The 72,089-nt window shown below is 35.8% G+C and overlaps 2 protein-coding genes and 1 non-coding gene across 20 annotated transcripts; 2 read left to right on the forward strand and 1 right to left on the reverse strand.

The window, feature by feature from the left end:
* Nucleotides 1–15,542: 15,542 nt before the first annotated feature.
* On the forward strand, nt 15,543–25,635 carry LOC112755116 (protein DGS1, mitochondrial). Of its 18 annotated transcripts, none has more exons than XM_029293774.2 (10): nt 15,543–15,990; nt 16,919–17,077; nt 18,367–18,649; nt 19,140–19,235; nt 19,808–19,853; nt 21,971–22,060; nt 23,335–23,407; nt 23,486–23,520; nt 23,596–23,719; nt 25,390–25,635. In XM_029293774.2, exons 6-10 carry the CDS (start codon nt 21,972–21,974, stop codon nt 25,606–25,608), a joined length of 540 nt encoding a protein of 179 aa, XP_029149607.1. In that variant the 5' UTR covers nt 15,543–15,990; nt 16,919–17,077; nt 18,367–18,649; nt 19,140–19,235; nt 19,808–19,853; nt 21,971; the 3' UTR covers nt 25,609–25,635. The 18 variants fall into 18 exon arrangements, 17 of the variants coding, with proteins under 17 accessions (XP_029149607.1, XP_072077360.1, XP_029149604.1 ...); XM_072221259.1 differs by having other exon boundaries at nt 18,367–18,643; XM_072221260.1 differs by having other exon boundaries at nt 15,547–15,990; nt 16,933–17,077.
* A 5,580-nt stretch (nt 25,636–31,215) lies between these two features.
* LOC112755117 (uncharacterized) lies at nt 31,216–32,852 on the reverse strand. Its single transcript, XR_011874572.1, has 2 exons — nt 31,704–32,852; nt 31,216–31,411 (listed from the first exon to the last, which is right to left on the reverse strand). It is a non-coding gene; the product is annotated as an uncharacterized protein (transcript).
* A 7,733-nt stretch (nt 32,853–40,585) lies between these two features.
* LOC112755118 (probable adenylate kinase 7, mitochondrial) lies at nt 40,586–42,892 on the forward strand. The gene is made up of 4 exons (XM_025803028.3): nt 40,586–41,299; nt 41,655–41,795; nt 42,066–42,251; nt 42,473–42,892. Exons 1-4 carry the CDS (start codon nt 40,970–40,972, stop codon nt 42,623–42,625), a joined length of 810 nt encoding a protein of 269 aa, XP_025658813.1. The 5' UTR covers nt 40,586–40,969; the 3' UTR covers nt 42,626–42,892.
* Nucleotides 42,893–72,089: the final 29,197 nt, after the last annotated feature.

Consider the following 72,089-nt stretch of genomic DNA (forward strand, 5'->3'; position numbering starts at 1 on the left):
AAAGGCACCTTTTTGTCGCATATAAAACCAGATGCACTCCGCCATTTTGACCAACCTGCTTGGATCCTATGATTTACATCCTGTTCAATCTCTCCATTATCCTGTATGATGCACCCAAGATACTTAAAACTTTTAACTTTTTGTAGGATGTTTTCTCCAATCTTCACCTCTATATTGGGGTTTTTCCTTCTCAAACTGAATTTACATTCCATATATTCCGTCTTGCTACGGCTTATGCGCAGACCATATACTTCTAAAGCTTCTCTCCATAACTCCAACTTCTTGTTTAGGTCTTCCCTTGACTCTCCCATAAGGACGATATCATCGGCAAAAAGCATGCACCATGGCACAGGCTCTTGAATGTGCTCTGTGAGTACTTCCAAGACTAATGTGAAAAGGTATGGACTTAAGGATGATCCCTGGTGTAATCCTATACCAATAGGAAATTCCTCTGTCACACCACCTTGAGTCTTCACACTAGTTGTGGCCCCATCATACATGTCTTTAATTGCCCGAATATATGCGTTCCTTACTATTAGTAAATTATTCTTGGTATCTTATGCAGCATTATTAACCAAGAACAACACCAACCTGAAACTAACATAATCAAGTCATATTCCCTTTGTAGTTTTGATACTAATCAGACCAATGACGGAAACAATATTACTGTATTTGTAAACGTCGCAATGCAGTTCTATTTTGCTCACTGTTTGCCATCCCAGAGTTTTTTGATGGTCATATACCGGCCATTTTCACAAACTTCTGGTAATAGCTAGCTATAAAATCTAGATGTCAAATTAAATAAATATAAGTTGCACCCGAAAAGTAAGTATAAGTGGGAGAAACAGAGTGGGTATTTTATATTTTTAAAATGAATTTTCTATGAGTAGTTGGTAGTTTATTTTTTGTGTAGAGGTTAATTTTTTTTAAGGTAGAACCACATTGGATACAAAATCAAAGGGGTAGTTATCAATGGACTTGGTGCAAAGATAGAGAAAAGCTCTGAGGAGACGGTAATTTGTCCGTATTGCATTCAGTTATTTTCCTTCTCATTTAAGTTTTTTTGTACTATATCTTTAATCGGACATGTCAACCATTGATCAATTTATCGTGGATTGAAGTTTTATTTAAAAATTTGTTATTAGTTAATAAATTATGGAAAAAAGACAAATAGGTCTCTGAATTTTTCATTTATAGATATTTTACTCCCTCAGAATTGAAAAATACAAAAAGATCCCTGACCATTCAAAACGCTTGACATATAGGGGTGTAAGTTACCGAACCGAACCGAAATTTACCGCAAAACCGAGCCGAAATTTACAACAACCGAATAGAAAACCGAAAAAATCAGTTTTTTTTTTGTTTTTTCCGAATTAAACCGATCGGTTCGGTTCGATTTTGGTTGGCTCGGCAGAATCGAACCGAACCGAAGAAGTGGCTTAGTAATGCATTGAAATAAAAATTTTAGACTTAACAAATGTGTTTGTTTTATGTTTAGTTGTTGGAATGAGTTGAAATTGTGTTGAATTTGAATGTAATGTAATGTTATTTCAGTTTATTGATTGTTTTAAACATCATTTTACTGAGATTAATTTTCTATTAGTTAGGATTTAAAAACTAAAAAAACCGACCGAACCAAACCGTTTTTGGTTTGGTTCGGTTCGGTTGTCGCACAGACAACAAACTGATTGGTTGGTACTCTGTGAAAATCGAATAGATCGGTTCGGTTGGTTTTTGGTCCAAAACCGAACCAAATCGAACCGATAACACCCCTACTGACATATGGGTCTTCCGTTCAATTTGCTCTCTAATATCAAACAGACAAGGTTGGTGTGGCTCCCATGTGTCCATTATAGAGTTATGTGTCCATTACGGTGTCAATGTGTCATGTACACAGGAGGTGCCCTAACTCTTCAAATTGGTTCCAAACATCATTGCAGCTATATAATTAGGGGATTTTTGTGTTTAGGGCTCTGTTCTATGGCCAGTGAAGGAGGTTCCTCGAGCACGTAACGAGTTCGATTGCCATCTAACATTCGTTGCGTGGAAGGTAGAGACGAGAAGGATGACATTGCTCCAATGTGCAAATGTGAAGCGTATGCTATATTGTATAAGTCCAAGACGCCAACTAACCCCCAACCGGTTGTTTCTTAGGTGCCCCTTCTTCAAGGTAACATGGTTCTATGAAGCTTAAAGCAGGTTCATGTATTTAATTGAATTTTGATTTCCTTTTTAATCTTGCAGTTGAAAAATCCATTTCACTGCAAGTTCTTTGTCTGGCTTGATGATCATGTTGCAAAAATTGGGAGTACAGAGAAGTAAATTTGTGACTATGAGGTTGACAATATGGAGTAGTACTTGTGCAAGAATAAAATAGAATAGAGACTAGTTAAGTTGGAGAGGAAGCTTGCTTATCTAGAAAGGAAGAAAAAAAACTAATATGTTGGTTATTCTTGTGTGTTCGTCAGTAACTTGTGTTGATGTTGTTGTAATTATAAGTCTTGAAAAATAGATAATCAGAGAAGTTATGCATTGTTGTTGTAATGAACTATGGCATGACATAATTCCGAACATGTGCATTCGACATTATGTCTTTCAATGCAGGCAATAGACCCTGACAAGTCATTCATTCGATTAGTTAAATTAGAAAGTGGCATGATCAAATTTTATGAACTAAATGAAATTACCTACAGAAACTAAGGTACTAACCTTTTGCTGGTCGGACATACAATTCCAACCATGATGTTGCACATCTCCAATATCCTCTTGTAGAAGGGTAAGAAACCACTTCCATGACTCCTTCGATTCAGATCTAGCCACCACAAAGGCAATCACATAAAACTGGTTGTTAGCATCCTGTGTCACAACAGACAGTAATTAGCCCCCATGATAGGTCTTGAGAAATGCTCCATCCAAATGAATCAAGGGTCTGCATCCACTCTTAAATCCAAGCTTGCATGCATCGAAACAAATATACATTTTGTCAAAGGTAGGAGGTGACTGTGGAATGGGAATAACATCTAGCAAGGCAGTAAACCTTGAATTGCTTCTATGTATCTCCATCAAATAGTCCCTTAGCTTTTCATATTGTTCTACCTCGTTGCCCATAATCCTATCTTTTGCTTCTCTTATAGCTCTATAAACCATCTTAGGGTGTACAACAAAATCAAACTCTTCTCTTAAGAAATCAATAGCTTCATGTGTGGTCATGTGGGGGATGGGTGGTCATTCTTTTCTCCACCTTCTTGCTGATCCAGTATTGGTCAGCTGCATTACTTCCTAGATCTCTTGCACATGTATGCTCATTCCTATATGTTTTCACCTGAAAGCACTACAGCTGTTTATTGTAGGAGAGATATGCAATCCAAGAACAATCTTTATCCTTGCAGCCAACTCTAACCCTTTCTCTATCATTTTTTTATCTAGACCAACCTCCTCCTCTTAGCGATAAACGAATCCTTCACAACCTCTTTGAACCTCTCAATTGTAGCAAATCTTGTGCCAAGATCAAATCTCCCTTCTCCAAAGCCATACTATTCGTCAAACGCAAGCCAATGTTGTTTGTTCCCTTCATCTTCCGATGAGACAGGGGTATGTAGATCCTCATATTCATACTTATACACGATGTCCTCATCCTCTGTGTCTACATCACTGACATATTCTGCAATTGCTGGCCTCATGTTGGGTTCCCTGGCAGGCCTAGCTCTATTGGGCTGTTTTGTAGGCCCACTTGTATTGGGCTATTTAGCAGGCCCATTCATCTTTGACGAACTTTCTCCAGTTGAGCCCACCCTTCTTGCTTTAAACCTCTACCTTTTAGACACATGTGTGGCTTGTTTTTTTGCTTTTCCTGGGGGTTCAATGTGTTTCCTTGACGATGGAGACACTTGTTTTCTCTTTCCTTTGGTAGTTCTAACACTACTGCCCCTATCATCATCTTCACCACTCTCACTCCCACTTTCATAACCGGGAGATGGTAGTTTATACAACTCATCTTCCTCACTGTCATCACTATCATGATCGGTAGATGAGTCATCCAATATCTCCAACTCATTTGGATCCACTTCTTCCTTAACCTCATCATGTTTCTCACAAGCACCATCTGCGATCTTAGGATCATCAACAGGATGATAAAAAATGTAAAACTCATAAGTGTCTTTGTTCCTCAATTTAGTCTGTCGCATTTGGTTGATCCCTGCATCCCCCCTCAGTACATACAACCCTGACTTTATATCCTTGCTTTTCGGATCATACCAGTAAGCCTTCTTATATAATTGATATCCCAGTCCTTTGAACAACGTGATCAAATCTCCAAAATTAACAAAATCCAAGTCCATGGGTGAAAACCTCTCAACTTTACTATGAAGATATACTAACTCACCGGCAGGTACCCTTGAAAAGTAGCCCCTGTGATGGAACACAGGAACACCAAATACATCATCCATCTGCAACATTTTTCAATACACAACACAACACAAAACCATACATTATTAACAATGATTCAAAACCTCACTAAACATTACCCTAAACCTCACTAACCCCACACAACTAATTAGCCACTACCCCCACTTACAATCTCTATAATCACATACTAAGACATGTATGTATAACAAATAAAAGGAAGAAGTACAACAAGTTTCAACAACAATATACTTACTACTCTCTGCGGCAGACACAACTACAACAACGAAGCTTCACTGAAACTGTTTCACAGAACACCAACGCCGACACGATGAAGATGAAGTGTTGTATTTTTTGGAGGGAAAACGTCAGTGCTAGGGCTTTCTGTAATTGTCTATGATTGATATGGGCATCCTTGACATATCTGATATGAAGTGTTGAACAACGTTTTTCAAAACGTCATCGTTTTAGTGCATAAGGACCAATATGTCCCATAACTTTCTATAACGGACCACGTTAGTCCCGTTAACAACATCTTGGCGATACATACACACACTCTAGGCCACATAAGCACCACCTAATCTGAATCCGTAACATTTGGCCAAGCAGATTAAACGGAAGGACCAATATGTCAAGTGTTTTGAATGGTCAGGGATCGTTTTGTATTTTCCAATCCTAAGGGAGTAAAATGTCTACGAATGAAAAGTTCAGGGACCTATTTGTTCTTTTTTCATAAATTATTACACATATAAGGCGGACTTTAAATTTCTAAAATTTATTTAAACAGAATAGTGCGTTAACTATTAGACCACCTAAATTAATTTCTTTTCATTTAAGTTACTTTAATTTGTTGTTTTTTCTAGCATGTATTTAAATGTTATTTGGGCACGTTAGAAGAAAGGAAAGGAAAATTAAAGAAAAATTTTAGTGGGTTCAAACTTTTTATTTAAAATAAATAAAATGTAGAGAAAATACAAAATAGAGAAGTTACGGATTTATCATATATTTATAAATTTATCATTTATTCGAATAATTTGTTTATATATATATCCGTAAACCCTAAACCCTAAACCCTAAACCCTAAATTTTTCTTTAATTTTCCTTTCCTTATATATATACGTGTATGCCCATGCGTGTTATCTATCAAAATTAAAATATGATTAAAATACTCCAAGGAGAATTAAAAAAGAAAGATTTTAGAGAACTATTTTTGTAAGTCATCAAAAGTGTTCAATCAAAATTCTGAATTATTAAACTTGTGAATAAATTCAAATACATTTCTAGAATCTTTTTAAATTAAGGATACCACTTTGATAAAGACATTAAAAATGTCTTTTTTTAAAAACGTTTACATGTGTTATGATATTATTGGACATCTTTATTAAACCGGTTAATACTTTATTTTTTAATAAACCAAAACAAAATCGATTTATTTATAGTAATTGTTCATACCCTGGCCCAACACTAAGGTCCAGGTTTAAATGAAAAGACCCAGTCCAAAGGATTGAGCCTCACCCCACACCGACCTTCCCCTAAAGAAGTTGGTTCTCACTACGACTTGCTCTAAAGAAGTCGGGGACGAAGATTAGCTGGCAGATAAACACTCACTCAAATGAGTAATTGCCCCTAAGATCTCTCAACCCACTTCCAGGAGCCATATCCTAACTTCCCTAAGATAAAGGGACGGTTATCCACCTTAAAAGGTGGAACTACTTCAACGGTGGTTATTGGCTCCCTGCTATAAATACACTGACACTCCTTAGGTATCTCTAAGTCCCAATACTCTCTAGACCTGCTCACGCCCTTGCTGACTTAGGCATCGAAGTGTCTTTGCAGGTACCACCCCCATTCACTCGTATTCACAAGTCGGACGGAGGCCCTAAAGACGCGAATCCGCTCGAAGGCTTCCTTCCATAGACGATTGGACCAACCCAGCGAGTCCAGCCCAATAATCTCCGGTTACCCATCGTAACATTGGCGCCGTTGCCGGAGACCCGAGAGATCAACCAGTAATGGCGGACAAATCACCGAAAGAAGGTCATACGGCATCTGATTCCGAGCAGGAAAACCTGGACACCGGAAACAACGACGCAAACCCAACTCCTCACCAGGAAGCCAGCGATCAACATCGAGAAGGCACCTCTAGGTTTAAAAATCCAAAGGTAAACTCCTCGGATGAACGAGAGTCAGGAAAGGAAGAACCACCCCACGCAACCGAGCTAATGGGGTTGGTCCATGGCCACCAAGGTCGTTTGGAACAGTTGAAACAGGAGTTAGAACAACAACGAGAGGCAGAGCGAAATCTCAGGGGAGAGATAGAGCGACGAAAAGAGTTAGAGGAAAAACTCTTAAGACTAGAATCTTCTCTGAAAAGTCGAAACTTCCGTGGCGACCGAGAAGAGTCGCCCCTGGGAGGAGAAGATCCGTTTAGTGAGGACATCATAAGGGCAAAAGTTCCAAGAAACTTCAAAAGCCCTGATATGAACCTCTATGACGGAACCACAGATCCGAAGCATCACTTAAGCAATTTCAAAAGTCGGATGTATCTGGCTGATGCTTCTGATGCAACTCGCTGCAAAGCCTTTCCGACTACCTTGTCAAAAGCGGCGATGAAGTGGTTCGACAGCCTCCCACCGAGGTCGGTCACCAGCTTTGAGGACCTCTCGAGAAAATTCTTGATGAGGTTCTCCATCCAAAAGGATAAAGTAAAACATGCGCCGAGCCTCCTGGGAATAAAGCAGGAGGTCGGAGAACCTTTGCGGGACTATATGGAAAGGTTCAATAAAGCGTGTTTAGAGATTCAAGACCTGCCCACCGAAGCTGTCATCATGGGGTTAGTGAATGGACTTAGAGAAGGTCCCTTCTCACAGTCCATATCAAAAAGGCACCCCACCTCCCTGAGCGATGTACAGGAAAGAGTAGAAAAGTACATCAACATGGAGAAAAATGCCAGACTACGAGAGCCGAGTTGGCGAGCTGGGCATTTCCACTCTGCAAAAGAGAAGGAAAGAGAGCCCAATAAAAAAGAAGAACTCGGTCTCGACAGGCCAAGGAAATATCACTCTTATACTCCTCTAAAGGTTTCCATGGTGGATGTATATAGAGAGATCTGCAACACTGAAAGGCTGCCACCTCCCAGGCCCATTAAAAATAAAAAGGGAGGAAGTCGCGGCGATTACTGTGAGTACCATAAGATGTATGGTCATTCAACAAAGGATTGTTACGACCTTAAAAATGTGATAGAAAAGCTGGCCAGAGAGGGTCGGCTTGATAGATATCTCATGGAAAGGTCGGACAATCACGGGAAGAGAAAGCGAGAGGATGGGGACAGGAGAGACCCACCACCACAAACTCCCGAGAGACATATACATATGATCTCGGGAGGATTCGCGGGTGGAGGACTCACCAAGTCCTCTCGCAAGAGACACCTCAAGCGAGTTTACCAGGTCGGGAGTGAATCACCCGACCTCCCCACAATCTCATTCACAAAGGAGGATGGGCAAGGAATAATCCCTGGACATGATGATCCAGTGGTGATAACCATGATCCTAGCCAACGCCCACCTCCACAGAACTCTAGTAGACCAAGGGAGTTCGGCAGATATCCTTTTCAAGCCCGCATTCGACAAACTAGGGCTGGATGAAAAGGAGTTAAGAGCCTACCCCGACACCTTATATGGATTAGGCGACACGCCAATAAAACCACTGGAATTTCTACCCCTCCACACGACCTTCGGAAAGGGGGAAAAGTCCAAAACTCTGAGCATAGACTTCATAATCCTCGACGTGGGGTCAGCATATAATGCCTTGATTGGCAGAGCTACCCTAAATCGACTCGGAGCGGTGGTGTCTACCCATCACCTTTGCATGAAATTCCCGATATTTGCGGGGATAGCAACGGTGCGAGGAGATCAGAAGCTGGCAAGAAAATGCTACAATGAAAGCCTGAACCTGAGAGGGAAAGGCAAGGAAGTCCACACCATAGAGCTCGGTGGCACAAGAACCAAAGAAGAGCTGCGCCCACAACCAGGAGGAAAAACTGAAGAAATACAGGTCGGTGAAGAGGCAGGAAAAAATACCAACATAGGAGCCAACTTGGAAGAAAGCTTAAAACAAAAGTTGACAAAGCTCCTAAAAGAAAATTCCAACCTCTTCGCCTGGAAAGCTTCCGACATGCCAGGGATAGACCTCAAGCTCATGTCCCACAGGCTCTCTGTCCACCCAGGGTCTCGACCTGTACAGCAGCGAAGGCGTAATCTCGGCCCAGAACGAGCTCAAGCGGTGGAAGAGCAGGTACAAGCACTCCTAGAGGCCGGCTTCATCAGAGAAGTTAAGTATCCGACATGGCTAGCAAATGTAGTGCTAGTCAAGAAACAAAACGGCAAGTGGAGGATGTGCGTCGACTATACCGACCTGAATAAGGCATGTCCCAAGGACCCATATCCGCTCCCAAGCATTGATACTCTAGTGGACTCCAGCTCAGGGTATAAATACTTGTCGTTTATGGATGCCTACTCGGGATATAACCAGATCCCGATGTACAAGCCAGACCAGGAAAAGACATCGTTCATCACACCTAGAGCAAATTATTGCTACGTAGTCATGCCTTTTGGATTAAAAAACGCAGGGGCCACGTACCAAAGGCTGATGAACAAGGTGTTCGCTCCCCACCTCGGGCACTTAATGGAGGTCTACGTAGACGACATGCTGGTAAAAACCCGGGAAGAGGCCGACCTTTTTACGGACCTCACGCAAGTTTTCAACACCATAAGGGCGCATGGGATGAGACTAAATCTTGCAAAATGCACCTTCGCGGTGGAGGCTGGAAAATTCCTAGGATTTATGCTAACCCAAAGAGGGATCGAGGAAAATCCTGACAAGTGTAAAGCTATCCTAAGAATGAAAAGCCCGACTTGCTTGAGAGAAGTCCAACAACTAAATGGCCGACTTGCAGCCCTTTCCAGGTTCTTGGCAGGGTCAGCCTTAAGGTCCCTTCCACTGTTCTCTCTGCTGAGAAAAGGATGCCAGTTCGAGTGGACTCCAGAATGCAAAGAAGCGTTCCAAGAGTTCAAAAAGTTCTTGAGCCAACCTCCAATCCTCACCCGACCTCTAGTGGGGGAAGAGCTTGTCCTATATTTGTCTGTAGCGGACAAAGCTGTCGCATCGGCCCTAATACGAGAGGATGAGGTTGGACAGCATCCAGTATACTTCACCAGCAAAGTTCTACAGGGTCCCGAACTAAGGTACCGCAAACTAGAAAAGTTTGCGTACTCCTTAGTAATAGCCTCGCGGAGGTTACGGCCCTACTTCCAAGCCCACACAATAAGAGTCCAAACGAACCAACCCATGAAGCAAATCCTCCAAAAGACGGATGTTGCAGGGAGAATGGTTCAGTGGGCGATAGAGCTCTCCGAGTTCGACTTAAAGTACGAAACTCAGACAGCGGTAAAAGCCCAATGCCTCACCGACTTTATAGCGGAATATGCAGGAGATCAAGAGGAAAAGTCGACTACATGGAAACTATACATAGACGGATCCTAAAAAAAAAAAAGGAAGTGGTGCAGGCATAATACTAGCCAATGAAGGGGGAACACAGATAGAAGTTTTTCTCAAATTTGAATTTCCAGCTTCCAACAAGCAGGCAGAATATGAAGCCTTGATTGCAGGATTAAAGCTAGCAGAAGAGGTCGGTGCAACCCAGGTGCTGATATTTAGCGATTCCCAAGTAGTGACCTCCCAAATAAATGGAGAGTATCAGGCTAAAGACCCGAATATGAAAAGATACTTGGAAAAAACTTTGGAGCACCTCGGGCGCTTTGCAGAAACCGAGATTAGACACATAACTCGGGACCTAAATAGCAGAGTAGATGCCCTCTCCAAGTTAGCCAGTACCAAACCAGGGGGAAATAATAGAAGCTTGATCCAGAAAACTCTCCAAGAACCCTCTGTGATGAAAATAGAGGACAAGCAGGAAGTCCTTGAAGTGACCGGGTTAAACCTTGGGTGGATGAACCCCTTGGTCGAATACCTAAAATTCAACATCCTCCCCAAAGAGGAAAAAGAAGCCAAGAAAATCCGGAGGGAAGCACAATACTACACTTTGGTGAAAAATACCCTCTATAAAAGAGGAATATCAATACCATTGCTAAAGTGCGTACCAACCTCAAGGACAACTGAAGTACTAGAAGAGGTTCATAATGGGATCTGCGAAAACCACCTCGGAGCCAGTCACTAGCAAGAAAAGTAATCCGAGCTGGGTTCTATTCGCCGACTTTGCAGAAGGATGCCACAGATTTTGTGAAAAAGTGCCAACCATGCCAGATGCACGCAAATTTCTATGTGGCTCCTCCCGAGGAGCTAATCAGTATAACTTCTCCATGGCCCTTTGCAAAATGGGGGATGGATCTGTTAGGACCTTTTCCCCAGGCCCCAGGACAAGTCAAATACTTAATTGTGGGAATAGACTACTTTACAAAGTGGATAGAAGCATAACCATTGGCCACGATCACTGCCCAGAGAAGTCGGAGGTTCCTCTACAAAAATATCATCACAAGGTATGGGATACCTCATTCCATTACCACAGATAACGGAACCCAGTTCACCGACTCTACCTTCAGAAGCCTAGTAGCCAGTATGAAAATAAAATACCAGTTCACCTCGGTGGAACATCCACAAGCAAATGGACAAGCGGAGGCAGCTAACAAAATCATACTGGCGGGACTAAAGAAAAGACTACAAGATGCAAAAGGAGTTTGGGCTGATGAGCTCCCGCAAGTGCTATGGGCCTACTGGACGACGCCACAATCCGCCACAGGAGAAACACCCTTCCGACTTGTCTATGGCGTAGAGGCCATGATACCAGTAGAAATCAGCGAACAAAGCCCAAGGGTGATCCTTTATAATGAGGTCGAATTGCTCCCCGAAGTCCGAGAGCAAGTCCAGATAAGCGAAGCAGCGTTGAAACAAAAGATGACTACGAGATACAACAGAAAAGTCATTCGAAGGAGTTTCGCCCCAGACGACTTGGTCTTAATCAGAAACGACATTGGAGTCAACAAGTCGGGGGAAGGAAAGCTTGCTGCCAATTGGAAGAGACCATACAAGATTAGTGAAATCTTAGGAAAAGGCTACTACAAAGTGACCAACCTGAGCGGAGCTGAGTTACCTAGGTCATGGCATGCTTGTAATATGAAAAGGTACTATAGTTAAATGCGAACTCTACTCCCTGATGTACTCTTTTCCCAACTTCACACGATTTTTTCCCAAAAATCAAAGGGTTTTTTCTGAAGAAGGGTTTTTAACGAGGCATCACAGTAGAGACTAAAGGAGAATGGATTATCAAAAACCCTTAGTAGCAGCGAAAGTACCTTCCCAAATAAATAAAGATCTTTTACAATATCTCTTATAAATTCCTTCTCGTTTGTTTTTCTTTCTACGAAACGCGCCGACTTAAGCTCGACAAAACATGAAAATCCCATGACCGACCTAGATGGTCGTCAGGATAAAACGATGAGGTACAAGTCGGTGTAAAGAGGTTATAAAAGTTGATCGTGAAAAACTTGGAAACATTCCGACTCATAAGTCAAAGTGAAAAGTCGAGCAGCAAAGAAAACGCATCGCAAAAATAACCTAAGTCATAGGAACTCAATAAATCAAAAAATTGAGTATAAGGAATACCAAAAGAGATCGAAAAACCTAAAGACTGTCCTAAGTCCTTAAAGTTAAAAGGCTCAAAAAGGACAAACAGCCAAGAAAATGTTTTCAGAAAAGATCAAAGGGGATTTTTCAAAAACCAAAGTCAGAAAAGCATACACAAAAAGGTAACTTAAACCCTTATCCAAAAAGGGTATTTTTTGTTAACTTAAACCCTTATCCAAAAAAGGGTATTTCTAAGTATTTTTGTTTACGGCCTTAAAAGGCCAAGGAAAATGTCAACAAAGTCACCACCACGACATAAAAAAGAGTTTAAAAAAGAGGGTACCCACAGGCCGGGCCCCCATATAGCCACAAATATTTTTAAAGAGTATCACCACCAGAGCCGAAGGGAGTAGTCGGATCACCACCAGAGTCAGGGAGAGTAGTCGGAGCGCCATCAGGTCCAGGGAGAGAAGTATCCATAGGAGCCAGAGAGGAGGTTCTATGAGCCTTCGAAGAACTCAGAGCATCCTTGGAACGAGGAGGGGACTCCATTATCCTTTGCCCCCGAGTCTTTAAATCTGAATCGGTGATATACTTGGGAGAAGGGGGAGATACTATAGCCCCATCAATAACGACCTTGTCAGGATCCAAGGGAGACAGATCCAGGTCGGGAGCAAGAACTCCAACCTGCTCCTTAAAAATCCTCCACGCTTCCTCAGCCCTATCAGCAATGGAGTCCTCCAACTCGGCATAAGCATTCCGAGTATTCAGCAAATCTTTCCTCACCTCCACGAGATCCGTGAACAGGATCGAATAACTCTCCTGTGCCTTCAACCTCAGGCCCTCCTCCATGTTGCACTGAGCCTGCAACTTCCTTTCTTTTTCTTGGAGGCCATCCCTCTCTTCCCTCAACTTTGCGACCTCTTCCCTCAGCCCTTTCTCCTGCTCCTGATATAAGAGAAGCCTCCCCTCCAACTCTTCAACCCTCGAGGTTGAACCCAAAGAGCTGAGAGGAGTCTTCTCAAACATATCAAGAAACTTTGTGCATACCCCCGCTGCCCTGATACTCTCCTGAGCCAGAATAGTGAGGTGGTTCCGAATAGAAACATCATCCATACCTATGCGGGTATGGGGATAGATGTATTTCCGGACAAATTGAGGTGCATCCACTTTAGCCTCACCTTCAAAAGAAGAGATAGACTTTAAAGTCTTGCGCTTCTTCTTCTCTGGCTCAGGGGAAGATCGGGGGGAGGGGACGGCTGAGAAGAAGCCGAGGAGGAAATAACGATGGGTCGAGAAAGAGTCCCCAAATTTTGGGAAGAAGGGGGAGTAGGAGGAAGAGGAGAGCTAGTTACCCTGGCGCCGCCAGTCCTGGCACGGGACCTTGCCTTGGCCTCCTGGACTCTCTGGTAAGACTACCTGGAATTCTTCTTCGCCATCTCTATAAAAAACAATCAGTAGCCAAAAAGTCAGCAAAACAAGTCGGTAAAAACAAGTCGGAAACAAAGTGAATAAATAAAAGCTACCTAGTTGTGTCTGGACAAAGGTCGGCGACCCCTGGAGAAATTTTTTGGTATCCAGATATGGGGCCCTCCCCCACACTTCTCGGAGGAACCCCACAATGGCTGCCTCCACCTCATCCAGAGCATCCAAACCATATTTCTCACAGGGGAAAGCCTCTAGCCAGTACAGAGGAAAGGGAGGGGAAGAACTCTCGTTTAAGAAGAAGGGGTGGTGACCCTCTACAGCTTGAACTTTGAAAAAATAATTTTTGAAGTCATGGAAGGATTCATCAAAAAGGGTGAAGACTCTCCGACCTTGTATAGCTCGGAAAGACACCCATTGTTGCTTATTATTTTGTCCACTGAACGGCGTAGTCATGTGAAAGAGAAAAAAGAAAATCCTCAGGGACGTCGGAAAGTCTAAAGCATGGCTAATGAACTGGTAGATTTTCAGAAAACCCCAAGAGTTGGGGTGAAGCTGGGTAGGAGCAACTCGGTAGTGGCGTAGAACGGCAACCTCAAAATCAGAAAAAGGGAGAAAAATGCCCAGGCGGGTGATCATACTCTCATACATATAAAAGAAATGAGGGGCTACTTCAGAAGCCCTCCCGAAATAAACCCGGTCTTCCGGACCCGGGACCACCAATTCATACTTCGGCTCATCCTCATCAGAGATACATAGTCTATGATGAGTGCGGAGGTTGGTGATAAAAATCGGTGTCGACCATAGGTTCCTCCCCTAGGACCGTGACGTCAACCCACTGAGCAAGAATTTCTACAGAAGACATTGTTTCCTAAAGGTTGACGAAAACCTACAAAGGAAAAAGAAAAAGATCAAGAACAGGGTCTCTAAGGGGGGCATGGAATCAAACTGAAACCTACAAACCAACTCCTCTCTCCAAAAAAGTAAAAGAATGCAAACAGAAGCACTGCATAAAAGAGAAGAGGAGAAAAAACTAACCTTTACCTGAGAAAAAAGTAGAGGAAGATGAAAGCCTTCAAATGAAGAATTCCCCACGAACAGATGAGAAGGAAATTTGAAAAATCGCAGAAACGAAACAACGAGAGAGAGGGAAAGTATTTATAGACACGTTAGGGGCATAATGGTAAAAACAGAAAGCGGTCATTAATGAGTGAAAATCAAAAGTCACAAAAGTCACGTCGGTTCCGAATAATCACGTCGGTTCCCTCACAAGTCGGCTACGACCCCGAGTAGAATACTCGAACCCAAGTCTTAAAAAGAAATTGGGCTTGAGTAGGGGCACTGTTCATACCCTGACCCAACACTAAGGCCCAGGTCCAAACGAAAAGACCCAGTCCAAAGGATTGAGCCTCACCCCACACCGACCTTCCCCTAAAGAAGTCGGTTCTCACTACGACTTGCTCTAAAGAAGTCGGGGACGAAGATTAGCTGGCAGATAAACACTCACTCAAATGAGTAACTGCCCCTAAGATCTCTCAACCCACTTCCAGGAGCCATATCCCAACTTCCCTAAGATAAAGGGACGGTTATCCACCTTAAAAGGTGGAACTACTTCAACGGTGGTTATTGGCTCCCTGCTATAAATACACTGACACTCCTCAGGTATCTCTAAGTCTCAATACTCTCTAGACTTGTTCACGCCCTTGCTGACTTAGGCATCGGAGTGTCTTTGCAGGTACCACCCCCATTCACTCGTATTCACAAGTCGGACGGAGGCCCTAAAGACGCTTATCCGCTCGAAGGCTTTCTTCCATAGACGATTGGGCCAACCCAGTGAGTCCAGCCCAATAATCTCCGGTTACCCATCGTAACAGTAACAATAAAAAACCCAATTGTCCCATATAATTATTAGACTCGATTTGATCCGATTGATTTACACAATTTAAACCAAATCATGTTTAAATTTTTTATAAAAAGACAAATATATCCCTGACTTTTATTTTGCGAACATTTAAATCCCTAAAAATTTAAAAATACAATTAGGTCCCTAAAAAAACCCCTGCCCAATCCCAAACCGAAGCCCAACCTCTCACTAATCTCTCAAGCTTACCCGAAAAAGAAAAAAACCTAGCCCTAGCGTCTCTTCCTCTCACTAGCCTCTCCCTTGCTCACTAAAGCTCGAGAAATCTCAAGCTCTCTTCCTCTCTCGTCTCTGGTCTCGCACCCAAGGTTCTCGTCACTTCCGTGTCGTCAGTAGTCACCGTCTCGCACTCAGTCGCGCTCGCACGCCTTCTCTGAGCTGGTCGTCGCCGGCGGCAAAAGTAGCTAGTCATGAAGCTGATTGTTGGAACCAAATAGAGATGAGCATGTCTCCCTTGACAATTTCAAAATGGAGCTACCTTCAGAGGAGCAGATAAGATTGATCAAGAAAGCAACATTGTTGCTGGAACCACAGCTGGTATTGCAAGTACCTCCAAAGAGTGGGAATTTGGCTGCAAAGCCTGAATCCAAGCCTATCGATAGACAGGTAATACTTTAATAGTCAGTGTTGTAGGAAGCATCTCTGTATTTTGAAATCACATTTAGGTCACGTGTGAATTAGTAATTACTAATTAAGTATTTGGGTTTGAAATCATGACACTGGGGGTTGGTTGAAAAACTTTAGTCATTCTTCTGCATCTGGTAATTACTGATGGACGGCATAAGTTGGTTTGAATTAGTAATAGAAGCAACAGATATCAACAAGTCATTTTTAGCACATTATTAGCACAAGAAATCAAAATACGAACCATTTTATAATAGAAAATTTTCACACAAACGTAAATTTAATATATAATCTGACATGTTTGAATATATATAATAATTTATGAGTCTCACCTAACATTTATGCTTCAACATTAAACTTGTGTATAGATTTATAGCAATGCTTGGAGCATCAATAAGCTGCTGCCTCCATAATCAACATAAGACATAAATGTAAAGCTATAAAGACAAGTAGAAAAAACACTTGTGGAGAGAGGCAGAGCATGATAGAATTGCAAGTTACTAGCTAGCTGTATGTGCTAGTTTTATTCTCAGTCATATCCAATACATTAGATACACCATAGTTATATTGATGAATATAATTTTGTGAATGAAGAAAAATAGTTGAGAAAATTGCTAGAGGTTGAGGAAGACAAACTCTTCCATAGCAGAAAAGATATAAGAAACCTGATGAATCGTGAAATAGTAACCCAATTTTTATTTACGTCTCAACCTGCTAAGGGTCATATAGGTTTCTCTGACTAACTATAAGTGATCTCTGTTATTAATAGAATGGACATATAGTTTTCTAGTTATCTGGAATCTGGATAATAATGTGCTTTCAAAATATAATGCACTGTGTTAAAATGGACAAATGCAAAGTGTGTAAACTATTGCGAGTATTTCCAATACTCATGTTTGACTTTTTGCAGTGGTTCTTTTGTAGCTGCCAATGCATATAAAGATCGGTTGGCTCTATTTTCTGTGTCGGGGATTGGCAATGATATTGTTGATGAGGTCTGGAAATGATTTTCTATTCATTGAAGGTGATGCTCTTTTGACGGGTATGTTCTCTGCTTATTTGCAGACAGGTATGTTCTCTGCTCGGACCTATTTTGTGTTCTTGGCTTCTTCGGTTATTGGAAAGGATGGATGCATGTAGGTTTCAATTTGGATGCCTTACATATTTTAGTACATTGATTGTAGTACATATCATAGCGTGGAGTGTGGGCATTGAATAGGCTCACCTTAGCTTGTACTGAACTTTATATAGAACTGGGTAGCTAGAATAAAATTTCACGTCACTCGGTCATAGATGCTTTGAGGCCTGTCATGAATTATAATATTAAAAGGTTAACAACAGGAAAATGGAAATTAAAGCTATTGGTTATTCTCATGATGAAACTGAAATCTGATTAGCTCAAAAATGTAGTCTAGATGTATAAGACATTAAGAGATGCATCTCAAATTGGATTTAGCTTAACATAATGCATATGCGTATTACTTCAAATATTCCATAATTCAGTGAATATCTTCATGCACAGTCTAATTTTTAACTGCGGCTGTGATCATATTCCATTTGTCCAGGTCCTCTTTCTCATGTATCATTATTTTGCCGCGACAGAGATATACAATGCAATATGTGTTTGTATTGCTGCATATGTTTGGATGACTGGATTTGGAAACTTCTCATATTATTATGCTAGAAAAGATTTCAGCCTTGCTCGCTTTGCTCGGGTGATATATATGTGGTGTCTATTCTGTATCCTTAACTTGCTACTCTTTGTTCATAAAACAAGTTTTGAACTCATTAGACTTCAAACAGATGATGTGGCGGCTTAATTTTTTGTGGCCTTCTGTTTTATTGTGCTTAACAATGACTACATATATGTCCAATGCACACACTTTTCACTTTGATGGTGTATGGAGCATTGGGTATATATAGCAAGTATAACAAAAACAGCTTAGTGGTGGATGCAAAAATTCTTGCATTCTTTCTTGCGGTGATCTTGCATTCTTACATGTAGCGTATTTGCATGTTTCAAGATGATTTGTTAATCCAAGAATATAAGCTTGCATGTTTCAAGCTGACTTGTTAATCTAAGAATATAAGTTTGCATGTTTATATCTTAGTAGTATCTAAGAATATGACTTGAGCAATACACACCGGATGCCTCTGTAACTTCTAAGGGAGAATCGAACATGAACTTCTCTGCCTTGGACGAGAAAGTAATCTATTTTTTGGCTATAATACCCGAAGATGCCTTACTTTATTGGAATGCCTTTTTAACATGTCTTTAGTTATCTTTTGTGATGTTTATATTTTCTGTGATGTTACCTTATTATTTAGTAACGCGTCTTATTTTATGGCATCTTGAAGCTTGAAAAGGGTGTTGTCGAGGCACTATAGACGATGATTCGCGAAGCTGTTGTGCAAGGGATAACAACAGTTCTCCCAGAGTTTGTGAAAACGGTTGGTTCCTCATCAAAAAGTGAGTGATGGTGTAAAGTTTTTGAATACTGCTCCAGTTGTTACACCACCGTCGGATACTTTGAAACGCATACTTGACGCCAACCCCTCAATGAGTGACGAACCAGTCACGAAGAAGAGGACTCCGAGGTGCAAGGGAAGAAAGCGTGGACTACCGGTCTCCGAAGTTAAGGTTTTATGTTTTTATTTTTAAATAACAACTATTAAATACTACTAAGATAGCATTTGATCAAATTAATACACAATATATGATGTTATAGTTCACAAAGCACAGCATTCTTCAGCCATTGGATTTGCCACTGTCCCGATTTAGGGGTGAAGAACTTTTTAGTATTCTCACATATTGTAATATTAATGTTAAGTCATAAAATAAAATATGTTCCTCAACTTCTCCTCTCTTTCCTACTAGATATGAGGTCTGAGCTTCACTATTGAAAGCTTTAGGCTTGTGAGTACCAAATTTTTTTGTCAGCATATTGTACCTGTTAGTGACATTGGAAGGCTGATTAGAATCCTGATTAATACTAGGGAGTTAAATTTCAATTGCTAATATGGGAATTTGATTTATTGATGTGGTGGAAAGCTTATCGGTTGAGAGAATTGTATTGACAAATAAGTAACATCAATGCTTAAAATAATTATCGTATTTTTTGGATTTGCAGAAAGAATTGCATTTTGGGGAGAAGCTTTCTTCGGGTCGTCCATGGCTTTACTACAATAATTACAATCCAAATATGGACGGAGATGACATGCCACATGTAAGTGCTTAACTTTTAGGATAACGTTAATGTTAGGAATTTTTTTTATTTTTTATACGTAGAAAAAGTATCTGGCTGATTTTGTGTGTATACTTTGAATAAATAATTAACGCTATAATATTGTGCTTTTTCATCCTCGGTTATGAAATAGACATATTCACAAATCTATATCTTGTACACTAACGTGTAGGACACATTTCAACTTTTTAAAATACATGGAAGATTAAACAAATGGCATGTAAAGATGCTTAGTAATTAAGTTGGTAAAAAAATCATATTTTATCAAAATGCAACTTTAGTATTTCTATTAGTGATGTGAGTGTGGCTTTAGTTAGTAACTTATAAATATTTTTACTATTGTTTAAAACACTTGCCTTGTTTTCATGTGATCTAAAAACTATAGATTCTAGTCGTTAAATTATTTATATTATTTTTTTATTTCGCTTTTTTTTTCGAACTTTGTGTTGATGCAAAATGAATGAGTACCGAACTTCTTTTTATGTTGACATTATTTTTATAGTGTTTGGATCTTTTATTTCGACTAACTAAAGAGATGAAATTTTTTGATAAAGAACTGGTCATTGCTGCTTACATCTTTGGAAACAATTTGGATCTAGAGTAAGTAAAAATAACCCATTTCTCATTTTAATTGCTAATTTGTCATGTAATTATTTTTTTAACCTTTTCTAAATCCGTAGTATAATATTCTGGTTTTATGATTTTATGGAAATTCTTGTTCCAAACGATCATTGTCTTAGCACACGCAAGACTCTTTTGACTATTATGCCCGACAAGTCAATAGTTGGTGATGTAAGAATTATTTTCACAGTATTTATTTATTATGCTTGCAAAATTATAAAATTTGGATTAGTGTAGCATAACCATGATTGTCTGTACTGTAAAACTCACAAAATTAGTAGATGATTAATCAATAAATTAAATTTTAATAAAAGAAATTGAAAATATGAATTTTATAATTTAAAAAGATAGAGCTAATTAAAATAACAATTTTGACACTAATTTTAAAGAATTTGACCCAAGATTAGACCGAATGAGCCAAACCGGATGAATCGGGCCCGTATTAGGCCTAAGGTCCAACTCTAGCCTCACTAAACAAAATAATTCAGCAACCCCTTCCTCTCTCATAAACCATTCATCGCTGGGAAACATGAAAAGGGGGGGGGGGGGAGAACATGTAACAAATTCCAAACCCTCACTTCCATAATCAAATTGCCTTAACTTTTTACTCCTAGTTCCGATCGCCACATCGTTTGCGGCCACGCGTCCGTAGTAACGATCTCTACAAAATCTAGTACTCCATTAGGTAAGGAAGCCACGTTTTTATTTCCAATTTTTCCTCCTCCAATTTCAAAAATTTGCATGTTATGAGGTATTGAGATCTTTGAATTTTGATGTCATAGAGGATCCGATTAGCTTGAGAAATTAGCGGAGTTTTGTTAGCTTGAGACATGGTGAAGGTAAGAAATCCCCCAAAACTTAGTAAATCCCTTGAGTATATGTGTTGGGTATTGATATTTAGTATATAAATGTGATAATATATGTTAGGTAGTGTATATGTGAGATTGGAACTCATTTGAAGAGATTGGAAGCTTGTTTGAGCCTTGGGTGCTAAAGTTTCGATATTGGAGGCTTGTGACCTCGTCAATTTGGGTGTTTTTGGCTTTGGAGAGTTATCCCGATTTTGTCCATCAAAGATGATCTATTCGAGAGATTCAAGAAGCTGAGTATTATGGACCTTGCAGAGCTGGAGTTGACTTCTGACAAACTGCATAGGTTGTTGGTTACACACATTGTCCCTCATTTTCTATTAGGGGTGGCAACACTATCCGAACCCGCGGGTACCCACCCCGCCCCTACCCGCTCGGGGCGGGTAATTACCCGCCCCCGCACCGGGGCGGGTAATTACCCGCCCCCGCACCGGGGCGGGTTCTTGGGCGGGGCGGGGCGGGGCGGGGTCGGGTTTAGGTTAAACCCGCCCCTACCCGCCCCGGTATATATAATATATATATAAATATATATATTTTTAATATATAATATATTTAACATATATAAAATAATTAGTAAAATGATTAATAATATTATATCATATATAAATTTTTACTTTAATTTATGTTATGTATGTAAATGGTGGTTATATAATTTTTAAAATTTTATTTTATTTGTTGAATTTAATAATTATAGGGGCGGGTAGGGGCGGGGCGGGTACCCGCAGAGGCGGGTTAGTGTTTAACATTTTACTACCCGCGGGTAGGGCGGGGCGGGTTTTATGCGGGTTTTTTGTCAGGCGGGGCGGGGTCGGGTAGAGCAAAAACCCGCCCCTACCCGCCCCGTTGCCACCCCTATTTTCTATAATAAAAAATCAGATATGTATACAACTTAAAGGAATAGATTGTTTACTATTTTTTATGTTGATGCTCTGTATACAATATTTATAAAAGAAAAACAATGCATCAATGAATATAAAATTTCAGTTTCTTATTAAAATTTACACCAGTGAATGTAGGCTGATAATTTTTCTAATCCTGATGGTTTAGTGACTCAATCTACTCTCAGCTAACTTTTTTTTTTTTAATTATTATTATTATTATTATTATTATTAAATGATGTTTTAAAGCTTTATTTTGTATCGTCACTGTAAATCTATTTAGTGTTTGTTACCAACATTCTGCTTGGATATTGCTATCTTAGCAACTTTCTTTAAACTTTTTGCACAGAATGTTGTTGGCTTTCAGCGAGAGGGCAAAGGGTCAGAAGTTTTCAAAGAATGCTTCAGATCAGGAAATGCTCGAGATAGTCATGTCTAGGTAACATAGGTGTTTCCTTTCCTATAATTGGAATATGTCACATTTAGAACTATCTCAAAATATGGTCGTAATATAATGGTAAGGTTTTTGTGAACTATGAAAGAGATATATGATTTGCCATGTGCAAGGATGCAAGTTTTTTGGTTCTTGTACAGAGGATCTCCTATCCTTTTATGACTAATCTTTTATAGGTTCTTTCTTCCTGTCATTATAATTATTCTCTTACCCCAAGGAAATAAAAAGTGCATCGTCTTTATAACTAGAGGTGTACGGTTCATTATATCTAAAAAGAAGTTCTATTTCTCTTTGGTTAATACCTACTGAAATGGATTTCCAACTCTATCCCTTTGGGGTTTGAGGAGTGAAGGCACTGTTTTGGTCTCCATCTCTTTGATTTTTCACTTAGACTGTTTTACAATGAAGGGTATAAGTGCTTTTATGAAGAACAATTGATCTGGTATTTGATTAAATGGCTATATCATTTTTCCTGGGCACATAATGGCTGTATTGTTATATCTTCTGCTAACGTGTTTCTGACTTATGGTTTTAAGTAAGCTGTGAAAATCGTGCTCAAGATCAGAATTGAGAGAAGAATATGTGATGGGAGTACGAGTGAGAAAATATACTTCTCATTATACAGAAAAATAGAAAGAAAAGTCACTATACCATAATCCTAGCTACATCTATATATAGCGCTCACTAATAGCTAATTAACTTCGTTAGCAATGCTAAAGGGACTATCTAACCTGATGCTGAGTCAGCTCATCACTTCTACAAATAACACAACTAACTATTAGTTACAACTTGCCAAAGTAAAATATGCCAAAACAAAAAAAACTAACTAATTTACATTTTCATTGTAAGCTATTCTAGATTAAATAACTGTATATTAATAGTCAGAAAAATATATGACTTCGCATAGGAAAATAATTTTAAGCATTGTGCTGTTTCTGTTTAAACTTCTGCTTTGAGATATACCAGTTTAGAATAATCTACCCTGGTTTTTTTTATATATGATTTTTTATTTTTATTTTTATATAGATTCCCAATGTTTGAAAGTATACAGAGTTACTGTTAAATTTTGATTTAACAAGAGGACAAAGATATTTATAAGTTATTTGCATTAAAAATCTCTTAAATCTTATCTGTTATCATGAAAGATTGAAATAGATTATAAATAATAACGACGATGATTAGTTTAGTAGTGATCACTTTGTTTTTGTAGTATTTTTTACTTAAGTATCATGGTTTAATATTTGCATTTATAAATGTAGGTATGAAAAGGAAATCAGGCACCCTATTCAAAACTTTATAGGTGGAAAGTTGGCAGAGGCTCTGCTTATTCAGGTAGTGTAGTTTACTATTTATGTATTAGATGCAATGTATATTTTAGTAGTTGTTGATAATTAATTTCATTATTTGTAGTTACATATTCAGAAGCTTAAATTGGATATTGAAACGTGAGTTTTACAAATCCAAACATTTAAGTGAGTACTTCTCATTGTTTTAGTTGATAAAAATGATATTTTGACTAGGGCAATGCTGGAGCTGGACCAAATTCTACGAGCAAATGAAATTAACTTTGCAATTCTAGCTGCATTACCTGCTTTCATTCTCTCTCTTTTACTCATCATGTTAGTGCGTACATGGTTGAAACAGGTGATCCCCTCCCCCCCCCCCCCTCTTTTCTCTCTTCTTTCTCTTAATAGTTTGAACAAAATTACAAACTCATGTATGTCTTAGTTCTTAGCTCTTGCAAAAGCTAATATGCACTCCAAACTGAAAAGTCCACTTACAGAATTCCTAATTATAATAATGAATTTTGATAGTAAAATGTGTAAGACCTATAATTTTTAGAAAAATTTTATTATGAACTAATTTTAATTTATTTATTCATTAAAGACTTTATTTTTATAGATTATTTTATTAAAAGTAATTAAATCAAATTTTCATAATTAAAATAGAAATTTTACTTAATTTTATAATTATTGAATAATTTTCTATATTTATACTATAAAGTTTAGTAGTTATAAAAGAATAAGAATTTTATATGACTTAGTTTAAATAATTGAGATTTTGAAATGGTTGAGTAAGGTTTGAGGAATATTTGGATGGGTGGCAGAGTCCGACTTTTAGAGATGCTGTTGAAATTTTTATAAAATCGGAAAGCTTCGTTTGAAGTTATTATTTAAAAAAAATTATTTTAAGGATTATATGTTTTAAGTTTGATTTATTTAGAAAAGAATGAATTATGTTTTGAATTAGAATTATTGATGAACGGAATGGGAGGTGTGATAATGAAGAATAATGATTGAGTATGATTGAGGTATGATGATGAATGAGATGAGATTGAGAATGATGTGGATATTGACGAATTATGATTGAATTATTCATATGGCTTATGAATTTGAATTATCCGAGACACGAGTTTCCCTGGGTAGACGCAGTGGCTTGCCACCACTTGCTCCAGGTTGAGATTTGATACTCTGTTGACCCTCTATCGCAAGATGTGACCGGGTACTTTTACTTCCCGGATTCTCCCATGGGCATGCATGTATATATGGATTTTGAATATTATATTAAATTTGAGCTTGGAGTTTGACTCCATGGAATATTATTGAGCTTGGAGTTTGACTCCATGGATATTATTTTTTAGCTTGGAGATGCATGCACAGAGGGACTGTCCAATGGTTAGCTACCAGGACATGTTCGATTGGCTGTATAACCGACAGATGAGCTCATTAGCCATAGGGCATGCATTCATCATATGTATCTATGTGACATTGTTTGGGTGTGCATATTGGAATTGGTTTGCCTATATGAATAATCATGTTTAATTGCTAATTGCTATACTTGACGTAACTGCTCTTGATTGTGTTTGAACCTTATTATTTGTGTTTGTGATTAAAATTGGTTGGGTTGTGGTGAATTAGATGTTGATTGAGCTGTTTGTTCTTGAAGCCATGATTGATTATGTGATGGGCTGAAGGCCGTGTTTGGTTTGTGTTGTGGTTTAGTAAAGTATGAAATATCAAGTTGGTTCATCATAGACTTAATGAACCTATGATTGGAACATGTTGATCATTCATACTTTTAGAAAACTTTTAAGATTCTTTTATCTAAAAAGGGAGTTTGGATTTCTGGTTAATTAACTGATTTCTTTTTAAAATGTTTTGAATTTTTTTATGGTTAAACCATCGGTTTTCAAAGGATTCATAAGACAACGATAATCACTGAGATTGAAAATGATTTTCTTATTAAATATCTTCTTATGATAATTCTAAAACTCCGTCGTGAGACCGTGTGGTTAGGTTCTCACCCCCCTACAGCTTTATCTTTTCAGGAGACAGATGACGAGGCTCACGAAGAGTTTTACTGCGTTTTGCTTATTTGATGTTGTTGTTTTAGTTATTCTTTATTTTTTCCTCACCATCAATATTATAATTTGTAAGATGGATAGGAATTGTAATGATTTATGTATATTATATTCCTTAGCTACTTATGTAAGATCTTTTGTATATATGTATATACTGGTTTGTGTTATTTAAAGTATTTTTTTGGCTTTTCAAAGAAAACAACTATAGATTTCGAGTCAAAGGCTCTTATTCTATTATTAAGTATATGAAGTCATCGTAATACTTCTTGCTATCAGAGTGGCGCAGCTAGAAGTGTGACATTTTGATAGTGATGGTGTTATAAAATGTTCTAGCATTATCATCATTGTTTAATGTACAATAAAATGGAAAAAGGAAAGCATTAATTCCCCACTTGGTCTAAAATCTAATTTCTAGTTTAATTGAACCAGTTGATATAGATTTTAACACACTGCAACTTCATCAAAATGGTGGAGTTGCTTTGATTACACTCTAGACAGATTTTCTAAAAGTTTCTTACTCGTTTATATGATTCTTGAAACCAGTATGTGGGAACTAACAAAATTTTATGTATTCATGTATTGTATATTTGGCATGATTTTAAATATACATTGAGTGAATCATATATGGTGAGCTGCAGGCCAAGAATGCTTTTTGGTATGTTTCTAATTGCTTACACAAATTACATCAGCTAATTCTACTTTAACTTTTATATCCATCATCCATCAAAACTCCGATTATGAAATCTCTAAATTCAGACATTACTTAAAAAATTCATTGAATGATTACAGTTACCGGCAGAACGCACATATGATATTTATATATTGTTATATGAGAAGCAGATAAATTAGAATCTATCCCTAACTCTCAAAATAAAATGACAAGCCCCAACTAAAGGATCTCTAGAAGTAACCATACCAAGACCATCAAACCTTAAAGCAGAAATTGATAAATTATAAAACCAAGTTATGGAGGAACTGTAATATACCAAGAGGAATTGTGGCGAAAGGGGGCCGAGATGACTGCGAGCGGAATGAAGGCGTGGGACTGACTGTGAGACGGTGACGAGACAGGGAGCAACGAAGACAAATCTCGGGATCTGCTGCGTCTGCCGCCAGCGACGACGAGGGCAGGAATGGCGCACGATCGCGACTGAGTGCTAGATCGGAGACAGTGAGAGATATCGGAGCTAAAAGAGCGATGATGAGCTTGAGTGCGACACCAGAGACAGTAAGAGAGACCAGAGCCGAGAGAGGGAGAGAGCTTGGGCGGGAGAACACGCAGTGAGCCACAGAGTTCGAGCTTAACGTTGAGGGAGGAGACTTAGGATTGTTGAACGACGTCGTTCTTGCAAGTTAAAAGAAAGAAAAAAAATGACCCAGTCCGATTATGTAAACGGGCCGAATTGAACCGAATCTGATGGTTATGGTCTGAATAATTAGATTTATTGATATTATTATAAAGACCGATTTTTTTTTTAATCTTTTAACTATTAAACCGATTTATTAAATACATCCAATCATAATTTGACACCTAAGCATCCTTAAAAAAATGTTTTACAGTAATTTTATAGGAGTATCCGCATTAAACTAAACCTGTAAACATATTCTAAATGAGTATAAAATATCTAAACAAAAATTAGTATTATGTTTTGTTCCTTTTTTACTTTTCTATTATCTTTTGTGTGTATATATGATAGATGTACACCCATTTATGGTAATACGAGCATTAATTATTTATATTACATAATTTAACATTTTGAGAAATAATATTTACATTTTTTTTGTATATATATATTTTTTTGAATATTTTTTTTATGATATAAAAAATAATTTTTTTTATTCTTTTTTACTTATAATTTTTTTTAATACTAAAACAGAAATATATATATATATATATATATATATATATATATATATATATATATATATATATATATAAAAGAGAACAAAAATGTTAGAATATATAGCATTCGTCTAACATTTTATATATATAGCATTCGTCTAACATTTTTGTTCTCTTTTATATGAAGAACTCGAAGTTTCATATAAGTGAAACATATATAAGGTTGCTAGTTGCTTGTTAGCCATTTATTTGTGGTTAAATTTAAAATTCTAGTCAACTTAATTCTAATCTTTTGGTCCATGTGATTCGTTAATCGTTATCCAACATCGAACACTGAATTTTTCGTTGGCTTCTGCACCGTCCAACCTGTATTTTTAAAGTTCTTTCATGTGAAATTAAAGGTTGGAAGAAATAGAACCAAACATTTCTATCTATTATTATACACACAAACTAGAAAATGGTATCTCAATAATATATTATTCTGTTCTCACATCAATTTTTTCTTTTAAGTTATAATTTTTATGAAATTTTGAACTCTTTTATTATATTTTTTCATCTTATAGACTACATTATACTAGCATCATCTCCTAAAACTAAATAATGTTTAATATCACCATTAAGTAATTTTCTAAAAAAGATTATCTTATAATTTATTTGTCATTAATTATATTATTAAATTTTATTTTATTTTATTTATATTTTATGTTATAAATCAAACTACTTGTATATTATTATTATTATTATTATTATTATTATTATTATTATTATTATTATTATTATTATTATTATTATTCAGTTTGAGATAAAATTATATGGTGTGAAGCTAATTCGTATTGAACGATATTTAGAGGATTTGTTAAAAAGAAGTTTGAATTTATTATAGTTCAACATTATAATTTTATTTTATTTAACTTTATATAAGTGATGATATATACTTTTTTTTTCTATTAAGTATTATCCTGTTAAATTATTTTAATTAAATAGAATTTGCATGAGTAACTTCGTTTGAATGTCAATGAATATATTATTTTTATATTAAAAATGCTATGTGTTTATTAAAATTAGCTATTAAAATTAGTTATTTTGTATTTGTATATTGTTGAGTTAAGAAATTAACTAAATTAATTAGTGATGACAAACATTATTTTTGGTAAATAAATAATTAGTGTGGATTAATTATAATTGCATATTACTAATTATTTATTGTTACAGGCCAAATCTTAGCAGCCCAAATTGAAATAAAAATAATATAGTAAGGCTGATGGGTCAATAAATAAACAAAGCTCATAAGGAAACAAAGCTGAAAAATCAAAACGGGCCATGCAAATAAAACCCGATCCAAGCCGTGTCCATCAATTCAAGTTGATCACACCAAGCTTCTCATACAAGATTGAAGTCTTCACTCTTTCTCATTGTTTCCAAAGCAACGTTCCTTTCCTCTCTGTCTTAGTCAAATCACTGAACTTAGAAATAGTAAGAAAGAGAGCTTAGTCCCTAAGCTAGTCATGAAAGAAGAAAGAAAGAGAAGGTTAAGCAAAGAAGGGTGAGGTCTAATCATCCATATCAAGAAAAGATCAGAAAGCTCAAGGTAATCCATTTCCTCTTGCATGCAACACACTTTCTTTTCTTCATCTTCAACTCCCTGTATCTCCGTTTTGAGCTATATGGAAAAGAAGATTTCTGTTCTTCTTTGTTATAAATCCACGGTCTCAAACAAGTCTTGGGGACCAAGTTGATTTTCAAGGATTCAGATTAAGTTGACCATTGGAAGACTCTTGTGGTTGTTGCTTTATGGCTTTCGGTCAAGATGGAGAAGTCAGAAGCAAAGTTTCTACTCTAAGGTTTAACGAGAAAAAGTGAATCTGTGGGTTGGTGAAACTCAAGGCTCAAGGTGTTGACTTTGGAAGAAGAACCCAATAACATGCAAGGAGATAAAAGAGGCTTGTTGCTCATTCAAAAGGCAAGGAGAGAAAACCAGAGTTTGAGAGTTGTGTTCTGTAAAGAAGTTCCTCTACTTGGATAATGTTTTCTTTCAAAGAAGCATTCGGCCAATACTAAAGAACTCAATCTGAGGTTTGCAAATCTGGTTTTGTACATAGCGAAGAGGCTGTTGATGAAGTCAATCTCCTTCATGTTTTACAGATTGTAATGTACTTTTCTATGTTTATCTTTTTGTAATTTCTTGTGAGAAAAGGCATTGTGAGAAAGTTCAAGTAAAAGCCATGAGTGAAAAAAAGTTGAGTGATACACTTGAGAGAAAAGCCTAGAGTTATTCTCTGATTTCTTTAGGTATGTCGATGTCTTGTATCTTGTACCTGTGAGGTATCTTTTTCTTAGTTGGGTTAGCACTAAGAGTGAATAGTTAGGTATTAACAAAGCCAATGTCAAGTTAGGTTAGAACTTGAGTGTGAAAGAATTGGGTCAATCCTGTGAAATTGGTGTATGTAATACTGTTAATTATAGTGAAAATTCTTCCACTGTTGTGGAGGAGATTGGATGTAGGTTGCATAGCACAAGGCAACCGAAACAGGATACATGCTGGTGCTAGCTTTTCTCCTCTCTGCTTAGTTCTGTTTTCTGATATTCATGAGACAAAAATAAATTGTCTCATAAATTTCCGCTGCTGAGTACAAACAGAATCAAAATTGAAAATTTGTTTGAAAAGGGTCATAACAGCAACTTAAAAAGAAGGCATAGATTCAACCCCCTTTTCTAAGCCTACCAAAACTTTCATATATATATATATACCGTTTAATTCATTTTAATATATATTTTGTAGTCTAACATATATTCTAGAAAAATATTAGAGAACTATCAGATTTTTTTATTTTTTGCCATCACTTTTAGTCATTAATCTAATTCTTTTAGTTTAGTAATCTAAAAATATACTTTAATTAGCCCATACTTTTAAATATTGATAGCTAAAAACAATAAATTTTAATAATTTTTTAACATTATTTTATATTTTATACTTAGTGATTAATTTTAATGACTAATTTTAATATAAATCTAAAATTATCCTTTTTATATTTACCTGTTGCCACTTTTTTTTATTAAATAATCTAACTATCAAGATTAAATAGGAAACAAAACTTTTGTTAATTTTTTTTAATAAGTTTAATTTTAATGTATTGCTAATAATATAAAGAATTTTGCACAATTATTCAATAATCAAATTCATGTAATTATATAATTTTTTAAATAATAAATCTAAAAATTAGTTATTTTTACGAATATAATAATATATGATTAATTGTCTGTGTACGATTTTTTTATACAGACATTATATGAAACAAATACTTCTTTTGTACTTTATCAAAAATTTATACTTAAATAAATACTTTAATATTGACATAATTTAAATAGTTTTCCTTATATTATTAGGATTGTATTATAATATAAAATTTAAATTTATCTAATATGTGTCTTAAATGTATATATATGTTAAGATTATCATTAAAAATTTTTATAAAAAATATAAAAAATTAACATAGTCAATAATAATAATAATATACGCATCAAATATTATTATTAATTAATAAAAAATTATACGTTCACACTAACATTTAATCACTAAATTAATCATTATATATTTATATATAAATATATATTATTTAATTTATTTTTAATATATATTTTATATCTATCATTAATTTGATGGTTAATTAATATTAGAAGTGATAAAGCAGGTCAGCCTATTCCTGCCCCTCCTTATCAAAATTCGTCTAAATATGAGACAGGTCGGTCCATCCCACCAAATTACTATAGATTTATAACTTGTTATCCCATCCGGTTAAAGGACTGACTGGTGGATTAGCGGGTCGATCCTCTTCTTTTTTTTTTAAATATTCTAAAATAATATGATTTTAAATGTCAAACACATTTAAATCACAATGTTAACCATAATAACTTAATAAATTTCAAACACAACAATAATAAAACATAAACACATAATTTATACATAAATTCATATCAAATAATCAAATTACACTTAAAACAAAACACACAACATAATCTACAAATCAATACATAAATCAATTGTCAACTTCTAAATTAATAAAATTTAAATCTGTTCCAAAAATTAAAACACCGCCTTATCTAACACCTTGAGAAATCACATCTTCACTTTCGCCTACAATTAAATGAATACTCAAATTTAGAATAAAAGAAATAAATACTTAACCTAAATAACAGAACAATATCTAAATCAGTAACTACTAACTACATCGTCAATAACAGTAATCAAACAAAATTAATAAAAAAAAATTTAAATAAAATCAGTACAGTAATCAAACAGAATCAGTAATCAATAATAAACATAATCAATAATCAAATAGAATCATCAAAGTATCAAACATCCCTCCCACAAATAAAAATTAAAAGAAAAATAAAAAAATAAACAAATAGTAATAACCAGTAGTTACCAGATGGGGAGCTTGCCGCCGTTGCCAAGAAAGCCAAAGACGAGCTGTGAAAGAGGAGAGACGAGTGCGCTGCCGCAAATGTGAGGAAGACTTACCACTGCCGAGAGACAGAGTTGTCAGAGAGGAGAAACGAGCGCGCCATCACAAAAGTGAGGGAGATATGAGAGAGGAGAGACGAGCGCGTCGGTGCGAACGTGTGAGGGAATCGCTGCTGCCGCCGTTGGTGCTCTGAAAATGCGTGAGAGCTTGAGAGATGAGAGTGAAGAGGTAGGCAAGGAGCTCAAGGTCCGGTCATTGAGGAGGGAGCTCAGGGTCGGAGGAGGCCGCGTTCAGTGAATCAATGTTTGTACCCTAATTTTAATTTGTATTTACTATTTATATCATGTATAAAATCACTAACATAACCTTAAAACAAAAGAGGACAATCCGTCCCGCTCCGCCTTGACCCACGGTAATGACGGTGCAGTTTTGGCGAGTTTTTAGTGTTGGACAAATTTAAAATTTCTTCTCAATCCGTCTTTAATTTTTTGACGCCGGTTTGACCCAACAGATTTAGCCTATTTTACTACCGTTAATTAATATTACAACATCATGACCCTGAATTCATCAAAATTAAGAACTCCATCTCCATTGAGATCGAATCTAGATATCATAAATTTACAATCATCTATAGACCTAGACTCACCTAACCTGCTAAGCATCCTCTTAAGGCTCTTTGGTGTGATGCAACCACTCCCATCCATCTCATACATCTTAAAAGCCTCTCTTAAATCATTCACTTTCTCTTCCTCTTCTCCTCCTTCCACAAACCTCACAAAATCATCGAGTCCCAGAAGCCCATCCCCGTCCAAATCCAGTAATGTCACGGCCACCTCTGCCTCCTCGGTCGACAACTCCCCACCCACGGCCTCCACGCATTGCTTCAGCTCCGATGCCGATATCTTGCCGTCTCCATTCTCATCGAAGTGGTTGAACACACGTTCATATTGGCTTAGCTTATCCATAACCATGTTACAATTAATCGAATAATAACCTTATTATAAGGTTTGTACATATAATATGTTGCTCTAGTAACCAAATTAAATGGCATAAAGTTAAGAAGAAGAAGAAGAAGGAAAAGAAAAGAAACTAAGAGGCTTCAAAACGAATTTTGAAATGTAAAACGCGTATATATATAGGTATGTTTGCATGGGACATGCCGCGTGGCGTGAATTGACCAAACAAAATGGTACGACCAGGTACAAAGAAGGAAGATTCTGGGCATTTACGTGATTAAGGCGTGGAAGATTAGAAAATACCATAATTTCATCATGATGAAGACAAAGACATGTATCTTTTCGTCAGCGTTGAGAGCCGCCGAGGACTTATGTGCCACAGAAAATTGAGAAGGAAGCACGTCATATAAGAATTGGTACAAACTCAGTCAACTTAGCGTGAAATTGATAGTTGAGAGTTAAGAGTCATTCAATAAAAATTTAGTTAAATCAGTCAAATTATTTAACGATTCTCAACTATTAACTTTATCTGAAATTAGCTGCACCAAAATTTTTACCATAAGAATGACATGTATTTATATTTAAATCGGTAATTAGTATAGAATATATATTAAAATTTAAAATAAGAATATATAATAAAAATAAATTAAATTATATATTTATATAAATATATAATAATTAATTTTAATAGTTAATTTTAATATATAAATAATATTTATTATTTTTTTGTATTTATTGTATATTTAAACTAATATTAACCAATTATTAATTTTTTACTAAAAATATTGAACTCTTTACATTCTTTTTTTTTTTCAACCATAAATTATATGACTCGTGACGGTTTTTATTTGTCTATATTTTTGTCGGTATATATTAATTGACTACATTTTTAAGTTTTTGTCTTTTAATTGCGGTCTTATTTTTAATGCATATTTTTGTTAAATAATATGTATTTTTATTTTTTTAATTATATTATATGTATATTAAAAATAATTATTAAAATAAATTATTAGTACAAAATATATATATTAAAATATAATATAAAATATATTAAAAATAAATTAAATAATATATATTTATATATAGATATATAATAATTAATTTTAATAATTAATTTTAGTATATAAATATATAAGATACATGCTGAGTCTTTAGAAGTTTCTAGAAAGTTACTGATGAAGCCCCCGGCCGGCCAAACACGAAAGAGAGGTTATATAAACAAAACAAAATAGAAGTTCACATGCATGCATGTTTTTGTAACCATTTGCGGAACATTGAATAAAAATTTCCTAGGAAAGTGCTCAATATTAACAAATTTTATTTTATTGCAAATTTAGTAAAATGATATTTTCAAATAAAATCTATTGATATGGACCGAAAAATAGTTAATTCTTTTATTGAACTATTAATAAAATACACCTTCAGCATATAAAATGCCAAATTTTAAACATGTACAATCAAGCAAGCTATTAGTTTAAATTTAGAGTTAAATTTTAAAGTGATTCCTGAATTTACGATTGTCTCTAAACATATAATGGTCTTAATATTGTCCCTAAATTTAACAAAAGTGACTCACGGTCGTCCCTGAATCATTTTTCGAAGAATATTTTTTAACGGCGTGATGACGTATACTGAGAAACGTCACAGTGGATAGGTGACGTGACTGTTATCGTTATTTGACTCAATTTAGTCCCTGAAGTGGTTTATAACCCTAGTCCCCAATTTGAGTTTCATCTGTGTCCACCATTAGAAGTCACTCTCTTTCTTCTTCTCTGCTCTCCTTCTTCTTCTTCTCCACCACATCTCCTTCAACCAAAGCAACATAATCAAATAGGAAGAACCCAGATGACATCCATGCAAATTCAATTTAGCCTCCGATAAATCCCACACCATTACCTCTCATACAAGAATCTAGTAACTCCTTAAGTTCGGAAACCATTTCCACTATCGATTACCTCCTGAATGAGTTGCCATTATCGATTGAGGAGTTGAATGAGATGTCTGAACTTCTCATCTTCTTAAGCCAGGAAACCATTTTCATGTGCTCACCTTGAGTGCCAAAAGTTGAAAGAACCATATTGTCACAAACAGTGTCAATTTTAAAGCCACCTCACTTCATTTGATCCACAACTCTCTGCAAATCATGGAACAACCCCAACCTCGCTCCCATAACCATACATAATGGACTTCAACTCAAAAGCTGAAGGGTTAATCGCTCCACTATTGCCTCTCAAATCCTCAACCAAATCCTCGGCTTCACGAGACCTATTCATTTGCACACAAACCACTAACCATATACTCAAAAATCCTACGTTTTATGTAAAAAGAGAAAGAATTACGAAAAAATTTGTTCATGTAACAATAAGCAACATCAAAACCTTTCGGTGAGCCTCTCTTGGAGTGTGCCTCAAGCAATATACAGTAGAAAAGAGCAAGCTCTCTGTTTCGAGATTCAAGCTTAGAAGTGGCCTCAAAGACTAGAACTTTAGTTTCCTCATAACGACCCAATTGATCAAGAAGCACTGCAGGGTCAGAAACAATTGTAGGGTTCCGAGTGAACTAGGAAACTTGGGCGATACATGAATAAAACTGTAAAATTTTGGGGAATTAAAAAATGAGAAAAGAAGAAAAGGCAGGGTTTAGGGTTTACAGCACTTACAGAGAGAGTGAGAGAAGAAAGGTGAGAAAAGGAGGAGGAAGGAGATAGAAGATGACAAAATAGTATCTTCTAATAGTGGAAGAAGAAGAAGGAGATGTGGTTGAAGGAGATGTGGCGGAGAAGAAGAAGAAGGAGAGCAGAGAAGAAGACAAAGAGTGACTTCTAATGATGGACATAGATGGAACTCAAATTGGGGACTTGGGTTATAAACTACTTTAGGGACTAAATTGAGTCAAATAACGATAACAGCCACGTCACCTATCTACTATGACGTCTCTCAGTACACGTCATCACGCCATTAAAGAATATTCCTCGAAAAATGCTTCAGGGACGACTGTGAGTCACTTTTGGTAAATTTAGGGACAATATTGAGGTCATTGCAAGTTTAGGGACGACCGTAAGACTCGATTGCAAGTTTAGGGACGACCGTAAGACTCGATTGCAAGTTCAGGAACCACTTTAAGATTTAATTCTTAAATTTACTTTCATTATCAGTTTATGACAACAAAAGACCAAGATCCCAAAGGAAATAAAGCAATTCAATAACATCATTCAACAATGATATATATGTTTAAATCGATGGTCTGTATAAAATATATATTAAAATATAAAATATACATTAAAAAATAAATTAAATAATAAATATATTTATATAAAATATATGTATATATTAAAATTAATAATTAATATAAAACATATATTAAAAATAAACTACACTGTATATATATATATACATAAATATATAATGATTGTATGTAACTAATATTTTTAATTTTTTTATATATAAATATATAATTACTGCTTTAAACTTTTGGTATATCCATAATAATTTTAAGCATCATTATTGTATTGTTCTGCAGCTTTGAAAAACTTACAATAGCGTAGTGAGGGCCAAAGGCTTTCTCCGATGAGTTTCTCCCGACCGTCGTGGAAGCTGGCCAAGCCACTAAGGGCAATGACAAATATGAGAATGAGGCCCAACATCACAGCATAAACAGAGTTTCAAACAGGTCATGGTCATGAAAAGACTGTTACTTCAAGTAACTAAATAGAAAGCTGAAATTAAGACTATGTTATTTGGTTGAATCCCCTGCTTCCTTCTTTATTCTTCTTTCTCCAACATACACAGTTTCGCCTCGTGCAAGTAGCACCAAGTCATCAAAAAGATTGAAAACTTCACTGCTAAGTTGGTAAATGGATCACATAACAATTCTTCCATATCATGTGCTATGCTTATGAGAGATGAAATGACAAAGAAAGTAACAACTAACAACACTGTCCAATTCACTGGTATGTGACTATGTGAGTGGTTTTTTCCCTCACTGTTAGACAGTGTTAGTGTTCCCAATAAATAGTTTTCTGGTGTAGCTACATGATACTAGTAATTAATATACTAATGAATATGAAGAAACTTCATTAAGAAACAGAATCTACAACAACAATAGCAACAAGCAGCAACACTGAAACTCAATTTCAAAATCAATAAAAATATATATAATTTAGCCTAAACTTTTCTCTATATTTTTCATTTTTACATTCTCGGGTATGTACTATATTTTCATTTCTTTCTTATAGTAATGTTTTTCATTTGTTTTTTAATGCCTGTAAGAGATATTTTAATGAGTGAATTACTAAGAGATATTTTAAAATTTTTATAACTAAAATTACAGATAATTACTTAAATAAAAATAAACTATTTTTACTCACACACATCATTCTGATCACCATAACATTTTTATTAGAATAGTTGTACATATATTTTGGTGAGTTAAACTCTAAAATAGTTTCTAAGATTACAAAAATGATATGTATTATTTACGTTTTTAAAATTAACAAAAATGCATCGTATTAGTCACAGGTTCATTTTTTGTTAATGACGTAATGACATAGTTTGATGACGTAGTCTGTTAATAATGACACATGTCACTCCATAGATTAGCCACGTGTAATGGTATGATGATGTGTTAACCAATGACATGTGGCACATGCTGACGTGGACAGTCGTGCCACCTGTCACAATGCTATTTGGTCACATTAGTTTGTGTCATGTGTCGCAACAATATTTGTCCACATGTCATCCATTATGTCATCATTGTAGATTACATCAAATTAGTCCCTCACTTTGCATTAAGTGACTCATTTTAGTTCCTAAAATTGAATGTCGTGCCCCAAATTAATCCCATACATCACCAGTTTTTCTCGTTTTTTAAAAAATTAAAACTTGTAATTTTTTTGGATACACTAATTTTAATTCTATTTTTTCACATATCATTTAAATACAAGTGCTTTTATAAAATTTATTAAGATTTAGGTTTAATTATATAATTTTTTCTATAATAATTTAACATTAAAAAATTTTATAATATAGAAGGAGATAATGCCCCAAATGGTCCCTTAAATTTCTAACTCATTTCAATAAGTCCTCCACCTTTAAAATGATCAAATGTATCCCTTACTCTAAAAAATGTGAATCTCCGTTAGTTCAGATATCATTAGCCGTTTTAACGTGATGTGTGTAGTTAAGAACCAACTTAGCAATTTGCTACAAGCTGGCATGGACAAACAATGAATTTAACTCAACTTAGTATTCTAAATTATTTAAAATACTCAAATTGGTCCATATACAATTATAAAGCCTTAATTCTCAAATCTTCAACTTCATCATTTGTTCTTCCTCTCTTTTTTTAGATACTCCCAAATTTGAACCCGTTCTTTCCACTTTCACCACTCGCAAACCTCTTCTCCCCCTTAAACATCTTTCCTTCTTCCCACATCCACTCTACTTCCCCTTCTTCATCTTCCTTCCTTCCTCCGACCTCTCCCTCGCGAACCTCATCTTGCCTTTATACTCCTCCTCTGCCACCTCGTCTTCAAGACCAGGCGCCACCGATTGTCTCCCACTACCACCCTTGTTGATGAGCCTCTTCTTAGATTTCGACTTAGACGAATCGTTATCGTAGATTGGAGTCTGCGAGTGTTCGCGGCGTCACCAATCGCCACCATTCCCTTCGTCCTTGTAATCATCGAGGAGCACATTGTCATGGTGGGACTCGAGATCGGATTGAATGTCGTCGTAATTCATCAAAGGTTCTCCGCCCTCATCGCAGTACCTAAAAAAGCAGGTCCTCCCCCTTTCGCTTTCGATTGGACTGGAGAGGAAGAAAGCCTTTCCAGAAGGCTCACCATTGCTTCTGGAAGCTGACTAAAGCGGGAGTGCGTTAAACGATGGTGTGGCTTCAAATTCGTTTATGATATTTCTCCTAGGAGGGAAACCAGCTGCGACATCAGCGTCAAATTAGAGGACGATTTTTGGAGCGGAGCTGTTGGCGCTAACGGAGGCACCAGAAATGGACTTGAAAACGGGTCCAGTGTGGGTTGGGGAGAAGCAGAGGGCGACGGAAGGGGAAGAGAGGAAGCGATCGGAATGAGAGAGTAAGTGAGCGGAAGAAGAGATGAATGATGAGATGAGGAGAAGGATAGTATAGAATAGGAAGGAAGAACAAATAATGAAGATGAAGATTTGAGAATTATGGCTTTATAATTGTGTATGGACCAACTTGAATATTTTAAACAAATTTAGAATATTAAATTGAGTTAAATTCATTGTTTGTCCACGTTAACTTGGAGTAAACTGTCAAGTTGGCACTTAACTACACACATCAGCAGCAATGTTAAAACGGATGATGACATTTGGACTAACGGAAACTCACATTTTTGAGAGCGATGGAGACATTTGGTGATTTTAAAAAGTGGAGGACATAATTGAAGCGAGTTCGGCATTTTAGGGACCATTTAGGGTATTACATCAACATATAAGTATGTTATTATAAAAAAAGAATTATATGATTGATTAGACACATTTTTCATCCAAAATACATGTTTTTAACAAGAAATCAAGAATTAAAATACACATTTTTTTTGTTCTTATGAAATACACACGTTTCTGCTTGTGTATAAATGGACTAGACTGAAGACACTTCTGCTTGAAGTGCCTTCACGTTAGGTCCAAGACGGTGGTTAGGAGTACTTGCAAGAGAAAAAAATATTTTATAAAAGCACTTTATTTAAATAATATGTAAAAAAATAGAATTAAAATTAATGTATTTAAATATATTGAGAATTTTAAATTCATTAAAAAAAAGAAGAACAACTAGTGAATAGATTATTTTGGTGCACAATATTCAATTTCAAGAACTAAAATAAATCATTTAATGTAAAGTGAGGGACTAATTTGGTACATTTACAATGATGACATAGCGGATGACACGTGAATAAATACTATTGCGATCGTGGCAAAATAGTATTGTGACACGTGACACAACGTTCACGTCAGCATAACACGTGTCACTAGTCAACACATCATCGTACCATTACATGTGACCAAATTATGGAGTGTCACTAATAGTCTACGTCATCAAGTCATGTCATCACGCTGTTAACGAAAAATGGGTTAGGGACTAACGTGATGCATTTTTTTGTCAATTTCAAAAACATAATTAGTGTAACTAGAATCTTAGAGACGATTTTAATGCACGCCGCTAATTTCAGAAACTATTTTAAAATTTAACTAATTGGTTGGTATCTAATTATTTAAGTAATTAATTTGAATTAATCTAATAATTATTTTATTAATTTATTTAATTAAATATTAAAATTTAAATTCTATCTTATACATATAATAATTATTGACTAATGATAAATTATTAAATAAAATATCGATTTGCGAAAAATTAGTTTTTGGTGGTGTGAGATTAAAGAAAATCTAATTATCTAAGTATCTAACAAGAAGATTTTTTACCTAAAGGCAGATTTTTTTTTTTCGTTTTTCCGGGCAGAAATATCGTGACTTATTTAAGAGCGATCTCCTATCATCAGTTTTGGACCACAAGACTAGAGTAAAGTAGTAACCACATAAAATAAAAAAGAGAAAAAAAAGGAATTCGTAAAGTAAAAATATTAAAAGGAAAAGCATCAGGTCAACCGAAAAAAAAAAAAAAAGTTAAAAATTCAAGTGCAGTCGAATTTACGTGAAGTTAATAATTTAGAGTCGTTAAATGATTTAATTGATTTGATAAAATTTTTATCTAACAATTTTCAAGTTATCAATTTCACATTCTGCACCTGAATTTTCAAAAAAAAAAAAAAAGCAACAGAAAACCAACGGTATTCATACATCGCTTGCTACGTGGCACCTTTTTTTATATTTGACTTTCTCCATTTCCCACCAAGCCATAAGCTTCGAACTTCGAAATTCACCGAAACGAGCATCGTAATTAGTTAAACGATGACAAAGAGGTCGCACGATGATCCCGCACGCACTGAATTGCACCCTCGGGCCTCGGCCATCACAATCTCCGGCCAACCAATTACAATCCTCCAGCTGGCAATTAACTCAGGCGGGGTCACACACCAGCCACACACCCCCCATAGTGGCATCCACGTAATTTCAAAACAAAACAGTGTCATTTCTCAAACCGAATATCCCCTCTTAAAACCCTGCGAAGTTCCCGTTCCCCTTCCCAGTTATTTTCACTCGCGCCGTCACTCACATCTCTCTGCAGTAACAGAAAACCGAAATCGAAACCAAAAAAAAAGCACTTATTTCCGACGCTATGGCCGCGATCGCGCGCCTGAGAGCGTTTGCGCCGCAAATAAACGCGCTTTCGAACCGCGCTTTCGGATCTGCTGCTGCGGCGGTGCAGTACCACTACGATGATGACGAAGAAGAAGAGGAGTACACTCAGAGCGTTGTCCCTGGCGCCATGCTCGACGCGCAGGGTTCGGCGCCGGAGCGCGGTGTACAGTGGGTTATGATTGGTGAACCCGGAGCCAAGAGGCACGCCTTCGCTGAGAGGCTCTCGAAGCTTCTAGAAGTTCCTCACATTTCCATGGCCTCGCTCCTCCGCCAGGACCTCAATCCTCGCTCCTCTCTCTACCAGCAGGTAAAAATCGGAACCTTGATCAATTTCTAGGGTTTCTCCATGTTCTCAGGAGTTATTTTTTTTCTTCGCTTTTTATTTTCTTCCTCTGTTTCTTTATTCTCTTTTCTACTTTTTCTTTCCGCTAGTGAAATTTCAGATTAAAGCTAGCGCGGATTGATGTAAAGTGGATTACTATTTCTTTTTTGTCTGAAATTAGAAAGATTGAATTTTAAAAAATAACTGAGAATTTATCCGTTATTCCCAACATTAATTATTATTCGTGTGTTCCTTTCTAAACTGAATGCTGGTTTTGAGTGCTTTTATTGTTTAATTAATGATTGGTAATTAATCTTGTTCTGTTCTTGTTCCAATTCAGATAGCGAATGCATTAGATGCAGGAAAACTTGTTCCTGAGAAAATCATCTTTGGGTTGCTATCAAAGAGGCTGGAGGATGGATACTCCAGGGGTGAAACTGGCTTCATTCTTGACGGAATCCCTCGAACGAGGCTCCAAGCTGTGAGTTTCTCTTGTTCTGCAGTAAATTGGCATGTCTAGATACTGTCTATGCGATGAAAATCAGACAGTGGAGATAGATAAGAGAGACAAAAAAATTTCAGGCTGAAAATTTATATTTGGCAGAAAATAGTGGTCTCTGACTCTCTGTTTCTCTGATTTTGTATTTCTATCTCAAAGGCTGAATCCAACTGCAATGGTACATTAGTTTGTGATTGTTTTGTGACTGCTGCTAATTTTTTACTTGGAATGTTGCCATGTTTCCCTGAGCAGGAAATTCTTGACCACATTGCCGGCGTTGATCTAGTGGTGAATTTCAAAAGCGCTGAAGAGAATTTGGTTAAGAAGAATCTCGGAGCACCAAAGCTCTCTCCTTGTCAAGAGTATATCTTTATGAGATGCTCCATGACTTCATCCAAGCAGATTCACAATGAGCATGTTCATAATCATTTAGAGGAGGTGACTATATGACGTTTCTTTTTTCCTTTTCTTTTTTCCCCAATGTGGTGCTTTAGAATGTGCTAATTTGAAATTCATCTTATAACATATAGTTGAATTAGAAGTAAATCCCTTAAAATTAATGATAAGAATATTGTATGTACTATTGCATAATTTGAAGGAATGTTAGTGTCAATTTTCTTTCTCACTTAATTACAATTCTTTTGGGTGTTGTTTTGTAGCGCAAGCTGTTGGAAGATTACTACAGGAAGCAGAAGAAACTTCTTAATTTTGAAGTGGCAGGTGCTCCAGGGGAAACGTGGCAGGGACTTCTGGCTGCATTGCATCTCCAGTATGTTAATGCTCGCAGTTCTTCACAGAAGTTGACAGCCTGATGGGCCATCATCGTTTGTCTCTGGCATTGTCGGCATCCTTGTTTTATGTGAATATGAGGGCCAGAATTCGAAGGAAAATTTTTGTCACTGTCCCATATTATTGTGTTTTTCATTTTTTTTTGGTCCCCTATATTGGGAAAAATTTTGAGTGTTAGTTTGCTTTTTTGTCCCCTAAGCCCTAAGGTAGAAAATAGAGAGCAGAGAGAATACGTAATGTATGAAACAATCACTAATCCTACAAGTGAGCCTGTGTTGTTTTTCGTGCAATTGTGTCCATATGATGCTTATTCCTTATAATTTCTAGTTATAATTTTCTCTCGTATCAGATATTACAATCCATGAAGGACGCTTTGTGCTGATGTTGTATGTTCAACAGGTTTTTGGCGTTCTTTCACTTCATAGGTAATTTCGTGGTTAATATTTGAATCTACTTTAAGATTTTTGTGCAAGTCAAGTAATTCTGCTTAAATTTCTTTGGCCTCTCTCTCTCTCTCTCTCTCTCTCTCTCTCTCTCTCTCTCTCTCTCTCTCTCTCTCTCTCTCTCTCTCTCTCTCTCTCTCTCTCTCTCTCTCTCAATATTAGATGTACACCTTCAGAGGTTAGCTAAGAAATCCACTACATATAAACAGCCCTTAAGGATCGAGTATGAGACACGATCGGTAAGTAATCCAAGGTTCTAATTGGAGCCTCATGGTTCTTAGAATAATTTAATTCAAGCTCTTGTATTGGGGTTAGGGATGACAATTGGGTGGATATGGGTAGGCTGGAAGTGAGTCGAGTTAGATCAAATTCAAGTTCGTCTCACAAAAATTGAGTTTGGCTCACAATTCGACTCACGAGCTTGCTCGACCTCATGTTCTAGTTCAAATAACAGGAACATAATTTATAATTTTATATCAATAAATTATAATTTATATATTTTAAAACATGTTTAAAAAAATTAATTTTATATATTGTTTATCTATCAATTATAAATTTTTTATTTATGTCCTAGATTAATAATTAAGAACATTAATATATATCTATATAATGTAAAATTATATATATAATATTAAAAGTATAGATTAAATGCATATAAGTCAAATGGCATAGTCTTCCTATACTTGTTTAAGAGGTCGCAGGTTTGAGTCTCCCTATTTTTGGTAAAAAAACAAGATATGTGTATTATTAAATATTATTTGTATATGACTTTTTTAATTATGTTATATTTTTTATAATTATGTGAAATTTAATTATTTTAATTTATTTATAAAATATATTTTAATAAAAATTAAAGACAATTGTTATAATACAATAACTATTAAATGTATTCTCTCTCATGAATTTAACGACTACATTAAATACATTGTTTGTATACTATTTATTAATCAAATTTAATATAATCATTTGAATTAATCTAAGGCTATAAAAAATATAAAAATGTCATTTTCGTAAGATACATTCTCTATATATTATATAGAGTTAATTACCAATTATGCCCCCAAAATTGTAAAACGCTGACAATAATAACCCTAATATTTGTTAAAGACAATTATATCCTTGAAAATTCTAAAAACGCAACAAATTTGCCCAATCGTGAAATGAGCCATTTTCCGTTAAACGGAGCTTGGTGATGTGGCAGACGGAATTCCAACGTGGCATCCTCATAAGGCGTTCTGTCCCGTTTCTCCTTTATATAGAATGTGAGAGAATGTTTTCCCCAATTCATCACAAACATAAACCCTAATTACTATCATGCATGGTGGAAGCAGAGGCATGTCCAATAACAATCGAAGGACACAGTCAGTGGAAAATAGTAACTTTGAAGGGCTCAACGAACACGGGAGCAAGCCATATGACGGGACATGCTTCTGCCGTCTTCAGGTGGTGGCGTTGAAGTCGAAGACGAGGAGAAACCCAGGGAGATGGTTTTTCAGGTGTCCTCTGTGGAAGGTATGTATGAATTTTCTGGTGAATCTGTCCCCATTCCCTATTGAGAGTTGAGCTTGATGAATGGCTTTTATGCTGGGCAGACGAAGAACACTGGGTGTCGTTATTTTCAATGGATGGACGAAACCAACGAGGAATCTGTTGGGCTAGAGGAAATCTCGAAGAATGGAACACTAGTATGCAATGAATGTGGAGTCTTGAAAGAGAGATTTACCAGTCTTGAGACAGAGACCATACACAGAGATGGAAAGATGATGAGGGAGCACATGAAGAGAGTTGAATTGTTTCTATGCATCATTCTGTGTGGAATTGTACTGAGTTTGATTTTGAGTGTGATTTGTTTGGTTAGATAGGAGAAGGGATGCATGCAGGACAAACAATGGATGTTATGTGTTATTGTTTTGTGGAATTTATGTTGACATTGTTGTAGCTATTTTTGTTGCTTGTTAATGAATTAGATCTGTGTGTTACACTCAATTGAATACTGACAATAACATGAATGGAGTGAATACAAATAAGTAAAAAAAGGCAACTCAGATATGCTAACTAATTTGAGATGGGTTTAAGAAATGAAACACTGCCAAAGGAACACGAATAGTACCAAAATATTTGATCTGCATAACATTTAGCATTAACACATATTGTTCCAACCAAATTATTTGATCTGCATAACATTTAGCCTTAACACATATTGTTCCAACCAAAATACTGAATACTCGCTAATTAGTCTTAATATCAGACACCAAAAGACTTAAATTGTGCAGCAAAGGCCAATAACCATGAATGCTAATATCAACATATAACTCAAAAAGTAGAAACAGTATTGCAACTAAACTTCAACTTATAACCCAAAAGAAGAACTAATCATAGATCCAAGTATCCTTCAACCAGACTGATTTGGCATGAACTTAGAGAACCTAGAAGTTGTTGCTTTACTAGCTCCATTCATGGTTTCATTTGACACCACGAGAGTCCTTGTGGTGTTTGTAACTCCTAAACCAGGGACAGCAGTTGAAGTAGGTCCAACGGGCCGTATTTGTGGGGGCCTAAATGGTGGGTTGGGCCTTGTAGTGGCTGTTGGACTTGGAGCTGTGGGCCTTGGAGTGGCTGCTGGACTTGGAGCTGATGGGGGCCTCATAATAGGCATCTTTACCTTGATTCCTTCCCTGCTAGAAGAAGCAGCAACGGCAGCAGCAGTATTGGAGGGAGTTTTAAGAGTTGATGCAGGACCTTTGCTAGATCTGGTTGCTCTCCTCCCAAGGTTGGTCTTAGGAGCTCTCCTTCTAGCAGACTGACTTGTTGAACCGGATATGTTGAAATTGGCCTACAAAAAAAAAATAACTCTAAGTTCCACTTGTCAAGTTACTGCCTCAGTATTGATTGATATATGTACTACCTCTTCATCAGCTTCAGAATGTGGATGGCCTTGTGTGAGCTCTTGTTCAACTGCATCCATGGTCTCCTCCCAAAACCTCTCTTACTTGGAGTCTGACATGTCCTCTAAATCCATATGTGGCAAATTTTGGCAAGTTGCTGACTGAACATGTCCTCCATCTGGCTGACCTGCACGGCAGGCCTGTCAGTTGCCACTTTCTACAGGTGCAAGTCCTCTCTTGAGTGTTGACCCGAAGTGTCCGACCATGCCTTCTTACTTCAAACACATTGTGATCATCATCTCCCACCCACTGAGCTTCCCAGTAATTTTCTTCCTTCTTTTATTTCTCCAACCTGCTCATCTGGATAGGAGCCAGCTTGCCCGTGTAGGCCATTAGTGCATCTTTGTGAAATGCCATAGTTTTCATCAAGTAATATCTAATATCCTCCAGCATGGTAATTATGCTCTTGCCTCTTAATCACACCATTGTTGCATTAAGTGATTCCGCATTATTATTTGTTATGTTATCTACTTTTGGCCAGGTAGAGAATCTTGACCTTGACCATGTTCCTTGCTCATATGCAGACAAGTATTTCCAGGCAGTTGTATTAATCCTCTTGATTGCAGCCATACCTTTAGCAAATTCCTGATCAATCAATGCCCTTGCACATTGAAACAACAATTGTTTAAGTTCCAGATCTTTCCAACGCTTATGGAAATTCCTCCACATATGCATAGTACAAAACCTGTGATTAACCCCTGGCATAACTTCTTGCAGAGCAGGAATTAGGCCCTGTCATTAAGTAAGTTAGACATTATATACCATAGCTTGAGTAATTAGTTGAATAAAGTAATTGAATATATAGATTGAAAACTAAATCCATCCCCGGCTCCAACCAATACACTTCATTATACCTAGTATAACCTAAATCCAGAAACAAACCCTCAACAAGGAACAGATTACATGTATCAACATGCACCTTATCGATGACACTCACTAAACCATCGTTATACCTCACCACACCATCCGCATCCTTCTCTAACCAACCCCGATGGTGATATACAAACGTGATATGAGTTGCCATCTAACAAAAAACATCAAATAAGTAACAATCAGATAAATCAACACGTCAAGACAACCATCAGAAAAAATTTTCACATAAGGTGCAACAATATGCAAACCCCAACAAACTGATAACAAGAAGAACGAAAACAATGAATGCTTACCGAAACCTTCGTTGTTCAATGGAGATTTCTTCACCTAGTATCAATGCCAAACGTGAGATTGCAAGTGATGTTAACAATTTCAAGACGCGAATGCAGAGACACACGAAACGAAGAGAAACATAGACCAACACTAAGAAACTCTTCAGTTTCCCGCATCCAAAATGGTCATAGTTAAATGGAGTGTTTCATTTAAGGTTAGCCTGGTCATTTACTAGGAATTGGACAATTAGGGTTTCATGAATTAGGGGTAAACCTGAAATGGGACGGAAGGCCTTATGAGGATGCCACGTTGGAATCCCGTCTGCCACATCACCAAGCTCCGTTTAACGGAGAAGGGCTCACTTCACAGTTGGGCAGATTTGTTGCGTTTTTAGAATTTTCAAAGGTATCATTGTCTTTAACAAATATTAGGGTTATTATTGTCAGCGTTTTATAATTTTGGGGGCATAATTGGTAATTTACTCTATTATATATAATCGAGCCAATTTACAAACTAATGAGTTAAACTTATTCAAACTCAATCTCGACTTATTTAATTTATGAGTTTAATTTCAGGTTCAAGCTCAGCTCACTAGTTCACAAGTTTAGCTTATCAAACTATTAACGAATCATGTTCGAACTAGCTCATGAGCTGACTTGACTCACTTTCAACCGAAATAAAGGGTAGATTTTTGCACTAATTCTAATTTGTTCTATTATTACTTATAAATAGTAAATACCTGCACTTTAATCCACTTTCGTAGATATTTGTCCCACCTCTATAACATTAAAATTTTATAAAATTAAAATTTAACATTTATAAAACCATGAATATTATCTAAATATAAATTAAATTAAAAACAAACCTATATATATATATATATATATATCAGAGTTATTACACATCCAAGTATTTTTTTCATCTAAATTCATCCAAGTAGGTCCAACACCAACAAAAATCACTCTCATTAAAAGAGCGTGATTCTCACGCTCGCTTCTTCGTTTTTTTCTCCTTCTCCTCTTTGTCTTTCTTCTTCTTCTTCTTCCAAATTTGTGCAGGTTCTTCTTCTTTCCTTCTTCTCCTCATCTTTCTTCTTCTTCTTCCAACAAAGCACATGCAAACTTCTTCCAAATTTGCACACCATATTTTTTTTCTTTCCTTCTTCTTCTCCTCCTCTTTTTTCTCTTCCTCGTCCTTCTTCTTCTTTATCGTCATCACTAATAACACTAACATTTTGCAAACGTCTTTATTAGTTTTGATTTTCTCTGCTGTCTTCATTAAATAATTTCAGTTCATTTCTTAATTTATTTCAGTTTATTTGTGTGTTAATTGTTAGTTTATTTGTGTGTTAATTTTGATTCACTTGATGCTGCTGATAAGTATTGACAAAATTTTTTATTCACAAGTGAACCGAAATTAACACACAAATGAATCGAAATTAATTCACAAATGAACCAAATTAAACTTAAAAATGAACTGAAATTATTTAATGATAGCACAAGAGAAAATCAGAACCAATAAAGATGTTGGCAAAATATTGGTCGTGATGATGATAACGAAAGAGGAGAAGAAGAAGAAAAAGAATCTCCGTGCGCGAAGAAAAAAAACAAAATTGAATCATGAACAAAAACACATCCAAATCCATCAAGTGATTTGCAGCATTATGTGTTTCTTTTTCTTTATTTGATTAGATGAACAAGACAATAAAAGAAGAACATGATGAAAAGTTTGAAGAATTTTTTCTTTTTTGTTTGATTTTTCTTCTCTTTTTTTTGTTTTTATTTCTCTCAAGATAATAAAATAAGAAGAATTATAACAAAATAATTCACTTACAAATGAACCGAAATTATATTTTGAAATGAACTAAAAGAATGGGCATAAATGATCAAATAGCTGGCAACAAATTCTTTAAATTTGTTAACAAAAACTATCCGGAAAATATTTTAAATATATAAGATTTGTACCTCGTATAATGATTGCTTTCATTTATGAGGTTCATTCACCACCATTAAATATATATTGGGTAAGTGTTGTAACCTTACTCAAGATAGGCGGGATTATGGTATGCCACGAATCTCGCTGAGCGATTATCCTCAATAAAATCTTCAAACTTACATTTGATTATACATTTATATTGTTAATCCAAAGTCACAGTTAGTGAGCCTGGGCATAGTCCAGAACAATGCCCCAAACTCGTTTACCCACTTCCTAGGAATGTGAAAAAATTAGTTGATTTTTTCCTTTCGCCCCAGACCCATTTTTTCCTTTTGAGGTAGAATAGAAGAGTTCTTCTTTTTAGATGCAACCACACGACTAGCATCCTCATCCCACATATATTCTAAAGTCACCTGCTGAATCTTATCCATAAATGTCAAATTCTTAGATGTCAAATGTCACTGAAAATTCCCTTTTTGCAATCCTGCAATTAAACATAAACTGATAACTTCAGGAACTCCAGTGTTCACTTCCAACAAAGCCTTATTGAAACTATCTAAATATTCTCTTATGGTTTTTCCAGTACATTGCTCAATTCCCAAACAGAATATAGGATGTTTCGCTTGAGTTTGCCTGGCCGTGAAATAAGCCAGAAATTTAACTGAAATGTCAGAAAACTGGCTTATTGACCCAGAAGGCAATGAATTGAACCATTGCATTGCTGATTCAGAAAGTTTAACTAGGAAGGCTTTTCAGTGAATTGCATCCTCCACACCTTCGATATTTATGCGAGCCTCAAAAGCTGTTAAACATTCCTGTGGATCTGTTGTACCATCATACTTCATGTCTATCAGCTTGTCAAAATTTTTAGGTAAATGCACACGCAAAACTCGAGTACCAAAAGGTGTGTTTCCAATTAGAATAGGCTCATGTTGATTAGGCCTCCGCTTGTGCCCACAACTTCCCGAAGACTTAGTCCTCTCCCTTCAAGGTGGGGTAAAATTAGAGACCGTTTGCGACGTCACGACCTCTTGTACCCCCATCCTTAGACCGTGTACGTTTGCCTTTTTTTCAATGTTACGTGTTTGTAGGTTATCGCGAAGTCGTGATTCAGCTTCCTGGTGAACACTTTGTTGCCTCACCCCCTTGATTTTGTTCATTTTCCGGAATGTATTCCATTACCACTCGTGACCGCACCAAATGTTCAAAAGTTTTTTGAACGGAAAAGTCTAGGGGGCCAGCAATTTTTGTTTTTTGGCCAATAATTAACCATCAAAACAAAAGTGAGTGATCTCCCACCATTAGATGTAATCTCACACCATTAAAAATATTATTGATGACCAATTGATGGTTACAAAATACCAAAATTGCTGACCTCCTAGCATTCCTCTTTTTGAACTGACCTTGAAAGAAACTCAAGATCTCAACTAGTTTGAATGGATAAAAAAGAGATGGTATCTGCAATGATACTCCGATACCTAAATAAATAAAAATTCAAGAGAATGTGATGTTTTCTAATAAAAAAGTACCTCCCCTTGTATATCTGGTTGCCCTTATAAGATTTGTACCTTGTATAACGGTTACTTTCATTTATGAGGTTCATTCACGACCATTAAGTGTACATCGGATAACGATGTTTTTTGGGTGTTACACCCTGTCCTTTCTTGGCAAGTATGTCTGCAACATCATTCACATTTCTCGTAGCATGAGACCATCTAACCAGGGATAGAATGATTATTTAGGTTCGCCAAAATTGACGCATAGGGATGAGTTGCAGGCTTGCAACACATCCATTTTTCCACAAAATTAAGGGCAGATGCAGAGTTTGTTTCAACGATCGAAGCAATTTGGAGACCTTTAACAATTCCTTACAACTCAACATGCATGACAGAACTACTGCAAAGATTGCAAGAGTATACCTATGATTTATCTACCCAAATAGTTCCTAAAGACCCCTTCACAAGCTACAATATTCTTATTAGTAAAGAATGAGCCATCCATATTTAGTCTTATTTCATTCTCTTGAGGGTAAGTATGATAAAACTTCAATATTCTTTGCACTTCATCCGCCCCTATCCAAGTTTGTATATAGAGAAAGTAAGAATAAATGACCATTTGTACCCATGAAAGATGAAAACGCTGACATATGTACCCACACTAAATCGAAACTAAACTTGTACCCACGCAAGATGTCTTCCGTGTGACAAAAGTACATTGTCTTTGGAAGGTTGGAGTGCTACGTAGGGTACTTTTATCACACGGAAGGCATCTTGCGTGGATACAAGTTTAGTTTCGATCTAATGTGGATACATATGTCAGTGTTTTCATCTTTTATGAATACAAATGGTTATTTATTCGAGAAAATAAATATCGACAAAGACAATAATTCACCCTCAATTTTTTACCTTTAATCTCCCTCGATATGTATTTTATTATTAATAATATTATTTTTAGTATTATTTTTATTTTTATTATTATTATATTACAGACTTTTTAAGGCCAATAGAGTACAGTACATATATTTTTATAGCAGTACAGTTATACATCCAAGTCTTTTTGGCAATTAAGTTCAAACAAATTGGTCCAAATGCAACAAAAACTACTTCTATTACACCAGTATATACACATGCGCTTCACTAATGGAAACATATCTTTCTTCGATTTTGATAACTATATCCCAAATAAAACTCTTTTTGTCGTGGGATTCGGCAGAGACCAAACCAAATAGAACCTGATCCATTTTCCATCACAGTCTCGCGGAAAAACAAAAACAAATTCAAATTTCAAAATATATAATGAGACAACTCTAATTTGAGGCCAAAATTTTAAATTTGAAACTTTTTTTTTGTCTATATATACTCAGTATTCAAAAATCATAACAATTTCAACACAACATATGATTTTTCTATGAGTTTTCAAGAATACATATTCTTAAAAAAAACTAATGTGAAAGTACAAAAATTCAAAGTTATTTTTAAATACGGTTTATTTCTGTTTATTCTTGTGTACTTCTGTGCACTCCTAAAGACACATAATAGGTATAAACTAATTAATAAATTATTAAAATTTAAAAATAATTACATTAGTATAAAAATAAGGCTGTGGATTCGTTACTCCTACTTTTAGGTGGGAGTAACATTAGCCAACATAAAAATATTTACAAATAGAACCTCACTCTTTTATTTTTGAAAAATTAACAATTAAAAGCTTGCCCCTTTATTTTTAGTATTTACACCTTCTCTATTTTCTTTTAATCATAATGTCGAAGAGATGAGATGTTTGCCTCTGCTAGGGTTCTTGTCATGTTCTTGTCCCATCTCCGCAGCTACTACTGTGGCTGCCGCCACCGCCTCCTGCATTCAGCATCGTCACCACTCTTTCTACTGCCATCGTACCACACTGTTTAGTCCCTTTGCGTTGTTATGCTTCATCTCTATCACTGCAAACTACCTAGGTTTCATTTCACTTTATTTTATTTTATTGCTTTTTCTATAGAAATTTTTGTGAATTTGGATGTTTTTCTGCTGTTTTTGCACCACACTTTTTATTATATTTTATACTTCGGCCCCCTTTTTTTGTTTTTCATAAAAAAATTGCTATATGTCTTTGAAGCAATCTTAATACATTTTGTGAGACATGAGTCTGAGGGATACATCATGTAAAATTGGTCTTTCTTTATCAATTAGAAGTTAAATCTTGTTTACTATTGGATTGTTAGCCTAATTGACTAATTATTATTTTGTCATGTGAAGGATTCATTGACTGAACATGTTCCATGAGAATTGAAAATCTTAATCTCTTCTAGCAAAAAACGATCTTAATTAATTTTGGATTCTTTTCATAATATTTTCCTTTTAGTTTTACACAATAATATACTTCATGCTGTCCTAATGTGTAGAGTTGTATTCACGGTCAAAAAGAAAGAAAACAGACTGCAGTGGTGAGCTCGGGGAACATACATTGTTCAGCCTTTGTATTGCTAGTTGATCATTTTTTATTAAAAATTGACTATTTTGTTGGAACTACTTATATCTGAGGTATACTTTGAATTTTGTTAGTTATGCTCCTGTAGTTCTAATTTTCACCCCCATTTCTTTGGTTCATTTGTTAATTACAATCCATTAATGTTTGTCTATGACAGGAAAAGGATTTGAAATGATATCTTCTGAGCCTATACGACTTTTTTTGTGTTTCTCAAGTTTATATCGACTAGGTTTTTGACACAACTACATGTATTTCTCTTGTTGGGAATGGTGGTCTAATGCAGATTTTGTGGTCTTGGAAAAAATCTATGGAAGATGCAAAGAACAACTTAAAAGAGAGTAGCACATCTAATTTGGAGTCTTTAAAATAGATGGCGATTTTTGAGTTTTTTGCCGGATCGTTTTATCGATTGATTCTGGTTTTGGACTTTAATTTTCTATAAATATCTACCATCAAGCTCATTTGATTCAGTAATCTATCCAACTGTATCTTGCACATGGCTGCTTATTTAAGCTACCTATTCAAGTGGATGCCTCATACTAAAGGATCACGTTTCTGATATTTATTGTTAGCATGTTATTCAACTATCAAGAGGTATCATATTTTGTTGGGTTATGAACTGTGTTATGAATGGTAAAAAATATAATTTAGTATTTTCGTTCATGGATTGGCCTTTTTCAAGGTTGAGTTGAATTTTTATCTCTCTTCTCTATATAAGTTGAAGAGGGTAAACTAACCTTTTTCCTAGTCCTTGTAGTATTATTCTTGGGAAAAGGACTACCTATATATGCGAAATTCATTCATGTATATTTTTCAAAGTTTTTATTGTCCTAGCATGTGGCCAAGACTTGTGCTTTCCTAAGAAGAATGAATATTCTCATAGAAAATTTCAAAGGTATAACTTACTTTGACCATTTACTAGAATTTGTTATACTATCTTTTTTTCCCTTTTGTATGTAACTTTAAACTTGAAACTATTACTTTTTGTGGTTTAGAATTATGTTTCTATGAAATACATCATACGTAGTTGACGTCTTTTCCTTAAGCCAATGTTTGTCTCAGGTGCCCGAATTGATATAAGGCATTATTTTTTGTTTAATTCTAAATACAAGCAATACTCATACCTCCTACAAATTTTCATTTGTCATTGGCTCTTTCTTGGGGCATTATCATCAGCTTGCTTTTATATGTATGCACAATCAATTAGGATTTTAGTATTGAAAATGTAGTGATAGACCTCTTTTTCTTTGTGTTTTATTTTTTTACAGCACTAATGATGCAGTTTTGGGAGAAATGAAGAAAGATTACATGTTATATGGAGGGAAGGGCATTACCAGAAATTAGCCTAGTTAAATAAATGTCTATACGAATGCTAAAGATTGTCATATATGTTGTTAAGTTAATGCATGGTGCATTAGAACCTTCGTTAATTTTTTTTGAAAGTTGTATTCAATTAGAACAATAATGAAAGAGTTTCCAAAATTAGTTTTGGTTATTCTTGAAGAAATTGAAGACAAAAAATTGAGGTTATTTGAGGTGAAATAGATAAATAGAGTGTTATTTGTGTTGGTTCCATTTTCTAAAGCTTTCCAAATGCTTTTAATGGTACTCCATGGCTTGAATATTCCAAATAGAACTATTATCTCATTCTTTAGCTGAAATAGATATGCGTTCTTGTTTATGTTTTTACATTAACCACATTTTAAACTAGTTTCGCTATATTCCAAGCCGATTGGGATTTTCTAGTTCTTGAATTGGAAAGGTTTGTATTATAAAATTGGAATATGACTAAATTATGATTTTTTTACAATAATTACTCTTGTATCAACACCATTTGATTGCAGTACACAAAATAGTTTATATTCATTAGATAGATCAACATGCTATGAATTGTGTGACACACAAATTCTGATTCATCATTATGCTCTTTCGTCATCATTTCGTGCGATATTATGGAAACAGCTAGTTCAGCTTTTTGACTGAATTGAGTTTTTTGTGATTTAAAACAATCTTATTTGGCCATGTTGCACATACTTAAAAATAGCATCTATTAGATATATGTAAGCATAAAAATAAGACAGCACTGCTTTACCATTTACAATCACCAATTAAGCTAATAAGGGTAAGCAACAAATATAAATAAAAAATACAGATGTTCACCAATATAGCCAAAATATTATTTATTTAAGACAATGCTACAGTAGTGTAATGAATGCAATATTGTTGAAACTAAATAAAAAATGTCACCATTTAAAGAATGCTTTCCAGTCCTTAGGGAGACTATATCTATTTTTAGAAATCGAAACAACAACGATATAAATATAGAGCGAAATATAATATTTGCAATTATTATTAATAATATGGAAACACCATGAAGGAAATGCTTCTGTTAATGATAGTCATCTGTTGCCCAAGTTTTTTCAACTGTTGTAATATAAACACAAACTATGTTTGATTAACATGCAACCATCCTGATGGTAGTTAGCGAGTCCTGCATGAAAAGAGCTACGAATAAAATGATAAAGAGGCCTGACTTGGAACTCATCACAGTTGTGCTCACAATACAAATAGCATAGAAAATTAGCAATCACATAAGTGGAACATTGTGCTCAATTTCAAATTCAAGTACAAAATATTTAAAAGAAACCTTGCTAGTTGTTACATCTGAAGCAATCCATGTTGTTGTTAGGTATAAGTCATATTTGGCAATTTGCCACAAACTAGGTTCATGAATTTGTGTGACTAAGTCAGGTTCATGAGGTGTACTTTTTTCTCTTGCACTTAGTTCTTTGGTGTAAGTAATTAAAGTAGTTCCAAGATCAGATTCAAGCCCTTAGTAAGTCTCACTAAATCCAAGAGTCAAACTAATCTCAGAAGAGGAAGCACTGGATGAAGTGAACTCTTTGTAAAAGTTTCTATATGATTTTTGCATACATATCCAACAAGTATGAAATTGGGCCATTGAGGAGAGGGACAATTTCAACTCCAAACCAAACAAAAGAAAATAGATATTCAATCACAATGTTAATAATCTGATCTACATAAACACGTGAAAAGGCTAAGAATTATGTTTTGAACAATGATACACCAACATGGTAGGATAATGTCAGATACAAGAATCAAGAACAGTACACTCCCAAGCCAAGTAATCACTTGACAGTAATAAAATATAATACGAACATAATAGATCGAATTGACATGCAATAACTTCTAAGAATCTACTATAATATCTGCTGAACTTAAACCCTAGTCCATGCATAATAATGACATAGCAATGCTTCTCAACAACAAAGGTAAATGGTTTTGCAAAAATTTTATCTTCTACTGACAAAAAACATAACTAGTCAAAATTGATAAAATTAACTAATGCTATCTGAAAAAAAGAAAACATAACTTTCTGAAGTGCTAAAATTGCTAAACTAACCAATGCTATAATTCTACACATGTTAAAAAAAATATCAACAGAATTTCTCATATTATTTCCATTTCTAAATTAAAATGGAAACTTTGAAAAGAAAGAAACTAAATTGAGAGATATATCTGAACTGAGTTACTGAACTAAAGCAGAGAGCTAGAGATAGCGAGTCCAGAAAGGAGAAGAAATGTTGCTTTGACATCGAGCAAACATGGAAGAGAGACATGGCGAGACCGCCCATCAGCGGCGGTGAGATACGACGAGACACGGGGAGAAGTAGAGTTGCAACGACGGTGCACAGTGAGGAGCAGAGAACCAGCAACGGCTCACGGCGAGGATTAGAGAACGAGCGACCGCAAAGAGAGAGGAATAGAGAACGAGTGACGGTGGTAGAAGGAGGCAAGAATCCTAGCAAAGGCAAATGTCTCCTCTTTGAAACTGTGATTAAAAAAGAAAAGGAAGAATGTGTAAAAAACATAAATAAAGAGGTAAATATCAAATTATGAATTCTTTCAAATACAAAAAAGTGGGGTTCTTTTTATAAATACTTTTAGGATGGTTAACGATACTCCCACATAAAAGTGGGAGTAACGAATCCATGGCCTAAAAATAATTAAAAAATACTCATTATAAAAAGGTTAAATTTTATATAATTATTTAATTATAACCAGACTAACGGTTCAAGCAGTGACCCGATGGTTCGACCAATAATTCAGTGGTCTCGTACTCTAATCGAATTAATTATTGGTTCAGTTTTGATAACTATGCTCCAAATAAAATTCTTTCTTTTCTTGGATCCAAATAGAACCCGATCCATTCTCCAAATTTCAAAATATATACACCACGACGAGACAACTCCAACCTCCTTTTCTGTCTATATATACTCAGTGATTCAAAAATTAAAATAATTTCAACACAGCTATAGCATTTGTGACATATACCTTCCATCATCGTGCTTCTGGCAGAAAATTCACAAACAACTTTTGAGAGAATAAAGGAAGGATAAGAGTAATTTTAGGAAGTAAAATAAATGAGTTTTAATAGGAGAGAACTTAAAATATTTAGTAAGGAGTTTTTTTGTCGGAGAATTTTATTCTTATTCGTTGAAGTTATATCATAGAGATACTATATATACGTCTCTAGAATTGTAATTGAAGTCAATAATAATAGCAATATCCTTATTCACATCATCTTATAGAGTTAGTTAGAAGAAATCTTTCATATTGTTTTTCCTCTTTACAAAATATATAGCAAGTGCATTATTGTGAGTAGTGTTCAATTTCATATTACTTTGTATCTATTAGAAGTCAAAATTCTGCTGTAGACTCAATAATTGGTATCAAGGGCCAACGTTATATTATTCATATTTGCCTGGTAAAATTCAATTTGAATATAATGGCTTCTACTAGTGGTAATGTCAAAGTAGAAAAATATAAAATCGAGAAGTTTAATGGGAAAGATGATTTTTCTTATTGGAGGATGCATATGAAAAATCTGCTCATATCACAAAAATTAGACAAGGCACTAGTAGGAAAAGAGAAAAAGTCGGAGGAAATGAAAGATGAGAATTGGGAAGAATTAGATCTTGAGGCGTGGGCTACAATAATCTTATGCCTTGAGAGAGATGTTGCTTTTTTGGTAAATGAAGAAGCAACTACAGCAGGCGTTTGGGCAAAGTTAAAGAGTAACTTCATAACGAAGACTCTAACTAACATGATCTACTTAAAATCTAAATTGTATACATGCAAGATAGAAGAAGGTACCTCAATCCGAGAATATATCAATAAGTTTGATAGGATTATATCAAACTTAAAGGATATAGATGTAAAAGTTGATGATGAGGATCAGGCACTCATATTGTTACTTTCATTACCGAAGTCCTATGAAAATCTGGTGCAGACATTGATGCTGGTGGGTGACACTCTGAGCATGGATGAGACGAGAGCATCACTTTTAGCGGATGATCTACCTAAGGTTGCTACAAGTATAATGTCATCTCCAAATGGAAGAGAGTATAATGATCAAGCACAAGGATTGTTCGCGGCTAGAGGAAGGACTAATGAAAGAGGAAAAGGTAATAAGCGTGGAAAGTCTAGGCCAAAATCTAGACCTTACGCAAAGAGAATATGCTTTAAATGTGGGGAGCCTGGAAATTTCAAAGCAAATTGTCCAAATAAGAAAATAACTTTCAAGAAATAGAACAATAAAAAGTATAGGTAGACAATGAAAATACTAAACAATGTGAACAATGGATATATCGGATGTTCATTTTACTAGGTGTGTGGATGGTTATTCTAATATTATGATTTAGGTGGACAATTTGGAGGTGTAGTGTGTTTTGATTTTATTAGTTGTTGTTCATATTGTTCAAGAAAGTTATTGGTTACCTAACATTACCCATAGAATAATGACAACCCAAAAGAAAAGCAAGAAGCAAGCTACGTCTCAAATGATGAGGAGGACTGTTACTCTGTGACAGAACAATCTTATGAAATCTTCGATAAGTGGATTCTTAATTCAGGAGCATCTCACCATATGTGCCCAAATAGGAAGTGGTTTACTACCTATCGAAGCATAAATGGTGGCACAGTTTTAATGGGCAATGATCATGCTTGCAAAACTGTAGGGTTGGGTACTATAAGAATCAAGATGCATGATGGAATAGTAAGAACCATAAAGGATGTGAGCCATATTCCAGACTTGCGAAAAAATCTTATCTCCATAGGTTTGTTGGAGAAAAATGGTTGCAAAATAGTTGCGAAAAATGGGTACTAAAAGTTGTTCGTGGTTCTTTGGTAGTGATGAAGGGAGTTCGTCACAGTAATCTTTATTCTCTTTTGGGGACAACAGTCACAGGTGATTTAGCAGTTGGAATTGGTGGAAGTAGAGATCAAACAAATTACACAAGAATATGGCACATACGGCTTGGACATATGTCAGAGAAAGATCTATCATTGTTTTGTGGACAAGGTTTGCTGAATAATATGAAGAAACCACAAATGAAATTTTGTGAGCATTGCGTGCATAGAAAGGCACACATGGTAAAGTTTTCTACAAACAAACACAAAAGCAGAGGGTTGTTAGACTACGTGCATACTGATGTTTAGGGCCCGTTTAAAGTTACTTCCAAGGGTGGTTCCAGGTATTTTGTTACTTTTGTTGATGATTATTCCAGGTATGTTTGGGTTTACTTCCTCAAACATAAGAATGAGGTATTCAACACTTTTAAGCGATGGAGAGCAATGGTTGAAAACCGAACAGGTAGGAAGCTGAAAACTCTACGATCAGATAATGGCACAGAGTACACGGATGGGGCTTTCAAGGAGTTCTGTGATTGAGAAGGCATTGTGAGACACTGGACAGTTAGAAAAATACCACAACAGAATGGAGTCACTGAACGACTGAATCGTACACTACTTGAGAAGGCACGGTGTATGCTCTCTAATTCTAGGTTAGGCAGAGAGTGGTGGGCGGAGTCGATTGCTACAACTTGCTACACAGTGAACCGATCCCCATATTCTTCTCTAGATGGAGACACACCTTATAAGGTGTGGTCAGGAGAACATGCAGATTACGAGAAACTTAGAGTTTTTGGATGCACAACCTATTATCATGTCAAAGATAATAAGCTTGATGATAGAGCTAAAAAGGAAATCTTTTTGGGGCATCCAAGAGGGGTTCAAGGGTATCGTCTTTGGAGCGTAAATGATTATAAGTTTGTAATTAGCAGGGATGTTACCTTTTATGAATGATCTATGGTAGCTTTGTCTAAAGATACGATGTCAGATGATGGTGATGTTCGAAAAACTTCAAATACTCAAGTGGTGGAGATAGAGTCTAAATACCAACAAATAGATTCTAATAATGTTCAAGTGGAGCATCCTAATGCTACTCGAGATGATGTAGAGGATGAACTTGATTATGAGGAGATTCAGCGAGAAGATGCACATGCATTACAACAGCAGCAGCAGGATTCTTTGGCATCCACTAGGCCAAAGAGGAACTATAAATTCGTTCAAAAGTTCGGGTCAAACAAGCCTCTAAGAAATTATGGGCAGGTAAACTTGGTAAATTATGCACTCTCGGTGGAGGATGATGAGTCGGTCACCTTCAAATTGCTATCAAAGACAAAGATAGAGAAAGTTGATTGGTCTCCATGGAAGGAGATGCAATCTCTCCATAAGAATAAGACATGGGAGGTAGTCCCGTTGCCCGTGAAAAAGACTGCAATTGGTTGTAAATGGGTGTATAAAAGAAAAGAAGATCCTACTAAGTCAGATGGTACAAGATTCAAAGCTAGGTTAGTATCAAAGAGATCTGCACAAAAAGAAGGTGTTGATTACAACGAGATATTTTCTCCTGTGGTGAAGCATACTTCCATAAGGGTGCTTTTGAGTCTTATTGCTCAGGGTGATCTTGAGTTGGAACAGCTAGATGTAAAGACAGCTTTCTTGCATGGTGACTTAGAGGAAGAAATTTACATGTATCAACCTGAGAATTTCAAGGTTGAGGGTAAAGAAAATCAGGTTTGTCGCTTAAAGAAAAATCTATATGGATTGAAACAATCTCCTCAACAGTGGTATAAGCGATTTGACTCCTTTATGTTAAAACAAGGTTTTTCTAGAAGTAATTATGATTGCTGTGTATATATTCATAAGCTTTCTGGAAGAGATTATATCTATCTTCTATTGTATGTGGATTACTTGCTTATTGCTTCTAAGAGCAAGGTGGAGATAGATAGGTTAAAGGTTCAACTTGGTAAAGAATTTTAAACAAAAGATTTGGGTGTTGCACGAAAAATATTAGGCATGGAAATTAAAAGAGAGAGATCAAATCGAAAATTGTTCTTGAGCAAGAGAGTGTACATTGAACGCGTTATTGAAAGGTTCAAAATGAAAAATGGTAAGCCAGTAATAACACCGTTGGCTCCACATTTCAAGCTCTTCGGTAAACAATCTCCCACAACAGTAGAAGATAAGGCTTACATGGAAAATGTACCTTATGCTAGTGCAGTCGGTAGCCTAATGTATGATATGGTGTGTACACGCCCAGATATTTCACAGGCAGTCAGTATTGTTAGCAGGTTCATGACAAATCCAGGTAAGGCACACTGGGAAGCAGTCAAGTGGATATTAAAGTACTTGAAGGGTACCATTGACATAGATTTATGCTTTAGTAGAAAATCATGTCAAATCAGCGGCTTTGTTGATTCTGATTATGCTGGTGAACTAGACAGAAGACGTTCTACAACCGGTTATGTATATAAAATACAAGGTGCTCCAGTTAGTTGGTGATCGATGTTACAAGCTACAGTGACACTATCTACTACAGAGGCTGAGTACATGGCAGTAACAAAAGGGGTGAAAGAAGCATTGTGGCTAAGGGGTCTTCTAGATGATTTGGGGTTTCAGTAAGATTGCGTGAATCTGAGTTGTGATAGTCAAAGTGCAATTCATTTGGCTAAAAATCAGGTTCATCATGCTCATACCAAACATATTGATGTAAGATATCACTTCGTGCGTGATGTTATAGAGAAAGGCAACATTTCTCTTGTAAAAGTACACACAGATGAAAATCTCGCAGACATGCTGACTAAAGTAGTGTCAGGAAGCAAGTTCCAACACTATTTGGAATTGCTCAATGTTATTCCATGTTAGGCATGTGCATACGAATACCATACTTTGATCGTCCAAAATTTGAGTAGATTTTAAATTGTGACCGAGGTGGAGAATTGTGAGAATAAAGGAAGGATAAGAGTAATTTTATGAAGTAAAATAAATGAGTTTTAACAGGAGATAACTCAAAATATTTAGTAAGGAGTTTTTTGTCGAAGAATTTTATTCTTATTCGTTGAAGTTATAGCATAGAGATACTATATATACGTCTCTAAAATTGTAATTGAAGTCAATAACAATAACAATATCCTTATTCACATCATCTTATAGATTAGTTAGAAGAAATCTTTCATATTGTTTTTCCTCTTTACAAAATATATAGCGAGTGCATTATTGTGAGTAGTGTTCAATTTTATATTACTTTGTATCTATTAGAAGTCAAAATTCCGCTGTAGACTTAACAACTTTAATAGACCAACCACTCCATGACAGGTATGGAGGTGTTACAACCGGTGTCTCAACCTCCCGTGATTTTTTTTCTATTAGAAAATAAAAAAAATATATTTTTCAAAAAAATTATTAAAACTTTAAATTCTGGATTCCAACTTTTTTTTGTGGGGGTAAGTTTACGGCGAAATTTATAAAATTTATAAAGTTCGCCATATTCCCGAAAACGAACTTCAAATTCGTAAGTTTTTCTACTGTACCATTGTTGCCATGTGGCATACAGAATTGAGAAATAACAACTTGAACATATAATTTCATTTTCAAGATTACATATTCTTACAAAACCTAACGTGAAAGTGCAAAAATTTTAAGTTATTTTTAAATACCGCTTATTCCTATGTACTCCTACAACATAATAGGTATAAATTAATTAATAAATTATTAAAATTTAAAAATAACTTTAACATATGATTTCATTTTATTTTTTCTTATGAGTTTTCAAGGGTACGTATCCTTATAATAACTAATGTGAAAGTACAAAAATTTTAAGTTATTTTTAAATACGGCTTATTCCTATCTATATATATATATATATATATATATATATATATTTTTACCAAAAGATAGAAGACTCGAACCCGCAACCTCTTAATTGAGTATGGGGAGACTATGTCATTTGAGCTATAACTCATTGGCTTATTCTTATATACTCTTGTGTATTCTTACGACATAATAGGTATAAACTAATTAATAAATTATTAAAATTTAAAAATAATTACTTTAGTATAAAAAAATTTAAAAAAAATACTTATTATAAAAAAATTAAATTTTATATAATTATTTAATTATAGCCAAGCTGACGATTCAACCAGTAACCTAATGGTTTGACCAATAACCCATCTAGCGTTAGTTCTGATAACTGATAACTGTGCCCAAAACAAAATCTTTTCTTTGTTTGGATATGAGATTGAGAGATTGAGTAGAGTCCAAACCCGAACAGAATCCAGTCCATTTCCCACCATAGCCTCGTCGCCTCGCCGGAGAAATAAAAGCAAATTCAAATTTTAAAATATATATGCCATAAACGACACAACTCCAATATGGCCATAAAATTTTAAATTTGAAATCTCCTTTTTCTGTTTGTATATACACTCGGTGATTCAAAAATTAAAATTATTTAAGCACAACCATGGCATTTGTGACATTTACCTTCCATTATCAGGTGACAGAAAATTCACAAGCAACTTTAGTAGCGATCTGGCATGAAGGTGCTAACTTTCCCTGTGTGGAGCCTGGTCTGGGATCGAGCCCTTCTGGATGCTGAGATGATTAGTCGAGTGAAAAGACGATATCTTGACCTCAGGGATTTTTTTTTACTATTATAAAAAAATTTTCTAAAAAAAAATTATTTAAATTACGGAATATAATTTTTTTGGTAGAGGATAGGTTGGCTGTATCCAATCGTACTCCCTAGCAAACTTTAAATTTCTTAAGTTTTTTCTTGGGAAACACGATTCCTTCTGCACCATTATTGCTATGTATCATACACAAATAAACAAATAATAATTTGAATATATAATTTTATTTCATCTTTTTTTATGAGTTTGTGAATACATACTCTTAAAAAAACTAATATAAAAATACAAAAATTTTAAATTATTTTTAAATATGGTTTATTTCTGTGTACTCTTATGCATACCTAGAGACAACATAATAGATAAACTAATTAATAAATTATTAAAATTTAAAAATAATTACATTAGTATAAAAATAATTAAAAAAGATATTTATTATAAAAAAATTAAAATTTTATATAATTATTTAATTATAATCGGACTAACAGTCTAACTAGTAATTCCATGGTTGGACCAATAACGCATCCAGCACTCTGACCAAGTCAATTACTGGTCGGTTAATCTTTCTTTGTCTGGACGTGGATTGGGCAGAGCCCAAATACGAGCAAAACCCAATACATTCCCTACCACTACCTTGCCGGAGAAATAAAAACAAATTCAAATTTCAAAATAGATGAGAACTCATTAAAATTTCAAATTCGAAAAATAAATTGTGTTCTTTGTTAGTGCATTCTTTCTTCTTCGTCTTCGCATTTTTTTTTTTTTGTGTTCTTTTTTCTTCTTCGCATTCCTCTTTCTTCTTTTCTGTGTGTTTTTACTCAATCATTATTCTTTTATTGCTGCTATTGTTGTTACATTTTTTCTTTTCCTCTTTAGTTTAATTGAGGTTCATATGGATTCAAAAATAAATTTGATGTATTTTTTTATGATTGAGTCTTTTGATTGTTTGTTTAAAACTGAACTAATTTTGGTTCATTTGTGTGTTAATTGAGGTTCACTTAATACTGCGTATAAGTATTGAGCAAATTTTTTATTCCTATGTAATTTCAGTTTATTTCTTAGTTTAATTGAGGTTCATTTGAATCCAAAAATAAATTAGATGTGTTTTATTAATGATTGAGTTTTCTGACTACTTGATCAAAACTGAACTAATTTTTGTTCATTTGTATGTTAATTGAGGTTCACTTGATGCTGTTATTAAGTATTGACAAAGTTTTTTATTTCTTGAGTAATTTCGGTTCATTTCTTAATTTATTTAATGTTCATTTGGATCTAGAAATGAATTTGATGCGTTTATTTGAGGTTTTTTTTGACTGCTTGTTCAAAAATAAACTAATTGAATGGACTAAATAAAATAGAATACAATTGAATAAAGTGATAATAAATAATTTTATTCTTCTTTGCTAAAAAATTGTAATTCCTCGTTAGTTTTAAATTTGAAATTTTTTATCAATATCCTTCTAAACTAACAAATACAAAGAGCATCTATAAAGTATGGACTGACTCAGAATTTTTAACAATGCTAATTATAATAAAAAAATTTTATAAAGTTATATATAAATCATTGTAGCATTTAACAAGAATGATTTATTTTAGCATTTTAACTCACAATTTGACACATGTTGCCTATCATTAGCTTAATAAAATTGTTACTCTTTTATTTTAATGGTCAATTTAGTAGGTATACAGATGGTTATTTTATTTTTATGTAGATGATTATTTTGATTGGATTGAGTTTAGTTATATATAATTAAAATATGTTAGATGTTCAATCATTAGGTATGCGGATGATTATTTTTATCCTTAAGTTGATAGTTATTTTTATTAAGGGTGAGTGGCGTGTGGCAAGCCAAGTAGCGACGATGAAATGGAATGATTATTGATGAAGGTGGGGTGGCCGCCAGTTGAAAAATGATTATTTTTTGAAATAACTAACTGGATTTTTTAAAAATTTGAAATTTGAAATTAGAGAATTTGAAATTTGAAATTTGATGTGAAATAACTGAATAAGAGTTTTTAAATTTATTATTTCGTGGATAATTTTTATTTTTAACTCATATTAAATTAAATAAGCAACCCATTATACACATTGTATAAATACTCCATTAACTCCTTAGCAGAACTCTTTAGCATGACTTTCTGATACATGTTCAAACATATGTATTTTGTAATTTTATCATTGTCATTATTATCAACAATATTATTACTATTATTATATTACAAACTCTCTGAGGCTGAGAGTACATATATATTCTTATAATTCTATATGGTATTCGATTGGTACTATTACTATTTACAAAAAAATAAAATATGATCTTACATGGTTTAATTTATGCTCTTACGAGTATATACTTATTTTATGTAATTTATACTGTATTGTCATTGTTATATCAAATTTTTATTATTTATGTCTCTACACACTACTATTACTATACATCCTGTTTTATTTTTAATATTTTTTATACCACTTATCCTTTCTCTCTCTGCACACACATATGATTGTTTTATTATTCTAATTTTTATCACATACAACTTTATTATCATTATAAAAAAAATTTAATTAAGAATATATACATATTTTTATGATTTCTTAATTGATATTATTTCTATTATTGTTGTCATATTATCATCTTAGAAGTACATTATAAAAGATTTTTTTTACCTTCAATTTTCCTCAATACATGTTCGGCTTTTTACTAAAGTCTAGCATAGATGTAGTGCCAAACAAAAACTTTCTCTATTTTTATGTCGGGTTCATTTCCTTCGACTTTCATCTTCTCAACTTGATTTATGTAAGCAATATTTTTCAACTGGCCTTTCATGTCTATTAAGGTTTTATAGGTGATACACTGATACGTACCATATACCTCGGCCACTGAAACTATCCCCATAATTCGGAATAGAACGCAAAGGTCATACGCAAAGTTTAAATAGTTAAACCTTATTAGCGAAACAAACTCACCACAAACGGCATTCACTATCCAGCCAAGAATCTCGGACTTATCTCCACAATTGGTAAAATAATCATCTATAAAGTCGAGCATGCAACCTTGGCAGGGGCAGGTTCTGATTTAAGTTTCATGCTAAGTTATAATATCCTCTAGAAAAACTTTCTATTAACTTGAACGTCGGAGTATCTTTTGCAGGTATTTTCGCCGCGGTGCACAGGCTAGGCCGACGTATAGCTCTCCTATAGAAGCCGCATATTGCTCGGAATTGCTACAGCTCGACGGCTTCCACAGGACAAAACATTTGGCGCCCACCGTAGGGCCCGAGAAATAAAAAACCCCACTAAGTTTAACCCTCTTTTTTAGCTTTGTGCTTTCTCTTTTCAAGATTGCTAAATCTTGAAGATGGCTGAGAACAGAGTCCAGTAACTCACACAAGCAGAGCTCTTAGCTCAGATTGCCAAACTTCAAGCGGAAGTTCGAAGAATAGCTGAATTGTCGTCCAATAACCAAGCTGGAAAACATGGCGAGGGAGACCCCAAAAGCTCAATCCAGAGCAACACGGAATCCCAAAAGCTCACCCCGCCAAAGGAAAAGCTGACCATAGACAACCCTTTCTCCGATGACATCACCAAATTTCAAATGCCGAAAAACTTTCTGCTGTCTACGGCCCTTGAACCATACAAGGGTTTTGGTGATCCTCGTTCCCATATTAAGAAATTTCAATCGATGTTCTTTAATGGTGTCTCTGAACCTATACTTTGCCGAGCTTTTCCTACTTATCTAGATTATGCTGCATTACTCTTGTTTTCTAAGTTGTCTGCAGGTTCAATCTCCTCCTTCGAAGAACTGGCGAGATCCTTCATCGATTACTTCGCTGCGTAATGAATATATATGCATGGGTTGGACTACCTAAGCACCATCAAGCAGGGGTAACATGAGAGCTTAAAGGACTACATGACACAATTTGCTGAGGCGACCATGGAGATCCCATATCTAAGCCCGGAGGTCCACATACACACCCTCAAAAGCGGCCTCAGACCTGGCAAATTCCAAGAGACGATTGCAGTAACAAAACCAAGAACTTTAGATGAATTCTGAGAAAATGCCGCTGGACAAATGGAGATTGAAGAGCTTCTTGAAGCTCGAAAGACGGATAGACACCAACCCAGAAAGCAGGAAGAAAGGGCCTTTAGATCACCAAACAATAAAGAGCTGAAGAAACCTTTCAAACTCACTCCAAAGTTTGACACCTACACCAGATTCAACACCAAGAGAGAGAATATAATCAAGGAAATCATTCAAGCCAAAATAATCAAGCCCCCTGCTCGAGCAGGGAGCTACCAAGACCAAAGATTCGTGGACAAAAGCAAATACTGCGCCTTCCACCAGAAGTTAGGACACACCACAGACGAGTTTGTAATAGACAAGGATCTACTTGAGAGGCTAGCTCAACAAGGTCTCCTGGACAAGTACATTGAAGGACGAAAGAATAGAGAAAGCAATCCAGATCAAAAGGAGTGTCCGCAAACATCAACAGAAAAAGACAAAGGGAAGTGGACAACTCTTGACCCACCAAGAGGTATAATAAACTGCATATCAAGAGGATACACAGGGGGCGGTGAAACGACCTCAGCAAGAAAACAAAGTTACCGAGAAATGCTAGCAATTGAGGGAATGATGTATTCCAAAAAGGGAAACACGACAGGCACGGTGATAACCTTCACCCAGTCCGACCTCAACTCAACAAGCCCGAACCTCGACGACCCCATAGTAATCTCCATCCAAATTAGAGAATTGTTGGTAAGAAAGGTTTTATTAGACCCAGGCAGCAGTGCCGGTGTCCTATTTTACTCTACTTTAAAAAAATGAAATTGTGTGAAAAAGCCATACAACCCTCCTCTGGAGAACTAGTTGGGTTCTCTGGAGAAAGAGTCCCCATTCTGGGGCACGTATGGCTAAAAATGACAATGAGAGAAAGCCCTTTGTCGAGAACAGTTGATATCCAATACCTTATAGTAGACTGCTCTAGTCCGTATAATATAATTTTTGGAAGACCTGCTCTGAATGCTTTCAGGGCAGTAGTATCTACTTTACATTTGTGTGTTAAGTTCCCTGTGCAGGAGAATAAAGTAGCCACCGTGCACGCCGATCACCAGGAAGCTCGGCAATGCTACAATGCAAGCCTGAAGCAAAGCTCGGCAAAACCGAAGTCATCATCACAGGTCCAAGCAGTATACAACACGAATAAATTACTTTCCTTGTCCGAGCTTGACCCTAGAGAAGATTTCCGTGAAAGACCTCAGCCGATGGACAACCTCGAGAAAATCAAGCTGTCAGACTCAGAGGACCAATTCACTTACATAGGAGGGGCCCTATCAGGTGAAGAAAAACTAAAGCTAATAACTACACTCCGGAGCAATGCCGACCTATTCGCATGGACTCTAGCTGACATGCCAGGAATAGACCCTGATGTTATATGCCACAAACTGGCTATTGACAAAATAGCTCAGCCAATAGCTCAAAAAAAGAGAAACCTCGGAACTGAAAAAAAGAAGGCATCACTCGAAGAAACCAACAAGCTACTCACTGCTGGCTTCATCAAAGAAACCCGATTTACGACATGGCTATCCAATGTGGTAATGGTAAGAAAAAAGCTCAGGTAAATGGCGCATGTGCCTCGACTTTATGAATCTTAATAAGGCCTGCCTAAAGATACTTATCCGTTACCTTGCTTTGATAAATTAGTAGATAATGCTTCTGAGTTTAATAGCTTAAGCTTCATGGATGCATACTCAGGTTATAACCAGATCCTTATGCACCCAGAGGACCAAAGCAAAACAGCTTTTATAATAAAATATGGAAATTTTTGTTATAAGGTAATGCCATTTGGTCTAAAGAATGCAGGTGCAACATATCAAAGACTAATGGACAAGGTGTTCCAACAACAAATAGGTCAGAACATGGAAATCTATGTAGACGATATGGTAGCAAAAACTCCAGCAAGAGGCTCACACTGTAACGACCTATCAGAAATCTTCAAGCAAGTCCGAGCCTACAACATGAGGCTCAACCCAGAAAAATGCGCCTTTGGAGTGCAAGGAGGGAAATTTCTCGGATTCATGCGAACTTCACGAGGAATTGAAGCAAACCCAGAAAAATGTGATGCTATACTAAACATGGCAAACCCGAAAACAACAAAAGAAGTTCAGCAACTAGCAGGAAGGGTGGCCGCACTATCACGTTTCCTACCCGCAGTGGCAGACCGATCATATCATTTCTTCCAAACCATTTCCAAAAACAAAAAATTCACGTGGACCAAAGATTGTGAACAGCCTTTTGCCGTGCTAAAGAAGCTCTTATCATCACCTCTGGTACTCCAGAAACCAGAAGCTGGTAAACCATTGCATTTATATTTATCAATTTCTAACCATGCTATAAGTTCTGTTCTGGTTGTCGAAATAGGAAAAGCACAAAAGCCCGTATACTTCGTCAGCAGGGTACTACAGCCGGCAGAAACAAGATACCCAAAAATAGAACATCTAGCATTGGCATTGGTCACTACAGCAAGAAGATTAAGACACTATTTTCAAAGTCACACAATAATAATTCGAACAGATCAACCTCTAAGACAAATTCTAACCAGACCCGAGCTAGCTGGACGATTAGTTAAGTGGTCCATCAAACTCTCCGAGTTTGATATTCAATACCAATCAAGGAAGACCTTGAAATCACAAATACTGGCCGACTTCGTTTCAGAGATGACTACCGAGGCGCAACCTGTAGAACCAAATTAGAAGTTACACATGGACGAAGCATCAAATCGTAAAAGAAGCGGAGCAGGAGTATTATTAAAAGATGAAGACAAAATAATAGTTGAACAATCACTACAATTTTCTTTTATAGGAAGCAACAATCAAGCAGAATACGAGGCTTTGTTGGCAGGGTTAAAGCTCGCCCAAAAACTCCAAATACCTCGGCTCACAGTTTACTTTGACTCTTTACTAGTGGTACAACAGATCAAAGGTGACTTCCAGGTAAGAGATCCTTTGTTGGAGAAATACTAGCTCATAACAAAGAATCTCATTTCAAAGTTTGATAAATTTGAAATTATTCATGTGAATAGGGAACAAAACACCAGAGCCGATGTATTGTCTAAATTAGCTACTACTAGACCAACTACACACACACCAGCACTGTCATAATTAACACTTGAAAAACCAAGCTTTGAACTAAATTGCATATTGAGTATCCCACAGGCAAGAGACTGGAGGACACCTTTCCTCGGGTATATCAATTCAGGAACCATCCCGGAGGGAGAATCAAATCCGCAACTCTTTCGAAGAAGAGCGAGCTTCTACACAATAATCGGAAACAGCCTATACAGGCGAGGTCTCTCACAGCCATTGGTCAGGTGCCTCAGCAAAGATGATGCCAACATGGTAATGGCAGAAACACACGAAGGAGTATGCGGAAACCACATAGGAGGCCGCGCCTTAGCCGCCAAGATCCTCCGTATAGGGTATTATTGGCCGACAATGAAAAAAGACTGCATTATCAAGGTAAAAACATGTGAAAATTGTCAGAAAAACGCTACAATTACAACAACGCCCACTGAGAAATTGCATACCATAGAGGTAAGCTGGCCATTCGACAGATGGGGACTAGATATCCTAGGACCCCTCCCGAAAGCGTCAGGACAGGTAAAATTTCTTTTGGTTTCAATAGACTACTTCTCTAAATGGATAGAGGCACAGCCACTGGCACGTATAACAGCTGAAAAGGTGAGATCTTTCTTATGAAAAAATATCATATGTAGGTATGGTATACCAAGGAAAATAATTTCTGATAATGGCAGACAATTTACCAATCATAAGCTCGCATCATTTTTACAAAATTTTAATATTAAACATCATTTCAGCTCGGTTGAGCACCCACAAACAAATGGGCAAGTAGAAGCGGCTAACCGAGTTATATTGCAGGCCTTAAAGAAAAAGCTCAATGTTGCCAAGGGAGAATGGGCCGACCTCATCCCAGAAATATTATGGAGCTATAACACAACAATTCAGTCAGCTACAGATGAAACCCCTTTCAAATTGGTTTATGGAGCAGAAGCACTGATACCAGTGGAGGTCGACACCCCAACTTTGAGAACCGAGCTATACGACCACAGTCATAACACTAGCATAAGAGCAGCCGACTTGGATCTTACAGAAGAAGAAAGAGATATGGCAACCATGAGACAACGCGCAAT

This window comes from Arachis hypogaea, chromosome 16, assembly GCF_003086295.3.
Source record: "Arachis hypogaea cultivar Tifrunner chromosome 16, arahy.Tifrunner.gnm2.J5K5, whole genome shotgun sequence".
Lineage (NCBI taxonomy): Eukaryota > Viridiplantae > Streptophyta > Magnoliopsida > Fabales > Fabaceae > Arachis > Arachis hypogaea.

Excerpts from the sequence above, each read along its gene's own strand:
- LOC112755116 (XM_029293769.2), top strand. The coding sequence starts at position 20,986 with ATGGACCTTGCAGAGCTGGAGTTGACTTCTGACAAACTGCATAG. Across the intron at positions 22,061-23,334 it reads CTCGAGATAGTCATGTCTAG|GTATGAAAAGGAAATCAGGC; the intron begins GTAACATAGGTG and ends TTATAAATGTAG. Across the intron at positions 23,521-23,595 it reads CTTAAATTGGATATTGAAAC|GGCAATGCTGGAGCTGGACC; the intron begins GTGAGTTTTACA and ends TATTTTGACTAG.
- LOC112755118 (XM_025803028.3), top strand. The coding sequence starts at position 40,970 with ATGGCCGCGATCGCGCGCCTGAGAGCGTTTGCGCCGCAAATAAACGCG. Across the intron at positions 41,300-41,654 it reads GCTCCTCTCTCTACCAGCAG|ATAGCGAATGCATTAGATGC; the intron begins GTAAAAATCGGA and ends GTTCCAATTCAG. Across the intron at positions 41,796-42,065 it reads CTCGAACGAGGCTCCAAGCT|GAAATTCTTGACCACATTGC; the intron begins GTGAGTTTCTCT and ends TTCCCTGAGCAG.